Source organism: Lytechinus variegatus, chromosome 2 (assembly GCF_018143015.1).
Source record: "Lytechinus variegatus isolate NC3 chromosome 2, Lvar_3.0, whole genome shotgun sequence".
In the NCBI taxonomy this organism is placed as follows: Eukaryota; Metazoa; Echinodermata; class Echinoidea; order Temnopleuroida; family Toxopneustidae; genus Lytechinus; species Lytechinus variegatus.
In genome coordinates this window covers 4,684,063-4,756,151 of record NC_054741.1, presented here as the reverse complement: position 1 = coordinate 4,756,151, position 72,089 = coordinate 4,684,063, and the positions used below count along the sequence as shown (strand labels likewise).

Here is a 72,089-nt window from a genome sequence, read left to right as displayed (position 1 = left end):
TCTCAGGTAAAGTAGAGAAAAATGTATTCACAGTCCTATACTATTAGTAGGGATAGAGGAAGTCTTATCCTCATCAGTAACACTGGACTGTCTTTTACCTGGTTTACTGTTTAATGTAGTTTTGCAAAAGTGGGCTAGATCTATCCACTGCTGGGAGGGCTCTCAGAAATGGATATATATGTAGTTCAGAGCAAACATGTTTGACTGAAAGATAGCATGAAGATATTAGTGAACTGAAAATTAGCAAATGCAATTACCTTAGTAGATAGATAGCCCAAGGTTAAGAATGATTCGTGTTAAAGGATAGTCTGGTGCGTAGAGCGTAAAAATGTGTTTTACCTTTTGATATTGTTCTTTGTGTTATGGAAGAATGCTGTTCACACACTATTGCACAATTAGTGAATTATTTTATTCTTTTTATCTGTAGAGTAAAAGTTAATCTATTTGTTGAGCAATATACATATACTTTTTCTTTCATTCCCTAATGCACTATTGGACGATTTATAAATTATCATAAGCACAGTGGAATTCTTGTAAATTCATCACTTCACCCATCCCCCCCCCATATTGTGTCACATGTGCACTTGTGTTCTAGAACTTGCAGTTTAATACCTGATAAGAATTTAAGTAGTCCCATAACAACAAATTGTATTTTCAGGTGCATACCGGTAATTCATTCTGGCCATTAGAATGTATGGCAGGGGGGTGTGAGAAGTTTGTAGTTGGACATTTTGCTTTGAAGCTGATGTGGTTTGAAGTAGTGCATGCTTGTCTTTTGGCCGTCCAGATTAGCAGAATGTGGTATACTGTAAATTCTGTATACCTGTATTTCTTAAGGGTCCATTTTTTCTACAATCATAAGTTGAAAAATATAAACATTTTGCAGTACAAAGTTAGTGAAAATAAAATTATTTTCTGCCTTGTGACATTGTAGATAATATTTATGTTAGTTATGCAAGCATGGTATTAGAATTGAAATTTTGAGGCAAGGGTGAAAGCTCTCTTTTTTCTTTTTCTGTTGAACAGTTTACGAGTAAACCTTGACATGGCGAAGATCGTCTACTCCTTTGTCATCATGAGGGATTCTGACATTCCTGGTACCGTAGTTAGATCAACGACCATTCCTGAAGAGCTGGGGCGGATCACATACCTTCTGTCTGATAAGACTGGAACACTCACACAGAATGAGATGGTGAGATTGCCGGAATCCTTCCTGACAAAGTGCAATGATTGAGATTATATTTTCTTTGCAGCATTGGACAATACTTGCTCTTTTGAATTAATATATTAGTTTAAAAGATGACAATGGGCCACCCATGAAGTCGATTAACGGTTGCTTCAATATCACAAATATCACCTTTTAGTGAGAGAGAAGTCACCTTTTAGTGAGGGAGAAGAGATTTTGGCAATTCCATAAAATAATCCACATTTTTGTCTGCCGACTGCATTTTTTTTTCCTTTTGAATTCCTTCCATGAACTGCTAAAGCCATGATAATTTGATAGCATAATCACTCTAGAGGATTCCTACAAATAGGACGTTGGATGTACAAACTTTCATCTCACCTTGTAACAAGTTACACTGAGATGAATCTAGTAATGTTTTTTTTCCTTCGTACAGGTCTTCAAGAAATTGCATCTAGGTACAGTATCCTTTGGCAATGACAGTCTGGATGATATCAAGACACACCTACTCTCTGCGTACTCTCAGAGTAACCATGCAGGATCGTCAAAGACCACACCCGCACGCAAATCAACGGTCAGGCGGACCGTCGTCACCAGGGTGTTTGAGTCGGTTAGGGCGCTGGCGTTGTGTCATAATGTGACACCGGTTGAGGAAGAGGATGCTGAAAGGTTGGTGATCAATGATGGAGATCAGGAGGCTCGAATCGTCTATCAAGCATCAAGTCCAGATGAGGTACATCTTGATGATTGCTGTTTATTGTTGTACAATGCATACTTAGCTTCTACGCGATCAAATAGGAGGCTGAATGTTACACATTAGTACCGTTGCACACAAGACGTACCATCCAAAATGTACCATTGCACGGCTTTATAAGGTGACGTCACAATATGATTTCATTGAAGAAGGTGACAATGCGTGTACAGCCCGCTGGCTAAATGCGCAATGCTGTCCAAAACCATTATGTGCGCTTGTGGGCCCGGCTTGTGGGATTTTGCTTTTCGCTTTCAATATTTTTACTCCCTTTTCATAGATTACTGGAGGGAAATATAACTCTTGTTTTTTCATATTTTCGCTAGATTCGGAGCCGTTGTACAACACAAATAGCGAATATTCTTATTCTTGCAATGGTGCGAGATTTTGCATTCGGTGAAAGAAAGAAACGCTCTATTCAACTCGGCTAACGTCTTGTTGAATAGAGCATCTTTCATTCACCTCATGCGAAATCTCGCACCATTGCTATTTGTATACTGTTAGGTTATCTGAAGTAGATAAATGAATAAATAGAACAGACTGTGAGAAAATATGTGTGAACTATTTATCAGAGGATAGACAGGAAATCAAGAGTAGTTTTAGTTTGCCCCAACAAAAATAATTATTAACTGTCAGTCAGTTTTAAGATAGGTATTTGACAATGATGATGGCAATGATGGCGTTGATGATGATATCGATGATGGCGATGATGATGGCATGATGATGATAATGCTATGATCATGTGACTAATGATGGTACTACTGATGATGATGGTGATGATGCTGATTGTAATGATGGTGCTACTGATGATGATGATGTTGATGTTACCAATGATGATCGTACTACTGATGATGATGATAATGATGTCATTGATGATGATAATTATAATGATGGCGCTACTATGATGATGATGATGATGGTGATGTTGTCATTAATGATGATAATGGTGGTGGTGTTGTCATTGATGATGATGGTGCTACTGATGATGATGGTGAGGATGATGAAAACCCAAGAAAATACTAATTAGGATAATTTGTTTGATTATCAATAGGTTGCTTTGGTAACCTGGACAGAAACTGTGAACCTAACCCTTGTGAGACGAGACCTCAACTCCATGCTCCTTCGGAACCCTACAGGAGATTTGGATGAGTATACCATCCTTCAGATCTTTCCTTTCACCTCAGAGACCAAGAGAATGGGGATCATCGTCAAGGTAAGTTAGGAATCATTTTTCCAGATATTGAAGGTTAATATCTCATGGTTACTTCTTATACTTGCAATATTTTTTTCCTTTTTTCCCTGGTCTAATTTCATAAATAATTGTTACAAGTTGACTTTTGGCCAATCAAATCAGATCATTTGAGTAGCTTTAAACTGTTATTGCAAATTTGTTATTATAAAGTTTTATGAAACAGGCCCCTTTTCTAGTTTTATTTTTCTCTTCCTCCAGTAATCCCACGCACTCCCTCACCCAGTTTATCTTTGCCTTTCTCTCTCTCTCTCTCTTTCTGTGTCTCTGTCTCTCAGTTTCCCTTCACATTGACTTTACCTCACCTGCTTGTGCACTTTATTTTTTTATCACTTCCATTTACTATTTAAGTAATCTCAAAACATCTTTCCCTATTCATTTCTTCATCCTCACATCCAGTACAATTTCAAATTATACTTACCGGTATCTTATTATATTTCCAATGTAGGAGGAGAAATCCGGTCACATTTTCTTTACCTCACCTGCTTGTGCACTTTATTTTTTTTATCACTTCCTTTTACTATCTAAATAATCTCAAAACATCAAATTTTCTATTGAAGATTGCCCTGTATTTTTCCCTATTCATTTCTTCATCCTCACATCCAGTACAATTTCAAATTATACTTACCGGTATCTTCTTATTATATTTCCAATGTAGGAGGAGAAATCTGGTCAGATCATATTCTTCATGAAAGGAGCTGACACGGTGATGAGCTCCATAGTGCAATACAATGACTGGCTGGAAGAAGAGGTGAGTGAATCTCTTTTCCACTTACTTTCTCAATATTTGTTATATACATGATTGCAACTGCCTCTATTTTGTATTCTCTTTTTTTTGTCTTAGCTCTTTCTACCTTTCAATTCATAGAGATAATATATATATGATACCATATTTTATACGCCAGGGCGATAGGTATCACTCTCGGTGTCTGTACATCCATTAACTTTTCCTTGTAAACACAAAAACTTCAGGCTTAACCTAGGCTCATATGATTTGGTGTGTATGGTACTAGCATGGATCCCAGGAAGCCTTTCGATTTTGAGGTCTAAAGGTCAAGGTTTAAGGTCACAGGGGCATGCTTTCATCTTACCCTTCTGAAGTCCTTGTAAACGTGATAAATTTAGTTTAATTTAACCTAGGTTAATGTATGGTGATTTTTGTCTCACCTGCGAAGCAAAGTGAGACTATAGGTGCCGCTTTTCCGACGGCGGCGTCAACATCAAATCTTAACCTGAGGTTAAGTTTTTGAAATGTCATCATAACTTAGAAAATATATGGACCTAGTTCATGAAACTTGGATATAAGGTAAATCAAGTATCACTGAACATCCTGCATGAGTTTCACGTCACATGACCAAGGTCAAAGGTCATTTAGGGTCAATGAACTTTGGCCGAATTGGGGATATCTGTTGAATTCCCATCTTAACTTTGAAAGTTTATGGATCTGATTCATGAAACTTGGACATAATAGTAATCAAGCATCACTGAAAATTTTGTGCAAGTTTCAGGTCTCATGATTAAGGTCAAAGGTCATTTAGGGTCAATGAACTTTGGTCGAATCGGGGGTATCTGTTGAATTACCATCATAACTTTGAAAGTTTATTGGTCTAGTTCATTAAACTTGGACATTAGAGTAATCAAGTATCACTGAACATCCTGTGCGCGTTTCAGGTCACATGACCAAGGTCAAAGGTCAATGAACTTTGGCCGAATTGGGTATATCTGTTGAATTGCCATCATAACTTTAAAAGTTTATGGATCTGATTCATGAAACTTGTACATAAGAGTAATCAAGTATCACTGAACATCCTGTTCGAGTTTCAGGTCACATGATCAAAGTCAAAGGTCATGTAAGGTCAATGAACTTTGGCCATGTTGGGGTTTTTTGTTGAATAACCATCATATCTCTGTAATTTTATTGGTCTAGTTCATAAAAAGTGGACATAAGAGTAACCATGTATCACTGAACATCTTGTGCGAGTTAGAGTAGTATTCAAATTCAGCACTGCTGCTATATTGAACCGCATGATGCAGGTGAGACGGCCAGAGGCATTCCACTTGTTGTTATTTATGTTTGTAGTATTGTTGTAAATATTGATTTTGCTGATTATTTTACAGAGTGGTAACATGGCAAGAGAAGGATTGAGAACTCTTGTGGTAGGAAAGAGGGTCCTTACAGAAGAACAGTATGCAGATTTTGAGGTAAAACCCTGCATTCACTATACTTACAACTTATCTTATTGAAAGTGTTCTATGATGTATATATAACGTCAAATTAACCTGTAATATGTATTTGTCATGAATCATGATATCCCTAATTATAAAACGTGAAGTTTTCAGACGTGTTCTGATTAAAGCTACATGAAAGATAATAGCCTCTTGCAGCTGTGCTCTTGTATACAAACATTTTTAACCTGATTAGAGTAGGGTCAGATGTTTGATGAATGTGAGATGCAGATGGAGATGTATCAAGTTCTGTTTTTTTTATTTGATATTTGGGGGCTAGGTGCTATTTTGCCCTCAAAATGCTCAAAATAACCCTAGAAATTTGAATAAGGAGCCCTGAAAAATCCCAGTTCATTGCAATATATAGCGTATCCAATGATGCAGATTTATGCTCTGGTTTGCAAAAAGTAGCCCCCCTAAAATGAAAAACTATTTTTTTTTTAACAATCGAGTCATGAAAATCTTGTTGGAATGCTCCCCAGGGAGGAAAGTGCATACATTGTGTGCAGGCATGCAAGGATCTATTGACTGGGGTAATAAGAATTACCATGTAAAGCGCTTTATTGAAACACAAAGTATTAAGCGCTATATAAATGCAACTATTACTATTAATACTCAATAAACAGATCATGTACTTTAATGGGTTGGAGACAAAATCTAACATCTCTCAAATCTGCGCCTAAACATCTTACAAAATCATTTTTCTCTCTTGTTCAGAATCGATACACCCAGGCCAAGCTGAGTGTAACGGAGAGAGCATCGAAGGTAGCGGCAGTAGTGGAGAGTATAGAGAGAGACCTTGAGCTCCTGTGTCTTACAGGTGTGGAAGATAAATTACAACAAGATGTTCGCCCAACGCTAGAGATGCTTAGGAATGCTGGTATTAAGGTAAGATATGATATGACTATCACCTATTGAACCTGTCTATTAAAACCACCCAGGAGAGACAGAATTTGTATAGAGAAAATGAGCTCCTCCGTGTGTGTTCTGTTGGTAGAGCGTCCATCTCATAACCGGTAGGTCAGGAGTTCAAACCCTGGACGCATCAGACCAAAAAGATGTTCAAAGTTGTGAGTTGCTGCTACCCTGTTTGGCATTCAACAATTTAAGGGATAAACATACACCGATTTGGCGCTGCACAGTGGCCGTCAGGCCCCACGATCATTTGGGCGAAAAGAATTTTTGGAGTATCTCCATTTCAGATTTCATTTTTAACAATAAAATATGGACTTTCATGTAGGGGTTATGGATGAAATACAGCAAGGTGTTAGCCAACGCTAAAGATCCTGAGGAATACTGATGTCTGGGTCCCATCTTACAAAGATTTTATATTGAATAAAATCAAACTCAACTTGCAGTCAATTGAAGTTTGTGAATTTAAAAGAAAGGAATTTTAGATCTATGTCAATTTTGTTGAATTAAAAATCTCAAATTATGCTTGATTTAAATCTGTGTAGATAAGAGATAGGAATTTGAGATATGTTAAAATTTGATTTGATTTTAATCTGTTATTATTGTTTGTAAGAACAGGCCCAGGTGAGATTTGACTTTGGCAAATAAAACGTGTTCAGTCAGTCGGCAAGCCCTGAAAAAGTAGCTTCTTTTATCCAAGTGATATTCATCACTATAGGGTTTTTGCATTATTAATGAGCTTGGTGCGAACCAAAACACCTCTTTTTATTCTGCCATTGCTGCTCTAAATATTAACCAAATTTCATGTTTTTGGTATCTTTGTAAAGAAGAAGAATCATTCTTTCAGGTCATGTGTTTGGAATTTTTAAAAAATGTTGTAATATAGGGAAAACTTTTGATATAAAACATGAAACAAAATGATTTTTTTCATGCAACAAATGTTGTTGTTTTCACACTTGATTTCTGTTTGAGCACAAATGATTTTTAGATCATAATAAAGCTGAAGATCTACGCTTTAATATGATATAATTTGTATAAGAAGATGTATCTTAGATGGGTCAGCAGCCAGCTTTTCATAGGCCAAGTACATTTAGCAGCTCAAAAACAAGAATACTGCACTCTGATTGGTCACAGAGACCACACACCCACGCAAATTCCAATGTTCCCCACACTGGGCCTCTGCAAGGTCACACTCACCATGTGGTAATCTCTTCAAATAACCCGCGCCTGTTGTTGTGAACACATTCAGCCAATCAGAACTCTGGATTTTATGTTACTCAGAAATTTTAGAAATCTCGTCTTGCATCTTGATGGAAAAAGCTGGCTGCTGACCCATCTAAAAGATGCCACATATCAAGAGTGACATTGTAAGAAAGTATAGAGTTTGAGCTTTCTGATGATATAAATAATGTTGGTACCTAAAACACAAAATGTTGCACAATTTGCAAGTGAAAACAGAGGAAGAAAATTCTGTTTGATGCATCTTTTCTGGTAAAAAATTCACTTATTTATCAAAATATTTTATTCAAAAGAAATAACCAATATGAAAGAGTAACATTTACTCTTCCCAATGGTACAAAAATAATCAATTTTACTCCAGGAGAAAGTGGTTAAATTCTTTGAGAAAGAAAGTCTCACAATTCACGAGATTTTGCAGGGACATGAATTCAGCCACGAGAGGACTTGGATAAATCTTGCCCATTTGCTCATTAACACAGGGGCTTGCCGACTGACTGTGTTCATCAAGGCCACTCAAATGAAACAGAGAATATAGAGACCTTTAGTTTTTGTGTTGCACAGGATAAACTACAATAATGCATTTGATATAATAATGATAATTTTTCCATGTTTTTCACCAGATTTGGATGTTAACGGGAGACAAGCTAGAGACGGCCTGCTGTATAGCCAAGAGTGCTAAGCTGGTGTCAACAAGACAAGCTCTGTTTGTCTTCAAGAAAGTCAGCAACCGTTCAGAAGCCCATTCAGAGCTAAACTCCTTCAGAAGAAAGAGTGATTGTGCCCTTGTTATCATGGGGGAGTCATTAGATGTAAGTCAGAGCTAGATTTATGGTGATATATCAGGAGTGTCATATTCGATTCATGTAGTAGTAGTAGGCTCCTTTCTTTACATCAGATCTAAAATTTTCCCTGAAAGAATGTTACATGCATCTTTTCATTTTTAATCCCAAAGTCATGAGCAAACTACTTGATCTCTTGCAAATCAATTTAAAACAAAAATAGTTGTAAATAGCATATGAACATTCCAACCTATAAAATCTCAGAAATTATTAGAGTGGTGTGAAATTCAAGTCTGTTTCAATCCTCTAGAAATTAAAGCAGATTCAATACCAAATCGTAATGGCATCATCATCTGCTGTGACTTGAAGAAGCTGATTTGGACTTTACTCTGACTGCAAGGCTTGAAGCAAAGCAGATTTATGATTTTACTATTCCTCGCATTATGCCAAACTTAGAAAGTAAGAATAATTTTGATTTTTTTAACTTTAATTTTTGTCATTTATATTTCTTTTATTGACATAGGTTTGCCTCAAGTTCTATGAACATGAATTCATTGAGCTTGCTTGCCAGTGCCCTGCAGTTGTAGTGTGTAGATGCTCACCAACCCAGAAAGCTGACATAGTCAACCTTCTCAAAACACATACAGGGAAGAGAACATGTGCAATAGGTAAGATGAATGGGGATGAATGGATGGAAACAAAGAATTTGGTGATGATGATGATGATATGATGATGATGATGAGGAGGAGGATGATAAGGATGATGATGATGATGATGCCGATGATGACGATGATGATGGTGATGATGATGATGACGATGATGATGACTGATGATGATGATGACGATGATGACGATGATGACGATGATGATGATGATGATAATGATAATGATGATGATGGTGATGGTGGTGATGATCATGGAAGTAGTTGAAATGGTGATAAGGATGTTGATGGTGGTGATGATGATATTGATGATGATGATGATGAAGAAGAAGAACTTGGTTATTTTGAATAAGGAGGTGTAATCATTGAATATGTATTCTTTACATAAATGTAAGGAAACAATTACTTTTCATAAGTTTTTTCTTCTTTTTTTCTTAGGTGATGGAGGAAATGATGTCAGCATGATTCAAGCAGCCAATGCTGGGGTTGGTCTAATTGGAAAGGTAAGTAATTCCACATTGTTTGATACCAGGGTCCATTTCATAAACAGATACAACTGTGTTACCCTTTGCCCGGTAAAATGCCAACTAGGATGATAACAAGGCTCAGCAGCCAAGAGCTATAAAGGATATCTTGGTATTTACAGATACAATCATCATCTAGTTTTGTCACTTTGAAAGGGGTTAGTGGGTATGCATCTCCATCGCCTTCATCTTCTAACTTCTTTAAATGGCAAAGATACCGTAAATGTGAATCTTTTTAAATGGGCCCCATAACATTCACAGACCAGCGTATCACTTACAAACAGTGTGTTCCAACTCTTAAATTAATGTATTATCACAATCAGTAACAAAAACAAAATATGATAACTGCCAGCCTTTGTACAAGAGATAATGTTTCCTTCTTGGTTTTCTTGCAGTCTGTTAACTCAGGAAATAGAAGGACCCTTTTCATAAAGCTTGTTATAATAAAAGAGGGAATTCTACCCTATAGAAAGGTTCACTTCTAAAATAATGCATCACACTGAATGTTTACGAGTTAATGCACGAAGAGTTAAGCAAATTACTACACATCTGCTGAAATAAATGAGTTTTGAGAGACGATTTGAAGATATGCTGTCAATTTCACAGAGTGTAAAAAGGAAGGAGTTTTTATGGATAGATTAAAACTCGTCATTTTTTTTTTCTTATTTGTTATTCTCTTATACTCTTCCTCTTACCAAGAGAGTTTTTTAATGTGATAATTTTCCCCTGACTCTATCTCATACTAGGAGGGAAAGCAAGCCTCCCTGGCCGCTGACTTCTCTCTGACTCAGTTCCGTTACCTAGGACGACTCCTCATGGTCCATGGTCGTAACAACTATAAGAGCTCCGCCTCTTTGAGTCACTTTGTGATGCATCGTGGGTTGATCATCTCTACCATGCAGGTCGTCTTCTCATCGCTCTTCTACTTCTCCTCTGTAGCTCTCTACCAGGGCGTGCTTTCTGTAGGGTAAGACATGGCCTCCAGAATTGCTTTAATCATATACCCAGTACTTAATTGAGTCATTCATTCACACTTGTTGCAGAAAATTTCAATCAGTTATATGTGCTTAAGCATTCATTGATTATAAACTATGAGCTCTTGGTTGACCATTGCCTATTGTTCTGAGAGTTGTTCATATTGCTCATATTGTTCGTTTTGCCAATGTTATTGCCAATATTGGCAATTAAAACTATTAAGTTTAGTATAGTGGTTCTGACTCCCACTGCTCCCTACACAGTGAGTGACTGGAATACTGCAAGTGTATAGAACCAAGGGTGTGAGAGTTCAGATTTTTATCTGATTTCAGATAATTTTTTTTTTATTTTCAGCTGAATTTCAGCTTATATTTGGCTTTCCTCTGTACAAAGAAGTATGGGAGCTCTTTCTATTTCAGACTTTTTCAATACTCTTCAGCTTTTTTCAGATCTTTTTATTTGTGACCACTCACACCCTGTATAGAACATACAATGTTAGTACCCTACTCATCAGCTGGGGAGAACTCTCCCGAGGAGTGGAGAAAGTGCAGCGTGAGTGTCTTGCACAACAACTGGCTAGAATACTCCCAAGGAGTGGAGAATGGGTATTCATTCAAAGCGGGCAAGGTTATTGGTATCTAATGACTGGTTAATGATGTTCTGTAAGTGTCTTATTCAATTGGATTATTATTATTTGTTTGTTTTCACCCTCAGGTATGTAACAGCATACACAATGTTCCCTGTTTTCCTGTTAGTAATAGACAAAGATGTAACACCAGAAACAGCCATCAAATACCCAGAGCTTTATAAAGACTTGCAGAAGGTAGGAACAACTTCAAAGGAACAAAATAGTTATGAATACTGAATTCTTTTATTCCTAAAGGCTTTACGTATGACTCCACCTTATTAAAGTAGACCTGGGTCCTGTTTTATAAAGAGTTACAACTGTTGTAACTTTGCCATTATGGCAACTACCATGGCAGCAGCCAATCAAAATAAAGAATACCATGGTAATTGCAGGTTGCAAGTCCTTTATGAAATGGGCCCCTGATGTAAGGGTTCCATGACAATTGCTCTGATGGAAAATCTGCAGGTTAAGTAAAACATAAAACCTCACCTCCAAAACTAAATAAACCCTTAATCTTATACATTACTCTGAGCCAAAAACTCTTTTACAGTTATACCTCTAATCCTATGCCCTCTGATATATAAAGACCAGAGCAAATGTCGTAGGAGCATGTGTTGTGTCACTGATAAAAGACCTGATTAAAAGCAGACTGGATTCAGTGATTGGGTATTAATACCAAAAAACAAAAACAAACGTAAATATGAGTGAGGCTTACTGAAAGCTCAGTGAGAACTTGTTCTGATTAATTTTGAGTGACCTTACACCAAACATGGGGGAGTTACATGCATGTAATATATAATATTCCTTGAATGCACCAAGCACTGAAAAAAAAGAGTCAAACTGAATCCGGGTATTATCATCACAATTATCTTGTAATCACTCTCCCTGTAGGGTCGGATGTTGTCCTGGAAGATGTTCTTTGTTTGGATCCTAATCAGCGTTTACCAGGGTGGTATCATCATGTACGGCGCCCTCTGGTTGTTCGAAGGAGAGTTCCTTCATATCATCTCCATCACGTTCACCGCCCTCATCATCACCGAGCTCCTCATGGTTGCGTTGACCATCAGGACGTGGCACTGGACGATGGTCATCGCAGAGATCCTCAGTATCGTCATCTACATCGCTTCCATGTTCATCTTCACAGGATACTTTGGTAAGTCTATTTGGTTTATACTCATGTAGTCTATAAGGAGTAATAATATTAATGTCTGATAAACTCTAATTCTCATTTAGTCTGTAGTCTAGATGGTCTAATTTTTTGTTGTCTTCTGATTATTTAACACGTTGTTAAATGATAATTTGATTTTTCAACGGTACAGCTAAACATTTGAACAAAAGGGTGTAGAGCTATTACAAGACCAAGTATACTCACTCAGTCACTGTAAGCATAGCCCCAACTTGTGGCAAAGATCTTACTCAGGAAACCCTTCTTTTCTTGTCTGTTTTTAATTCTCTCTCTATCTCTCTTTCTACAGATCGGGATTTCATTACCACCTTCACATTTTGGTGGAAAGTTGTGGTCATCACGCTTGTCAGCAATGTGCCTCTCTATATCCTCAAGTTCCTACGAAGACGCTTCAGCCCTCCCAGCTATTCCAAGCTATCAGAATAGGTACTTATCTCCTCACACCAAATACATGTATATAGTGCTATTTTTTATCCTCAACTTCGTACCGACGACTCGGCCTTCCCAGTCACTCCAAACCTGGAAAGCAGAGAATTTACAAACACCTTACCTAAGGAGTGGACTACATTCTCATTTTTGTCAAGTATCCTGTAGTCTGGACCTTGCTCCATCCCGACTGGTTACTGACACCAAATTCCATGGATGGGACTGCAATGTTGGATCACAGAAATATTCACCCCAATGAAAGCTTGCCTGTCCTTAAATCACATTGAGTTGAAAATCAAAGCATTTATGCATGTCAATGCTCCTGTAGTTATATTATATTTATGTTTGTACATTTTAAGTGAACTCCCAAACTTATTTCATCTGCAAGGTGCAATTTAGTTTGCTATTCAAGTGATTCATATGTTGTATGTGCATATAATGCTGTTAAAATGTCTCCCTTTGTCCTATTAAATAGAAAGCAAAAAAAGACTGTCTTTCAATTTATTTCAGTGTCCTTGAGTTTGGTAACCTATATAGATTTTCCTCCCAACCGTTCCCTTTCCAGCTATTCTGACTTTCTTTATCTTAATTCATAATTATATTGGTATTCAAAACAGTGCAATCTTCTCATAATATTCATTGGATACAAATATACAAGTTCATACACTTTGTGGATTGAAATTTTGCTTATCTGATATAGTAATATACAAACAGATTTATATATATTTTGACTAATGATGATATGCATGGTACATGTATATTCAAGGAAATTTGAATTAATGGTTGATTTCTATGAATTGGATGCCTCTAATATACCAAAGCTTGTTAAATAGTAATTGTCTTTTCTAAATTTAACGAATAGTTTTGAACCTAATTTGGACTCCAATATCAATTAACAGTGATCGACATGCTATTTCAAAGCAGATGTGTACATTTACTTGTGGACCAAAATGAATTGAAACCTTTGTGTGGAATAATGCTGAAGAAAGTGAATTTTTGTTTGTACTGTCATACACCAGTTTTTATACAACAATGATTTGTTTGGGTTTTTTTTTCTTAGGCTACAGGGTTCTTGATTATAAAAAGCATATTTTCTTCCAAGTTACTAGTTATAATTACACAAAATCTGTGAATCCTGCAGGAAAGGTCACAATGCCCAAAACAAAGCAGTTTTACCATTGGGACATTGGGTCTTCATGATTTTTGTTTGTTTCATTAAAAAGACATTATTCCTCTATAAAATTTAACAGTTAGTATGCAAAATATTATATGTAATTTAGGAATGTCATATGTGTCCTTGAGAATTTATTTTTTACTGGCTTAACTTGTGTTGACATCAATTTGTAAATACCAGGCGGATTGACATACTTAATTATACATCTCCATAAGGATGCATCACAAAGAGTTTAGTCTGATTGAAAGTCATGTGTATTAAAGTAAGAACAGATAATGTTATTTATTGCGCGATCGGATTGGAGATTAAGCGTTAGCGTACATCTCATTAGCATGACCTGACTAATGAGGTGATGTGTTATCTACTACATGCAACCGGCACATTAAGTTGATTTTGATTTTTTTTGGGGGGAGGATTTTTAGTCAGACATAAAGCTTTATGAAACATCCTCTTGATAAGGAGGTGTTTTGGTGAAGGGTTCATTGACCTTGACACTCTAACCAGAAGGCTAGGGTTCTAATCCTTGCTAGGCTTTGATGTCCATTTGCCTCACCCCACCTTGGAGTAGATGGTTTTTTGGTGAAGGGTTCATTGACCTTGGCACTCCAGCCAGAAGGCAAGGGTTCTAATCCTAGCTGGGCTTTGATGTCCATTTGCCTCGCCCCACCCGAGAGTAGATGGGTGGCTGGCTGGTCATTTGATGGGTTAGAGATATTAACAAAGTTTTTTGGATGAAAAGTACCTTTACTTGTGAGGATACTGTAGTTAAAGCTCGTCTTTAGCTTGACTAGCAGAATGAGTTGAAACTAATTAGATATAGACTAGTGTCAGCTTGTTCTTGAATATGAAGATAGGTATGCAAGACTATTCGTATGGTGTTCCATTAAGTTGTTTCTAAGTTGCACGCAACTTTACGCACAACTTTATGAACAACTGCTGACCCTGTCATGAGTGTTGGATTGGATTCCCAATCATTTTTATTCCAATAAACACAAGTTGAAATCTGGGGAGCGTTTCATGAAAGGACTTGTCGGACGTTTTATCCGACAAGCCCCATTTTATCCAACAGTTACTATAGTAACAGTGCCTCTCAGCCAATCAGAATCAAGGAAAGATGTCAGATCTGACATCTTGTCAGACAAAAATGTCAGATCCTACCTCAAACCCTATGCCCTCTGAGATATAAAGACCAGAGCAAATGTCAGACAAAAATGAAACGGTCCCCAGTTCTTTGGAGATTGAAATTCTCATTATTAACAAATATCTGTTGAAAATTCCATGTTTTCTTCATTTGATTTGGATTAAACAGGAAATGCAATCCCATTATGGTACAATGGAGAAAAATGGAGGTTTCCCATTTGTCACAAGCTAGGGTCACCAGTCATGTGTAGTAAAGTTTGGTGTTACTTATGAACTGCCTTTTGAAAATGCATCCAGATATTCCTCTTATGACTTCCAGAGAAATATCAGTAGATTCCTGGAATGAGCGCAAGTAATTGAATGGTGACCTTTGACCCAAGGGTTTGCTGCATGTGATCTCATTGTGAATCCAGGGCCTTGCTTCACAAAGACTTGTTATAATAACAAATTGCATGATTTCTATAACAAGTTTACTATAAGCCAATCAGATTGAATGATTTCAGTAGCTTTAAACGGTTATTGCATATTTGTTATTATAACATGTTTTATGAAACGGGCCCCTAAAGTGCACATCCAAAGGGAATTGTCATTGGTTTTACTTATACAGCAACTCCCTTGAACTCATTAAAGGTAATGGTTACAGGGTTGGTATCATACTACATAATAGACCCTATAAACTAGTTTGCCTCTTTGTTTTAAATTATTATTCATCTCCTTGAGGAAAAGACTTCACATCACTTAGTTGTATTTTTTCCTTGCAATCTTTATTGATTAGCTTAAACCAGAACTATTCAGATCAATACTTCAACTTGAATATATTTACGGTGGGCTGTTAAACTTTGTATCTAAAGAACTTACAATTTTGAGGACAGTTCAGAAAATGCTTTTTTGATATCATTGGGCTTTTTTCTCATCCTTTTATATATTTTTTTTCTGCATAGTTCATGTTTATTCATTTGTCTAGAAACGGTTCCCGACACGAATAGGGACACTATGTTCAGACAAAGTGAGGTTGCCTCCATCGCCACAATCCTCTAATATCACCTTTTTTTTTTGTTATCCTTCACAATTTATTTAAGTTTGAGATGCAAGATTTAAAAGCCTATGATATGTAGTATTTGTTGTATGACTGCAATTGGAATTGAGATAATGATATTGGGATGTCCTGCAAGAAGGTTCTAAGTGATGATGAATTTATGACAATTATATGGCACTGGCAAATAGGGACCTTTTTGTAGAAGCAGGTCATGTGATGTAGTTAGTATTTTTTAAGAAAAGAGTGGAGAAAGCAGCTAAAATTTATTTGTAAATGGTTTGAGTTACATTAAGCAGAATACTGGAGTGTAATAGATATTAATCTGACATACATTTTTTATTGTTCACGGACCTTTTTTCACCGATTTTTATTCAATATTTGAAATGCTCTACTTATAGATAAAATATGTTCAGTACAAGCATAAGGATTGCTCTCTGGTACTTCATATTTCACTTGTTTGCGAAATCATGCTTAGCTTAATGATACACCAAGGATCTGTCTTATAAAGAGTTGCAATTGATCCAATCAGTCAAATCTATGGAAAGCCAACATCTAGGATGCGTACATCTGTTGCAAAGTATTTCCGAAGTATGATGTCAACCTGGGCATGCATCAATATATTGGTAATATGGTATGCTCTTCTTTGTATACCAAGGAGGCATTGTGTACAGTTGCTGTATGAAGAATTATGACATTGCGCACTTTCCATAGTTGAGATTTCATAGGAACTTGTTATGATAACAAATGCAAAATTTCTGTAGCAAATGTACGATTAGCCAACCAGATTGAAGGATTTCAGTAGCTTTTAACTGTTAATGCAAAATTGTTATTATAACACGTTTCATGAAACGGGGTCCCTGAACTGTCATAATGCTTTGTCATATGGGGCTCCATATCACAAAGCTTGGTAATCAATTGTAGATTTGATTTGTGTGATTGATTGCACTCACGATCAATGCAATCAATCACTGAATTCAGCCTTTTGTCAATTATTATGCTTTTGGTTACAAGGCACAGGAATGAGATGCACCTCTTCTCTTATACGATACCTAACACAAAATGTAGAACTCCTCTATGTATTAAATGCTCATTGATTTTGTAACAATACCTTGACATTCCTACTGTGCAGAACACAACTTGTCATGTGCAGACCAAGGGTGATTGCAAGCGAATGCATGAAAAGGAGCAAAGATTCCTTTTATTGAAAGATAATGGCGATGTATGTGTCAATTCGATCAAATGAATTTTAGATAGGATTTGTAATGTATCATATTTTTATAGTAAAATATTTAAGCATCTCATTGTCATAAGGATTTGTAAGCAGCGTATTAAGGTCACAACTTAAATGTAAGATAGCTTTGTAGGGCCATCGACTTGTTCAGATGGCAAGATAGCAAGATACATCATTTCACCAAGTCTACTTATGAATGTATGTCAACATGGCGAGACAATGTTTGAAAAGTTGTATGGCAATATCACCTTTATCTCTCTAAGACGACTTTTGATGCACCTCGCCATGTTGACACACAGCATTTTAAATGTAGACTTGACGAGATAATGCCATTTTGCCATCTCTACAAATCTTTGGCACTTTAGAACTTCTGTATGATTATGATTCCTGAATGATGATTGGGCAATATGAAATTATGTTAGTAGCGGATCCAGCCAGGGTGAACACAATATCATTTCAGGGGCCATATTGTTTTTGCAAAATATTGGGCCTCTGAACACTACCTTGTCTAGTCCGGCCGGATCCGCGCCTGGATTATGTAATCAAGAGTTGCAAATATTGAAATATGAAATTTGAATATAAAAGAGAAGGAGAAACTATGTGATTATATACGCCCACATACATTCTCTTTACTCTTATTTCTATGATTTGTATGTGGGATGTTGATGTTTTGTGTCTATTTATTGATTGTCCAACATGCTTTTATGTGTTTCCTGGTATGTAAAAAATTATTTGTAGTTCTTATTGTTAGCCAGATTGAATCTGATGATTGGGGGTATCTATGGAGCACTAAAGCACTGTTATGAAATAAATATATATAAATATATCAATACTTTAATTTTCGGTATTATTACTTTCGTTATTCAGAGTAGAAATCTTGTCATTGAAGACACTTCTGTATTTCTAGAGATTCTGCAGTTGAAGCATATGTAAGATATCAAAAGTCTAGGTGCTTTGTGGGTAGTTCAAGTGAAAAAAGATAAAGGGAGAGGACCAAGAATTTAACACAGGAAGAAGAAAGAAGGAATAGAGAATTGTGACATGGTTGAGTGGTGTGTACTCTAATTGCTCATAAACCCCAATTTTTTCGAGTTCAAGTGAAACTTGAAATTCACATTTGGATCCTTGTACCCCCCCCCCCTTCACTTAATGCTTGTGTTTTTAGGAGCTATTGTCATACCAGATTGTCGTTATTTTAATTAATAGCATATCAAAACCTGTCGGTTTCTCTGGGTAGATTTTGCACTCTGTGTTAATGTATCCTTGACTTGATTACACAGCTAGTCAAGATAGATAGTTCAAATGGCCTTTTTGTTTCATGGTATGCTCAGTAACTCTGAATTAGAGCATCACCCCCCCCCCCCCTAAAAAAAAGAAAATATATAAATCAGAGAAAAGACAAAAAAAAGGAATTAAATGAAACAAAATAAAACAAATTTGGATGAAGTAAAGTAAGATATAAGTAAAATAGAATAGAATGAAATAAAAAAAAATAAAGGCATTGTCACATCGTTCCGTGTAAGCCTCGAGTTGCGTGAGTTGCGGGTGATTGCCTGCAACTCTCCCGCAAAATGTTTTGAGCATGTTCAAAACTTTTCTGCATGTACATGTAAATCAGACTTGCGTGCGCTTCTGTGGACAACTGCGTGTGGGATGCGTGCGAGATACTGTCAATGCGGACGACCTGCAGGTAGCAAAAATAGCAACCCGTAAGTCGCACGCAAGGTTTGCACGGAACGATGTGACGAGAGGGCCTTAAAAATAGTAGCATTAAGTAACTGAATAGGTAGATAGAAAAAATGATATATTTAAGATAAATGAAAAGAAACAAAATCTGAAGCACTTTTATCAACTTGATATTAAAAATAAAACTAAATTTACATGAAAACAAAAACAAAATAAAATATATTTCACCTGATGATAGCACTAGGATATTGTATAATCAGTGATATGAAAGAAGGTTAATGTAAAGTATTCAAAGTGGATACTAACAACTAAATTTATTTGGATAGGAAATTCATCTCTGTATAGCAGAAACATATTATTTTTAGCAAACAAAAGTGCAGTTGCTGATTTAAAAACCATTAATGTGATATATCTTCATAACCCAGCCGTGCATGGGCACATTTAAGATAAAGTCAATATTAATTATTCATTTTTAAATAGATATTTGTCTGCCTATACCTTTTCTCACAATATCAAGACAAAACCATGTTTCATTTTAGTCTCGCCTGCTAGCAGAAAGGGAGAGAGAGACTATAGGCGCCGGTTTTCCGACGGCTGCGGCGTCACATCAAATCTAAACCTAAGGTTAAGTTTTTGAAATGTCATAACTTCGAAAGTACTATTATATGGACCTTGTTCATTAAACTTGGACATAAGAGTAATAGTCTTACTAGACATCCTGCCTTGGTTTTAGGTCAAAGGTCATTTAAGGTCAATGAACTTATACCATGTTGGGGGAATCAATATCAAAATCTTAAACTAACGTTAAATTTTTGAAATGTCATAACTTAAAAGTATATTGACCTAGTTCATGAAATTTACACATAAGGGTAATGAAGTACTGCTGAGCATCCTGCCCGAGTTTTAGGTCACATGACCAAGGTCAAAGGTCACTTGTCAATAAACTTGTTGAGTTTCCAATGTAACTTTAATTTTATTATGGAGTTAGTTCATAATACTTGGACATAAGAGTAATCAAGTATCACTGAACATCCTGTGCGAGTTTCAGGTCACATGACCAAGGTCAAAGGTCATTTAGGGTCAATGAACTTTGGTCATGTTGGGGGTATTTGTTGAATTGGCATCATAACTTAGAAAGTTTATGGATCTAGTTCATGAAACATAAGACATAAGGGTAATCAAATATAAATTATTGCTTTTCTCACATCATAGATCACATGATCATGGTTAAAGATCATTTTGGGTCAATTAAAATAGTATTTTATTATCACATGAATTTTTTATATTGTGAATAATTATAAAATAGCTGTTTTCAAAGTCAACACTGCTGCTATATCGAATCGCGTAATCCAGGCGAGACTACCAGAGGCGCTCCACTTGTTTTAAAAGACAGTACAAAGTTCCATTTTGACCATGATCAGAAGAAGGCTATTTGAAAGTCAAATGGCACAGCGGTTTAATATTCCAAGAGATAAGCACCAAATTTGATGTATTGACTATTCATATATTCTTTTTATTTTGTTTTTATTAGATCTACTGGAAAACAACAATGCGTCCATTAATATTTTGCCTGGTACATCGTAAGAGTAGCATGCTATGCATTCGAAGTGGAAATGGAACATTTGGGTGATATTCTTAGTAATTTCTGCATCCTGTTATATCAGAAATGCTTACATAAAACATTGCTTTTAAATTTGCCTAACCTACTGAAAGAAAAGGAACGGTCAATTTTGTACAGTCTTGCCATGAGGTAACTATGAACTGGTTTATCAATTTGGTCCTTTTGAATAATAGATATAATTATCATAATTCTGCTTAAAAAACTTAGCCCACTCTGTAGAGTACTTAGGCCTTTGACATCTTCTGCTATAATGCATGTCCTACGTTGTGATGACCTGTGTGAGAACAGGATCTTCGATCCTAAGGGTTTGGCATTTGAAACTTCGGAACAAAACTGGATAATGAGAAAAGATGTAACGTTGTCTGTTATAAACATCGATAAATAAAGGTTTTAGGGACCTCTTCATAATAAATTGAATTCTGATAAAATCCAATGCCATGTGTCAACATGATACAGCAGGTGGTAAATAATGAATCAATTCATGTTTGAACAGCAAAATCTTCATCCTAGGAACAAACATGTCGGATCTGAGCCATATCCCAAGCCTAACAGCTTACTTGCCTCAATTTGATTACTCAGTTTTTGTGACACTCACACACGCAGCGAATATTAGATTAGCACCTACAAAAAATTCACAGAGATTGTGGTTGGAACCCAAAACAACTGTTTTTATCGTTCATTAAAATGTGATTTGTTATTTTGGCATACGAAACATATTTCCATTTATTAAACCGCGATAATGATTCTCCAAGAGCCGCCATGTTGAATAGCGAAGCATGCATTGGGAGAGGAAGCGCTCGTTCTACAGCTTCCTAAATTATCTGTATGGATAGCTACAAGTATTCAAAACTGTTGTTTTTGTGTGTCTCATACTTGCAAATGAAGTTAGATCAGAGTTTATGATCAGGAAGTTATTTTATTATCGTTCCCAGACTGTTTTTATTAATTTGAATAACCAAAATTTGAATGAATATTAAATTTAATACCTTTAAGATTTGGCACCACATATAATTTGATGTAAAGCAAATTTTACTCTTGGATCGTTTTCTACAATGCTGCAGTGCCTTGTTTGGAAATTCAATCAAACAGCCTTTCTGATGGAAAGATTAGCAATGTTGTTTTTGAGCTCTTTAAAAGTTATTAGCAAGCATACTTTTGCAAATATATTGGGACATTTTATATGGGGCTGTTGAGAAGTAAGATTATCAACAATAGCCATTATCAATTATTGTTAAGCTTAACAGAGATGTTGTTAACATTCAATGTTTAGCAGCTTGTGAGCTAAAGGGGTTTGGATTTGATTCTGGCCTATAGCTTATCTGGTGAGAAACAAGCTGTCTGGCATAATGACGCTTAGAATTAGGACATGAAGTACATTAATGTTAATAGTGAAGGCTGTAAACAGGAAATCATTTGAGAGGAATAGGACTGATAAAAAGTATGCATGAATAACATGGATAATATACAAATGATTATGATATACAAACCATGAGCGAGGTGCAAGGGGGAGCTGAGGAAAGAAGATGAGGACTCGGAGAAGGTAAAGAAAGAGGAGGAGGAGAAAGAGGAGGAGGTGGTAGATAAGAAGAAGAGCAGGATGGGAGAAAGAGAAAGAGAAGAGAAGAAGAAGAAGGAGGAGGAGGAGGAGGAGGGTAAATAAAAGAAGAAGGAGGAGATAAATGAATAGAAGATAGAATTGAGGGCACATGAAAGGAAAAAAAGGGAAGAGGGGTCGAAAAGGGATACTTATAACAAAAAAAATCTGTTGTGGGGCGCTTTCACCCGGGGGGGCACTTCCATCGACGAGTGGATACCATGCGCGACCATGGGGTCTCGAAAACTGAAGCACCCTAAACACGTATTTTCCATATTCTGAAAATGCACCTTTAACAGGCGTGTGAATCCCTACACTTAAAACAATATTATACTTTTTGAAGTATTCCCTGAAATGAACCTCTAAACAAGTACAACGTTATTTTATTGTTATGTCACGGGTCTGTCGGTCGTCAGTTTTACCTTTACACATTAATTTTTATTTTGTATACGGCACACCTTCCACACCTCGCGAAAATCGGACTCTAAACACGTAGTGTTGGGGCAAAAAGGACATCCTTTCTAAAACATTTTAATTTTGTTTTATCATCCCCGCAAATTTGACCCTAAACACGTAGCTTTCCTAGCGAAATAGATACCCTTTTTTCATTATTTTTGTGTTTTTGACACCCTTATCACGTTACGTACCTAACGTGCCCTTTCTGGAAAAGACATCCTTTTTACTTGTTTTTTGGTGGCACATGGTATCCACAATAAGTGCTCCCCCCCCCCTCCGGGCGCTTTCAGTCTGGAGTATTCATGGTATAGATGATTCACTTACATTTCAACCAATGGTTAGTGACAAATAAATCCAGGCAACAAATGTTTCTGATAATTTCATTTGTTTTGATGACCAGGTACTGCACGAAACATGATTATCATGATTATGCCAAAGGAAATTGGAAGTTTGAGTCAAGCCCTAAAGATCGTCCTGGTGTAGTGTACGTAGCAAACCACAGCCTGTTTTAAAGTATAATTTAATTTGTATTGTGTTTTTTAAGGAATGTAGATAGTGGGGGCATTGATGGACATAAATTGTCTACATTACCCAAGTAGACTGCCCGGGAGGGGGGGGGGGTACTCGAATTATAACATGATACCTATGTGTCATATCAAAGTAAAAATAGGGGGCTCTGGAACTTCAAAAAATGGACGTCTCCGGAACGGCCCTTCAATCAATGAATATTAAGTATGCATTGCTCTGGAACTGACCACTAAAAAAATAAGGGGGTAGTCTCTGGAACTCCTATGACTCCGCGTCGATCGAGCTCGTCGCCTCGACCGGCTGAGTAGCTCATGATGGGCGCTGGTACGAGAAACCACAAATTTGAGGGTATCTGCAACGGGGATAATAGTAATTTTTATCGCTTTCTAAATTGGTAATGGTCTGGAATATGAAATTTAGGCTAAAAACTGGAGTCTCGACCGCGGCACATATACGAATCATACATTTATGCTAAGTAGTCCCCAACCCCTCACCGGGGTAGATTGTGTATACATATAAAAGCTTACTAAAAACAAACATGATTTTAACATGTCAACTATGGACTCAGAGTCGCAGCATAACACTCAATCTCCATTCAGTTGCTCTCTACATTCAAAGAAAATGCTCTTTACCCTCTGCCCTCATGTAATAATATATTTTTGTCGCACCCCGACCCAGATCAATTGACGCAAATATTCAATGACGAACTAAAAAATGTTTCTAATTGGATAACAGCTAACAAACTTTCTCTTAACCTAGCCAAAACTAGCTACATGCTCTTTAGCAACAAGATTACGACTGTACCAAAAGATGTAATTTTAAATGATACTGTTATTCAAAGAGTGCGATCAACTAAATTTTTGGGACTGATCATTGACGATAAACTTTCTTGGAAAACACATATTGATAATATTTGTAAAATCACTGCTCGCAATATTGGTGTCATTAGAAAATTAAGTCACTTCTTACCCCATTATATTTTGTTATCATTATATTCAACGTTAATTTTACCTTATCTGAATTACGGAGTTGTTGCATGGGGTAACGCAGCGAATCAAATTAATAGACTTTTTATATTACAAAAAAGAGCGATTCGTATTATTAAACATGCAGATTTCAGGGCACATACAAATATTCTGTTTTTGAAAAATAAAGTCTTGAAGGTTAAAGATTTATATTATTTTCAACTCGGACAGTTAATGTACAAGTTTATTAATAAACAATTACCGTTACCGTTTGATAATATGTTTGTAAAAAATGATACAATTCATAAGCACTTCACTCGCCAGGCGAGTTCCTTTCATTTACCACTGAATAGAACATCATTTGCACAGAAGACATTTGTTTTTACTGGTCCAAAATTATGGAATTCTTTTTCAAAGGAAATTATACAATGTAATTCAATACAAAATTTCAAAGGAAAACTTAAAAAATATCTACTGGATTCATATTAAATTATGTTTTTTGTCACAAAGTTATGTAACTCAGAACTTAATATGTAAATGTTTTTGTTAATTTCTCTTTGTATATATGTTTAATCGTTTTATGATTTCTGTATACAGTGTATACTGATTCATTAATTTTTATTTTTATTTATTTTTATTCTTGTTTATTTTTTTATTCATTGTAAATATTATTGATTATTTCTTTATTTTATCTTATTTTTATTCATAAAATATATTTATGAAAGGGGGCCTTCACCCTACAAGCTCTGCTTTTTAGTTGGTCTCCTTCTCTTTCGATTTCATAGTATTATTGTATTATAGAAATGATTTATATATTATATTTTGTAAATATGTATATTGAACTAACATTGTAAATGTAAAAAGATTGAAAGAGAAAAAATAAATGAATTGAATTGAATTGAATAGGGGCAGAGGCCGCCATCAATTCAAGCCTAACCGCTCACGATGGCGGTCTCCTGCGTTCACTTATTACATTTTATATATATGTTTACATTTATCAAAGATTAATTTATACTTACATCCTTATTTGCATTTATTATGTAATATGACCACATTGTTTATATTGTGAATTATTCTGTATATCGTAATTGTAGATATTTTTGTATTGTGTTTTTGAACACAGAAATAAATGCAAACAAACAATAGAGTAAGGAAAATATAGAAATTTGCAAGTAATACCAACGCAGGTTTTAAGTAAAGAAAAAATAAATTTATTTAGATGAGGGTGGGGGGGGCTATTGAATTAGAAGCAACTGTGAAGTTCACCTGAGCTGCCGGAAATAGAATTTTTTTTCATTAGTTTGACTATTTCATATTAAAGGCATGTCTATCACTAATGCTCTTTTTTTCTTTAAAAAAATTAATAAGAGTGACGTCAATGCTCTCACCCCCAATATATATATATATATATTTATCACTCGAATAAAAAGTTACAATTAATCACGTATTGCTAACACTTACTACTCCCATTTGCTATGTTGTATCTATAAATCGCTCTTTCATCACAAAAAATGTTACGGGATGTACATTATCTGACATCGTTAATAAAAAATGGAGATATAGTAAATGCGATTTTATTTACATGGCACACAAGAAGCACTTTAGTAAGCAGAGTGTGACAAAAGATATATGATCAATGACATTAACTGGTTTTGTTGTTGAAAATCTGGAATTTAAGTTAAAGTTTGCTAACCCTTTTTTTATTTTATTGTTTTTCTTTAAAGAAGTTAGTAAGGTGAAGGTCCCCTTAAATTCATGTGTTAATGTTCATGGTTGCCTCATGTGTCACCATACAGCAACAATGTCAAGGAAATGTCATATTCCCAGACAATGGTTATCCAGAAATAAAGATAATGACTGTCACCACAAAACCCAAAATAGACCAACCATTCATTAAAATAGCGGGATGCCATGTCATGATGTTTCTGTGGTGGTGTTGTTGTGGCAGATTGCGATTCGTCTGGAAAATCAGGGGTGTTTTTATTGTTATTTTTTCATCAAAGTTTGGCACAAAAAGGTTAAATTCTGTTTAAAAATGATGTAAACGACAGTGCAGTTTTCATCGCGATTAAATTTTGTGAGAACCCTGATCCTAGTGAACACATCTATAGATAATTTCATTTCAACAAGAATACAAGTCACTTATTAGTTCTTGTTTTTTTTCATGTCTACCTTAATAACGAAGGGTAATGAGTGACAGACCGAGAGTAGATGAAATGTTTTGTCGTATATGAACAGCAATAATAATTACTACTATTATTTGTCGTGATCGATAGCACTAATGAAAAAAAATGATAATAAAAATGATTAGTAGTGATAGAAGAAGCAGTAATATGTGAATGATAATGAAAATAACAATGATGATGATGATGATTATAGTAATATCAATAGTATTAGTAGTATTAATTTATTTGTATTATAAGTATTGATAATAATAATAATAAATCAATACTGATACTACTCTACTACTGCTACGACAACTACTACTAATGATGATGATGATAATAATAATAATAACAAATCAATACTAATACTACTCTACTACTACAACTGCTACTAATGATAATAATACTAATCACGATGATTATAATACAGAAAAAATAGTAGTAATGTTATTGTCTTATGCTTTTGATACAGAATAGGAGAAAGAGGATGCGACTTGCATTAGTAACAATGATAATTATGACGTCATAATGATGGTAATAACATCAAGACCATCAGTCAATATCTCCAATTACTCTTCACGTCTTCACGTCGTTCGCACTTCGTGTTGAAGGTCAGTGTCATAGAAAATTGCGAAAATTAGGCTACATAATATATATAGTTCGCCTATTGTTCATTTAAATGCATCTTCTGCGCTATGTGCTTGTTGCCTAGATGCATTTGTCCGGTCAATTGTTTCAAACGAGAATCGACTAATTTCTCCATCCATTTATTCCCTTCTTTAACCTATTCACTATTTTTAAAATCATTTTATGCATCCACAATGATTTGTCTGCATGTCATGTTGCGTGAATATATGACCTTGCAATAATTATGTCAACTTAATTATAAACAAGGCTGTGGACAATAAGAGTGGTGAAAATTGTAAAACGACTCTATTTGAAACTACAGAATGTAATTGAAAATGAAAAGCAATTTCTTTCATCTTTCAGGGTTTTTTGTTGTTGTTGTGGTTTGGTGTTTTTGTGTGTTAATATATAAAATAATTTTTTGTTTGTTTTTTGTATATAATTTTTAGGAGTCGAAGGAGTGGCGAGGGGGGGGGGTACAGGTTCTCATGTCTTTAACCCCTCTGTTTCACCTTCTTTTTAATGCATATTGTTAAATTTATGTGAGTTTGGATTTAATTCTGTATATCTCGAAAGATTTAATTACCTTGTTACCATTTTGTTTTAAGTTCTCATTTTCATCTCCTTTCTTTCCATATCAACTATGATGATGCATGTAAGGTGGCGATGAGTGTTGAATGATGGTGATAGTAGGACATCATCGTGGTTTTGATGATCATGATTTCGACGACAGCGACGGAGATGGTGATGAAGATGATGAGGATGATGATGGTGATGATGATGACGAAGATGATGATGAAGAAGATGATGATGACGATGATGATGATGATGATGATGATGATAATGATGATGAGGATGATGATGATGATGACGATAGTAATTAAGTCAGCAATGATGGCAATTGTATGCCTCTGATAGTCATGATAGCATTGACGGTTCATTGTTGAACACAGCAATGTTGACGGTGGTCGTGGACTGGTGGTCATGTTATAGGGACGATGAGGATGACGGTTGTGATGATAGCAGCCATCATGGATCTTGCCAACAACCATCTCTGGCGAAGATATACGAGCTCATGACGTCATCTTTCACAACCATCCCATTTCGAAATAGGGAAGTGGGTCATCCGCCTTTTTGTGTCAGTTGGGTGGCATGCATGATAAGGTGCTAATCTTGATGGGTCGATGTGTGGTGCTTTATCAACAAACTTGCAAACCTGCAGCGGCTCCCCCATTCATTCATTGGCGACGGAACATCACAAGCAAGAGGAGGTGGAGGGGGGGGGGTCATCTTACATCCAGTTTTAAGTACTGATTCATCACTTCTATTCTATGATTTTGATATAAATTTTAAGTTGGTCATCCTTGATAGTTTTGTCTAATTCAAGATTCGAGATCGAAGACCTTTACTCCATCTCCAATATGTCAACGAAATTCAACATATAAAAAACAATTTAATATATAGCTTCCACATAGGCCCTATACAGTAACATACTAAATTATATTCACCTTTGTAAACTCGTGTAGAATAAATAAAGCTTGCATAATTTGCTCGCAAATATGAAGGGGACACAGATTCTACAAGCCTTGCTTTTATTAGTTGACCCCTTCATTTCCATATGGAAATGAAGGAGTCAACTAATAAAAGCAAGGCTTGTAGAATCTGGGTCCCCTTCATATTTGCGAGCAAATTAATAAATACTATTTTGGCTTAAATGGGCAATTTTGTTAACATATTCAAACGGAAATACGTAACAAGTGCATCTTTTCCAAAATTAAATTTCATTTACTTTTTCAAACTCAACCCTTTTCCAAATGCATCCCTTTTGCATCCCTATTCCCTATCATACTCCCATGGACTCCCTCGTACGAGGATGATAAAACAGATAATGCTGATGAAGATGACCGACCCATTACAATTATCAGACAAGATAAATAAGCAATAATGCTCGTTACCCATAAGCACCCTCCGTTTGAACCATGTAAAATAACACCTTGTCTAATCTTAACCAAAATTTGGAATGTTGGTTCGATGTCTGTGCATGTAATTGATTGCAGAGAGTAGCGATGTCAAAGGGGCGGGCGGGGGGGGGGAGGGGGCAACTACCCCCTATACATTTTCAAGCAGAGGGGGGGGGGGGGCGTGAAGAGAAGAAATATGGGAAAGAAAATGGAGGCGAGAGCATAACAAAAGAAGGGTGTATTTGTCATGTATACTCTTCATCACGTCTAAAATTGTATTTATGTCTTATTGCCCCCCCCCGTAACATTTAAGCGCCAGAGTGGAAAGGCGTGTAGATAACCCTATTTTAACTGGGCTATTTATGACAAACCATGGACCTACTAGAAGGTCCATGGACAAACATAATTATACTGGGGGTCAATTTGACCCCATCCTCCCCCTCAGATCTCGGCCGTTTATTGTGCGAGAAGCGCGACAATTTGCACGCGCGTAGAGCCAGATGTAAACTACAAGACTGTATTTTGAAATTTTCAAAAAAATATTGAAATTTGCCCTAAATCTGTTTTTTGTGGTGTGTTTTTGCCTTTAACTCACTTAACATAGCTAGTAGAATGCTATTTTTGGCGAACATATCAATTTCTACATTTTTAACAAAACTCAACAATGTACTTTATTGTTTTAGACCAAAAAAATAAAAATAATCATACATTTATGATTTTTGGTTGAAAAACACAATTTGCATTGACTTTGTACACGGAATCACGTTTTGAGCAATTTTGGGACTGACATGCGCTGACTAAACTTTGCGTAATTTCGGAACTGCATATACTCAGGCGTCGCAAATTCGATCTCAAAAAATATGCAAGACTCGACAGTAAAAAGTCAGCAAGCGGCGCGGTCAAAAAAAAATAGCGCTGCGGTGAAGCGACGACAGTTGTCGAGGGGGGGGGGTTAAATTGACTTCCTCCCCAGTTTAATAAGTGTTAAGGTGATAAATAGGATTTAAAACAATAAACGTAACACAAGCAAATCAGCAACAATGAACTGTAATCTCGATTATGCCAGTATGAATTAAAAGAAAATAATTAAGAACACGTTGACGATTTTTATCACTAGTAAATGATGATAATAATGCTGATTATCATTATTACAATGATGATAATAAAATAATATCGTTAGTAACGATGATGATGATGTTGTTAGTGTTCTTTGTTGTTATATTATCCTCCAAACCTACTTGGTTATGACGATGAGAGGGATATAGAGAACGAGGGTGAGTGAAGGTGAGATACATTCTTGCAAAAAATAATAATATTCGAAATTTAATATACTCAACTTAATTGGCTTGTATGGTTCTATGACGAATATGAATTTAAATAAAGAGGAGAAAAAAGAAATAAAAAAAGCCGGCAGGTAAAAAATAATGGTTCATCCGCAGGATCACCTGACTCACGTGACTTGAGTCCAACATGACAAGAAGACGGATCCTACATCTAAAATTTAAGCCAGTAAATTACTCCCGCCTAATCCACAAATATGAGCAAATCCAACCACACCCGTTCATAACATTATTCATGTTCAAAGGTGTACCAACATTAATAGCGCATCCGGAAATGGCGGGAAAATATACCAGAGATCCAGCGATCCAGGGAAAGAGACAATAATTTTTTGTAGTTATGCATGTTTGTTTCGTCACTCTTCATTGCTATTGATGATTCAAATTAACATTTGTTTTTTTTTTGCTCGGTCGTTTGCTGAAATTATTTATCCTGAAGGGGTACTACGGGCTGAAAATATTCATATTTAAATAAATAAAGTAAACTTCACAAAGCATAATGCTCGAAATTTCATCAAAATCGAATAATAATAACAAAGTTATTGAATTTAAAGTTTATGTGAAAATAGTAATATGCACGTCATCATAAATGTATACATCAGGTAGACTGATGATGTCAAATACAAACTTCCTTTCTCTTGTGTTATTATATATGAAATCATAATTGTTTCATTTTTTCATAAATGTGTGAACAATGTATCTCCTTTATTATCAAATAAGTTGCAGCAATGAATATCTAATGCATAAAATCAGTTGTCAATCCATTTTTTTTAGTTCTTGGTAGAAAAAAATGAATAAACGTAATTTCATATAATAAAATACGAAAGAGCAAGTGGGGATATGACATCATCAATTTGCTCATTGAATATTCATGAAAACACGCCTTGAACTGTTTCATAAAGTAATGCAAATTTTAAAATGTCATAATTTTGTTATTCCTTGTCCGGTATTCATCAAATTTTCAGTGAATTATTGGTCTGATTTTTCTTTATCTCTTTAAATCATATATATTTTCACCCCGGAGCATCCCTTTAAGTTCAAACAATACCGACAACCTGAGTTTTATGTTCATAACATTTGCTTATATGATTTATAGTGATTTATCAATAAAGAGGTGATTTATACATTTTTTATATGACGTAATATATCATCACACTTCATTTAGCATGTTTAGACTTTATTCCCTTTCGAGACCTCCAACAATTTTCCAAGTGTTTAAGATGGTGATCTCTCGCATCTCGCATTTCTCTTTCGTAATTTTGTATGAGGAATGCCAAATATCAGCCATCATAATTGTGAAGTTTTTTCTGATAATCGGTATCTGTGCCTATTAACATCTATTAAAATAAAAATCAATAAAAAGAAAAATCCGCTGATGCTCATCAATGTGGGGGGGGGGGATAGGAAAAGGTTAGTGAAATTTCATATCCCCACACCATTCGCATGCATCATAACTTGTTGCGCCGAATCTTGGAATATTGGAAAGCGGTATGATTTGATAACCGAAGTCATCTGTTTTGTCGATCAGCATCACTTATCTTTGTCCCAGCATTCCTGAAATACGACACGAGATGGAGAATGAATGAAAGGGCAGACTGATTGCGGTCATGCATGGGACGGTGTCGGGGAATGGATAGAGAGGGGAGGGGAGGAAGGGAGGGAGGGTAGGGGAGGTAGGGACGAAGGAGGGGAAAGTGGGGGGGGGGGGGCCATAGGGAGTGAGGGAAGGGAGAGAAGGAGGGGGTATCGTGGGATGGGGTAGAAGAGATGTGCAGAAAAAGACAATGAGTGACTATTCTGTGACTGTCCATCCGTGGACCCTACTACACGTTTGCTTTGTTTGGGGAACATAAGACCCGTTAACAAAATTTCATACTCATATTACTTAGATTTATACTTTAATTTCATTAACAACAGAAATCAATAAACAGGTAAACAAACAGTAAAGTAAACGAACATAAGTACACAGAAAAAAATCAGGCGAACAAACACTACAGAGACGTTTTCTTTGATTTCATATCAGCCTCCGTCTGCATTATATAGGCTAATATTTTTATATGAATGGAAAATTGGAATATTGGAAAATCTTATAATAAATGATTTGATTTGTACATTTCTACACTGTTTTATTTTTGTATTTTATATAAACAACCCGTGGGAGCATAAAGTTTACTTCCCGTTTGTGTACTTCCACAACGAGGTCAAGGTCAGGCAGAAGGTCAACCCATCCAGACGAATACTACCGATATCGTTTATGATCGGTTGTGAAAGGTGCAGTCTGTCTGTTTATGGAAATCTAAACCACCAACATGACCAATGGACATGATAGGCAACTGATATCTGGGGATGATATTTTTGTCACATTAAAACATTTCCACAGGCAACAGCACACCATCATTCATATGACATGATAATAACGCAATTAAAAATAATAATAATTTATAATGATCATCATCATCATCATTTTTATCACCACTACCATCATCATTGCCATCGTCATCATCATCATCACCATCATCATCATTATCACCACTACCATCATCGTCATCATCATCTTTCTATCATCATCGTCGTCGTCGTCGTCGTTGTGTCGTTTATTCATTAAAACTTGTTTGCTCGGGGCTTGTATTTTTTTTTTGCTTTAACTTGCTTTAGCTGTACCCCTCATCACGAATCAAGACATGAACATGGTAAACGGGTGTTGCGAGGAAGCTCGAGTTGCAACTGAACACAAATCAATCACAAATTAAAGTTTAATAAAATGGATTCGGTAGCTATAATGTTGACTGTCATTACAATGATCATTATCCGACCGTGTACTCCGAGGTGAAAGATTATATAATATGATCAATTTTTCTCCCTGATATGCCTGTACATCAACGATGGCCCCCGACGAGTAGCCAGTGTGTACACGGTATTCCAGGACTGTTGACCCCGGATTGACTAGGAATTGAACGTTTGAAAGTTTCTTGCAACAGTTATAAGAGTCGATTGGAACAAAGGTTTTTTTATACCAATCCACCAAATTGAAAATAACCAAAAATCATAATTAATACAGTAAATTAAAAAAAAATATATGTCACCGATTGTACACATCACATTGAAAGCCCTATAACCACCCTGGTAGCATAGCTCTCGATGTCTTCCTTTAACATCTGAAAATGAGTCTATTTTCAGACAAAGTTCAAGATCATCCGAAGGTCAAGGTCATTGCGTGTGCCAGACATCGGTATCCCGTTAGATACGCAGAAGAATTTTACATCAACCTTTCTTTATTTCCGTGTGTATTTGATGGGAAAGACCTGGGAGTGTTCAAGGGCAATCCAAACCCAAACACGAATAGTTTTAGGGATTTTTAAAGGGATGGTCCGGGCTGAAAGTATTTATGGCTGAATAAATAGAGTATAATTCACTGAGCAAAATTTCATCAAAATCGGATAACAAATAACAAAGTTATTGAATTTTAAAGTTTAGCAATATTTTGTGAAAACAGTCGTCATGAATATTCATTAGGTGGGCTGATGATGTCACATCTCCACTTGTTCTTTTGTATTTTTTTACATGAAATTAGGTTTATTCAAATTTTTTCCTCCAAGAACTAGAAAAATTGTATTGACAACTGATTTAATGCATTAGATATTTATTGCTGCAACTTATTTCATTATAAGGGAGACATATTATTCACACAAGTATGAAATAATGAAAAAAAAAATGATTTTGTGTAATAACATAGAAAACGGAAAGTGGAGATGTGACTTCATCAGCCCACCTAATGAATATTCATGACAACTGTTTTCACAAAATATTGCTAAACATTAAACTTCAATAACTTTATTATTTTGTATCCGATTTTGATGAAATTTTCGGCATTTTGCTCAGTGAATTTTACTCTATTAAGATATAAATATTTTCAGCCCGGACCACCCCTTTAAGACCGACTGTGCGACATCGTGTGTGTAGTCTTATTTTAGACATATTAATATATGGGACATCAGATGCGGCCGAAACGGGGGAAGGGGGTCTAGGATGTATTTAGACCCCAACCCTTTTATTTTCTTTCAATTAAAAAAGACTTGTATATCTCATTGTAATTTTTGGCTTGTCAGCCTCCCCAACACGCACTTTCAAAACCTCTCCGCCGCCCTGATAGGCCCACTGCAGGCGTGGAAGCTAAATGCGAATCATCACATATCAGTTTACTTCCGGTATGACTTTCATTTTTTTTTCTTTCGGAGGACCATTATTTAATATTTCAAATCATATTTACTATCTCAAATGGACAAAAATATTAAGCTGTTGCTCAGCAAACCAAGGCTTTCAGATTGTTGAAAAAAAATCGTTGGAAATGATGTATTTTGTGATTAGTAAAGTATTAGACGTCTCTGGTATTTTGGGGGTTAAAGGTGCTTTTCTATTTTGCTCGTTATACATGGAACGCTATTAACGGACTTTGAAAATATTATCATTTATTGCAAACAAGCCCAAGCAATTCCCATCATCATTTTAGATTTATTAATGGACCCACGAATCGTCAGAAGTACGTCTCTAATCGCTTTACAGATATTACCCCGGTTATTGCGTCGACTTTTCTTCTCTAGCCAAATCTAGGATTCGAAGTCAGTGACATATGTTTGACCCTCTGGTGCCATTAAAGTGTGATAGAATTAGAATTCGATTACAGTAAATTTTCACACCCATTGGGTTAGGCAGCAACCAAAAGGTGAATGTTATTTTGGGGGTAGACATGGTGTGTCGCCGGCAATCATCATCCGTAATGATTCGGGACTGGTATACTTGGCTCCAAAACCTGAGAAAGAAAGTCTTTGTCTGTGCATGCGCCAACCCCCCCCCCCCCCCCTCCTCATTTTTATCCCAGGACCCACATGTGGACACGATATCATTTGATAAAATTAAAGACCGTGTAAAAATGTTTAGAATAAAATGTAGACAATTGTTGTAATATGAGTGCATTAGTGATTTCATCTCTTGCTTTTCTACATCATGGTCTCGTTGAAAAACGAAGAATCTGAGCAGAGTTTCTATCGATAGTCATCTACTCTCCTTCTCGTAGTCTTTCCTGACAGTTTCTGGCCATATTAATGCTGGGCATAACAATTTCGTCTACTTTCCAAGTACTCCATATTGAAATAGTATCATATATGACAGTATCACAGATCAGCATTGTTTATACCATTGACCAACTACAACGGTTCCTGTTTATTCCGATTCATCCCAATACCTGTCTCATCCCAAATCCTCCTGTCCCCACTTTCTCTTTTCTCTTTTTTTATAATTTTTTTTTAATTGTACACACACACCCTCACACACGCACATATCGCCAAATGTGTAGTGTAATGGTAAATCAAACTATATAAAACCGGTTTACATTATACTATTTAGCGCATCTATATACTTCCAATGAGAAATGACTCTATTTAAGTTCTGTAGTTCATTACGTTCAGAGATAAAAATTAAGAGAAAGAGTAAACCATTACCCATCTTTTCATTCCTAACCAAAGTAACCCATTTGATTTCTGGTAAACCAATTAGTAGACGAGGGTATCAAACTACGAGCAAATTGTAATTTCTGTTTATTGGAATCTTTGTGTATCATTCTCATCCATCTGCCAATTAACATTTGATTCATTTAGAAGGTGATGTAATGCACGAGGTCCTAGTTCAGACAAAACAATTTTCATTGCTAACCTTTTCTGAAGTATACCGAAGCGACCGAGTATATGTGCGTGACCCTTCCAAGGCAGTAGTCACATTATATTTACAGCGGGGGGGGGGGAGGGGGGGGGGGTAATACTGGGAGAGCGTGGCTAAAATTTCAAGACTCTTGCCCGTTTTACACGTCAAAAAAGATATACCCACGCTGATAGGTGGACTTTGTTTTGTTTGAACCTTAAAGGGGAAGTTCACCCTGACAAAAAGTTTATTGTAAAAATAGCAGAAAAAATAATAAAAAATATTGCCGAAGGTTTGAGAAAAATTCATCAAATAATTAAAAAGTTATTAGAATTTCAATTATTTGATTTGTGACGTCATATGCGAGCAGCATTCCTACATAGCGAATGGTAAAAAATCAATGAAATTTCATTTTCTCAGAAAATTGAAAATGGTTTTTTACTGTACCTTATGTGTATCAATAGACACATCATTTCACACCCGATCATGAATAGAAAACAAAATTAAGTCATCAGGAACCATACAAAATTTCAAATTCATGCATTTTATATTACATAACACATGGGGCAGCTGCTCGTTTATGACGTCACAAATCCAAAATTTTGAACTCTAATAACTTTTTTACTCTTTAACGGATTTCCCTCAAACCTTCACCAATATTTTTTACTATTTTTTCTGCTATTTTTACAACAAAGTTTTCTTCAGGGTGAACTTCCCCTTTAACCTCGTGCTTTCTTAAAACTGCAGTACCAATATAATGAATAATGATAAGGAAAGTGTTTTTTTTATGTTGACATTTTATTATAAATTATGATAGAAGATTATTCTATCTGAAAAACCGAACCACTCACAAATACATTTTTACAGAATTTAAGTACAACACCATATTGAAAGAGCAAAGATGAAGCATTATTCCATCATATCAAACATGTTAAAATCACAATGAAAGTGTACTGTTTTGAAATCATGCATGCACAAAAATAATCATTTTTAAAAAGGCACAAATACCGATATGACAATTCACATTAAAAAGACACGATGAAGAAAAACTGAAAGGAATAGAATTTGAATCGTTTAAAATTAACCTTAATTTCATTTCTTTTCCTTTGCATCAAATTCCTCAGTTACCTTTCGGAGAAATTTAATTTTAGTAGGGCCTATCAACGACATTTTCTGACTCATATCGACAAAGATTCTTTAATCAAGTCATGATATTGGAAGGGAATAAAAAGATATTTCAAGTTTTTATTTCATTTTCTTTAAATTAATGAACAGTTCTGTCGTTTTCTGTTATGGTAACTCCCGTATGAACTCGGCAGGGCAGCTTTTGCTGATGGCTGATCTTGTAATCAACATAAATTACTCTCGGGCTCTTTTTATCAAGAGGAGACAATGGCAGAATGGGGATTCGAACTCACAACCTGACGATCATAAGTCCATGGTCTAACCACTAGACCTAAGAACCCATTACACTGGTGACAAAGAGAGAAAGAAGGATAGGGATATAACTCAAGTCAAAACACATATAATCACATCCATTTATCACAATGCATAATTATTATAACAAAATTCTTTATCCAAAAAGAGCAAATAAATACAATAACAAATATCATTAACGTAAAATCGTTTACAAAAATACTTATGTATCATAACTAGCACCGAGACATTTGGTCAATGAAAGCTTATTTAAAAGATCGAAGGCAAACACAATATGAAATAAATATATCATAAGTAAAAGTATCACTTTCCCACTTTAATACATGGCGTTTCATATACGATGACGTCATCAAATACACCGACCCAAGGGAATTGTATACATGGCGTTCTTGGGTCTTTTGCATAATACCACATTCTTAAAATAAATAAGTAAATTAAATTACACACACAATCACAGAGACACGAAAATACTTTTTTTTTATAAATCGATAAAACTTATTTTGTTTTGAAAACGGAGAGTAAAATTGGTCACAAGATAATAACACGCACTCCATATTTGCATATAAAGAATAAACCTACCCCATAAAATGAAATAAATGACTAGGGGGTGGCTTTGAGACTGTACTAAGAAAATCTCAAAGGTTTTTATTCATCCCCGACAACGACGCAACCCACGCAAAAGCTGTTTGACAATTCAAATAAATTGTAAAAAAAATGTCTGGTTAATCAACTAGCATGCCAATGGCATTATTCACAACGTGTGCCCCGTTCCTTGCCCCTCCCTTGCAAAACGAACAATGAGTGAAACGAAATAACTATAATGAATAAATACATACAACACATAGGGAGATGTGAAAAAAAAAATGATGACCCCACCCCCCAAAAAAAAACCCCGAAACAAAACATTTTCACTAATATTAAAACATGTACCCACCCCGCACAACCGGAAGCCCTACAACGAGCCCGCCATAATTTTAAAAAATCATTAAAAAAATGTCATGATCATCACATACTATTATTGCATCGTACATACAAGATGTCACAGATTCGTGACGAGTTATTCGTGAATAAACATCACGTAATTGGGGAAACAAAACTTAAATTAGTCCTTTGCAGGTCAGAAGCTTCTTTGACTAGCCTGTAACCCGCCTCCTCCATCACGCCACCACAATGGTTTTGAATCTCACTGACCACTGGGAACGTCACGTGATGGCGCCACGCCTGCGCATTGGCCGAAGAGTTCCTGTGCGTAGAATAAATGTCACGCGCATCCTCCGAAGTGCTTTCGTGTGTATTTTGCTGGATCCAATCATACACATTTCCCGGGACATCCCCTATTCCTGCGAATTTGTAAAGATCCCTGGTCCAACCCTCAGGATCGGTAGCTATGTCCTCGTACCTGATCCTGAGGTATCGATCCCGAAGAAGTTCCGGGTTCTTTTGGACAAAGTTAAAGTTGCGTTTCATCCTACGGCAGATATATGTAGCATCATGAGTGAGAGTATTGCCCAAGGAAAGTTCTTTGGTGCTCGTGTGATTCTCCTTCGATCTCGAAGACAGCGTCCCTCTTGGATCGCGCAAGAGGTGGATGATTTTAAGGTTTATACTTTTGTCTTTTAGCAAAGGCGTTAGAGATTCGACGCTATATAGACGAATGAGTTTCACAACTTTGTGTGGGTGTAGGTTGCATAGGCTGGCCATTGCCTTGGGATCAAGAGGATTGCATTTCTTGACGGTGCTAGACCTCATACTATTGTAATCCACATTTGTCATACATAGGGGAGGTGAACATAGCACTTTACTCGACATTCTATGCAGCGTTTCATTGTTATAGAAATCGGTTAGGTAAGGAGTCTTGTCAAAACGACACTTTAGTAAATGCTGGAGAAGATATGAAGCATTAGGATAAATACGTTTCTTGATCTCAAGAAGTTTCAGGGGCTCAAAGTGGAAAAAGACCCAGGGATTCTGGTTGAAGATCTGTCCCAAGAAGCTCGAGCCTGATCTTCTTTGGGTTACGATCAGGAGGTGAACGGGAAGGACCCTGTTAGTAGTCTCATTTGTTTCACCTGTTTCTTCACTCTGAGATTTAACCGCTGACTTAACTGTCTGGAACTGAGACATTTTGTAATCAAGGACCGCCATCGTCCCGTCATTCATTGAAACATTTATTTTTTGTGTCTTACCAGGTATATTTTTACTTTGGTTCGACTTAACCGAGTCTTTGGCACCACTGCCGACGTTGGTACTTTTGTTCCTTTCTACGTGAGGTTCAGTTAGCGCACTCTTTGCTTCGACCACGTGCCCTTTCTCTTCATCTCTACGATCATCATCTTTCTCGAGCTCGTCATCATTCATGAACTCGCCGTCGTCCCAAAAGATCGGCACTCGGTACTTCTCCTTCTCGTTCTTACTCGCTTCCTTCTTTGGTACTTCCCGAATTTCCGCAGTGGAAGCCGATTTCACGACATTGTTCTGCAGAAGCCTCCGCGTCTCCCCATGGGTGCGCGTCAAGTAGTCGGTGAACACCGATCGCATGTCACGCGGTGGAAATACCACTGAGCATGCACAGGTGAACGCGAGAGCCGTGAAGACATAGCAGCATCTCCTTTTCCGTGACATCATCGTGGTAAGTCGTAGAATACCTATAAATCAAGGAAGGATAGAAAATAATGGTCAAAGTCGGTCTGTTGATAAGAATTCGATTTGTGCTCTAAGAGGCAATATTTATGAAGCTTATTGGAAAACGCGAAGAGCGTGAATAATTAAAGTAAAACAATTCTCCGAATAAATAGTTAAAACAGAAAACAAGCACTTACCACGATTATATGGATGATGGTCTAACGAGTAGCAGTTTTTCTGAAATCTGGGCACAGACTGGAACCTCAAAAAACGAAAAGTTCTCTTCTTCTACCCCCGTCTCGATCGGCCATTTTTGTTATGAATTGTAACAAAATGGCCGATCGAGACGGGGGTAGGAGAGAACTTTTCGTTTTTTGAGGTTCCAGTCTGTGCCCAGATGTCAGAAAAACTGCCACTCGTTAGACCATCAACCATATAATCGTGGTAAGTGCTTGATTTCTGTTTTAACTATTTAACGCTTGTCAGGTGAGTATGCCAAATTGCACGTACGATCATGGTGGGTGTTTCATAAAGCTGTTCGTAAGATAAGAACGACTTTAAGAACGACTGGTGATCCTTTCTTTTGGTAAATGGTACACACCATAGGCGATGGTTTAGCGCGTAAGAGAGGATCACCAGTCGTTCTTAATGTCGCTCTTAACTTACGAACAGCTTTATGAAACACCCACCTGGGCTCCCGACCGCTACGCGGCCGGGAGCCCCCTGGCTTACTATATACCCAGAGTAGTAGGTTCATGAGTATACCAACAACTGCTCATATCTAACACCTTTGCTGGTCAACACTGGTCAGCATTTGGAAGCTAACAGGGTAGAGGATCGCAGACCAAATGGTACACTCCCTAGGTACGAGGGGATCTAGGATTTTATTGATTTCATTCACCTGGAGAATGTGGCTGTGTTTGTCTTGTCTACAACGACTCCCGAGACTAATGGCTTGTTGTCTCCCACAAGGAACGCCTAGTTTTCCTCACCAAACAAATGAAAGTTCCAAAGTTTCTTGCTTTTGTCCGTTTAAGGTCAATATTTATGCTCTCGGTTTCTCAGATTTCTCAGATTTATCTTAACCCCAATTCTTAAAAAGAAATTCTCTGGATTCTCTTTATACAAAATAATTTGATTAGACCAAGGGTGCGTTTATTCGACACTTTTTTACCCTAGAATCATGATTAGAATCATGATTCAAATCACGATTCTGCAGAATCACGATTGCGTTTAGTCGAAATTGAATATAATCATGATTAGAATCACAAACATGAAACACGAAAAAAAGGGCGTTTGGAAAGACGTTTCTGTAGAATCACGAACGAAAAAGGTCGTATAAACGATATCGTGATTTGAATCATGATTCTATGACGTCATTGTGTCGTGCTTCTTCCGGGTTCGACTCAAAGGCGCGCGCTGTGTTTCGTGCAGGTTAATTTTCGTGAAGCAGTATTGCCAGCATTTAGGAATTATCATTCTGTGTATTGTACCCCCGGGGTTTACTGTAGCGTCATTTGTATATTTCATTGTTTTCATCAATCATTTCTTCAAGTTCCAAAGGCACAAATTGGACTGATCGACGATGAATTAACTCAGGGCTCTGCTTGTGCTTTGGGCTCAGCCTGAAGCACAAGCATCCCTTACCGGGATTCACAGAAATAAGACGATCCCTTTCAGCGGCGCTTGCGAGGGAGGGATTTCAACGGAGATGTGGCACCGCCTGTCGAGACAAAATTAACAGAATTCATGCCCAGTACAGGACCATCATAGACAAGAAAAATCGATAGGGAGGTGGGAGGGAGGATAATGACCCCTTCTGGTTCCCGATCAAAAACAATATGAGGTACAATACACGGAATTCTGGAAGTAAAAGATTTATTTTTCAGAAGCCGAGTAAGCGTTGCACTTGCACAAACGTTTGCTCGTTAGCTCCGGCGGCAGCAAAAATCTAGCAGCCGACGTGAAGTTAGAAACACGTGCGAAAATGTTGACCTATACTTCCTGGGTCAAACTGCGCACTGTGATGGGCACTGGATCGGCCCGAATCAAGGGAGAAACAGCGTTAGAAAGATGGTCGTATAAACGCTGATTCTGTCGGATCGTGATTCATGCTGCTGTTTTGAATCATGATTCAAATTGTGATTCAAATCATGATTCTGGGTCGAGGTCGCATAAACGCAGCCCAAAGCTCCAAGGTTGATTGGGGATTCGACCTACGATATCTGACGTGGCTAGTGATGGGGCTACAAACATGGCATGCTCGTTTATTCCAGGGAAGTGAGAGTTGGTAATTACTTTCAGTAAATGATACATCACTAAAAAGCCTAGATATTTGCTTTAAATATCCTGCCTCGCTGAATATTCCACGTGATATGAGCCATCTTCAGAAACCTTGGATAGAGAGGGTCCATATGACCATTTTTCTCACAGCTTGTGTTCACAATTCGAAGCCCCAAATTCCTCTTTTCTCAAATTTGCCCCCTCTGAGCGCACGCACGACACACAGTAGGTCTTTCCATTCATAATACAGAAATGAGTCTGACTTAGCATCTTTATATTGTTGATAATTTATGTTTGTTTGATTGATAATTGTCTCACTGTTCCACACCAGGTTCCACAGCTGGTTGGTAAGTGAAGGAAAATGAGAGGTCGTGCACTCGACATGCTCGAGAGTGGTACGTGATTGGATCATGACAAAGGTCCAAAATATATAGGCCTACAGATTTTGATGAAACAAATATCCTAAAGCCAGGCTGACACTTGCACTACTTTTGGCCACGATTTTGTCGTGGCAAGTCGTGCCATTTTGGGGCACGAACTGGGAGGCTCCCGCACTGTTTTACGACTTGTTCACGCATAGTTCACGACAAGTTTACGACGAGTTCACGAATAGTTCACGAATGCGTGCACGTCAGTGTCCACATTGACACGAACTGGCACGACGAGTTCACGCATAGTTTGCGCACATAGGCGGCGGAGCAGAGGATTATCTTTTGTGTTTGGGGGGGACGCAACAATAGCCGTCCCCCCAAACACAAAAGATAATCTTCTGCTCCGCCGCCAATGTTTGCGCATAGTTTACGCACTTCCCGCATTGGCACGACGAGTTTGCGCAATTCGGACGGTGTCGTGCTGAACTATTCGTGAACACGACGTGAGCTGTTCGTGAACCATTCGTGACAGTCGTGGCATGGCGCGCACTGCCACGCAATGGCACGCATCCTCCTGCATCGTCCCGACGAGTTCACGAACAGTTTGCGCATAGTTCACGACCCGGTGGCTAAATTTTGTCGTGACCAAAACTTTGAACATTTCAAAATTCTCGTCCCGACATGGCACGCAGTCACGACATGTCACGACGTGTTTACGCACACTTCACGCCAGTTCACGACTAGTTTGCGCACTGGCACGACTTGAGTCGTGCCAATGCGTGACACAAAATTGTGCAAGTGTCAGGCTGGCATGACCACCTTCGTTGCTGTTGTGGGCATTCATGGTCACTATAATGATTTTAATATTCATTATCATCATCATCATCATCATCATCATCATCATCACCATCATCATCATCACATCACCACCATCATCATCACCATCGTCATCATCTTCATTCTCAGTTTTATATAGCGAGAATGACGTTCATAAAAATGGCGAGGGCAATGAATTGGTGACAACGGTGATGTCGGTAATATCGTGATATTGGTAAGGAAAGTCACGAGGTACATGATAAAATAACGATTATAACGGCGACTGCGATGACGCTTCGAAATTGGTTGATATCGGTGGTAGTGATGGTGGCGTTGGTGGTGGTGATGATGATGACGACGATGGTGGTGGTGAAGGTGGTGGTAATGATGATGATAATGATTATGAGAAAAACAAAAATAGAGAGCATTCTCAATGAGTTAACAAATCCGACTCAAATTTAAAATCCAAATAAGAAGCTCTGGATAAACCAAATCTATTAGAGAAAAATATAGATGAATATTTCACATCATCAGCAGATAATCAGAAATATATGCAAAAGAGACCGAGTCTTGTGCGTATGAAGATTATGAGGGTGAATTTCTTCTTGGAGACTTAGTCATAAAACTACCTTATCCTCGATATTTTTCTCATATCGTAACAAGATAATAAACAGACCCTTTTTTCTTTAAAAACATCACATTGATGCTTGTTTTCATATTTTTACTTCATGATATGCTCGTAATAACGTCATGATCCTAAATAATGTCGACTTTAAAAGAATCAATGTCGATTTGATATTCACACAAACGTTACTGGGCATCACTATACCGCCCACTGAAAATACATCACTCTTTACTTTGGAACAAGGCGATGCAGAAAAAAAGATTACAATCATTTTGAAAGATTATAGATAATATGGAGGAGTAACCATGGTAACGGGTGGTGAAACTCGGGATTAAAGGAGGACATCAACAATCGAAAAGAGGGTTTTGTATACAAAATAAAAAAAAACATACAATGACAGAAACTACACATTTGAAGGCTTCGAGCAATTCTGATCAAAATGAATTTGAAATAGTGGTATTTTGGGTCAAATTGCTCGTTTTCATCATCATAATTTCCACCGAATTTCATTTACAGTGCGTATCAAAAAAAGTTTACACTTTGAAAAAACCCTGGGAATTAAAAAATATACAACATGTGGGTAAACTTTTCACATATAATCTTGGGTTTGAGTCTCATCTATCCAATGGAGGTAAAAGTTTTGTCAGAATGTTACACTTGAGTGAGCACTGTCCATTTCTGTAAAGCTCGCAGAAATCTGTTTGCGCAGAAATGCTTGTTTTCATTCTGTACAAAGGGGAAAGGGCGAAATCAAACTTACCCTACGAAAGATTTATCATACTTTTCCCTTGCACTTTTAGCCAATTGAAATAAAACGGATACATTCAAGCATTTTGTAACAATTTTGCCACCAAAATTGAAATTTCAACACATAGTTAGCACCCGAGTTAGCACAACCTTTAACCCTATTTTTGCCAGCTGGATCTGAGGACATCACTGACTCTGAAGAAAAGTTTATATCAGACATCTCCAGAATTTTTTCACTAACTTTTTATCATTGAAAGTGGGTTTACATTTCACTTTTCATTTATTACTTGTTTCTCGACACTTTTCCCAAGCTTAGCACTGATTAACAAACTGAAAATCAAGCTTAAGCCATTCCATGTAAATCACAGCTCAGTGAAAAGCAAATATCGTCACCATGGCCCCAGTGTGTGGGGGAGTGGGTTGGGCGAAATGCACTCTCCGAAGTGTTTTGGGTAAGGAAACAAGTCAAAGAAGGTAGAAGGTATCTTCAAATCAGTTTTACTTGCTAAATTCCATGTGCTCTTCATGATTAAGGTCTACTTTTATTCGCACAACTATTTCAAAGTTCTGCGCAAATCATTTTTCACTAACTTTTCAAAAGTAAGTGGTGCTCACTCAAGCGGAAATATTTTTCGACAGTTATATCGTCATTTGCATTAATGGATCTGTACCGATGTTAAAATGTGGAAAAATCTTCAGGATATTACATATGTATAATTTCACAGGATTTTTTCAAAGTGTAAACTTTTTTTGATACGCACTGACTAACTGCATGGTAGATTAGAATTTTCACTTGTCAACTTAATATTGCTAACTCGCTTTGCTTGTTTATTTTTGAATGTCAAACTCATGCACCCTATCAAAGCTTAAATATGACCACTGGGCGCACGTCTTTTACATTCTTGGAGCAGGCACATTTCGAATAGGTTTTATTGTGATTTGATAACATTAACCCCCCCAAAAAAAAAAAAAAGAGATGACAGCGATCCTCTCATTACATAATATTGCATAAAACTGCATGTTCAGCGAATTAATGGACAATTTTAAAGTTCACATTTTTATCATTTTACTTGCTTCATCATACTAGATCATTACATTCATCACTGTCCATTCAAATATACATAATAATAATATTGGTTATTTCAGCCGGGTGTACCCCTTTAAAAGTCGGGCGAAAACACGAGTTCAAGCTTGCCTGTCATATCAACCCATCAAACTGCTGAGAGAATTCCTGGACAACCCGTTGCCCTGTTGCATGCTATGCTGCGGGGGTCCATTCAACATGTAGAGATGAATGGCAGTTCGTCTGGTGTAGTATGTTCGCAAAATGTACCAAAAATGAATGATTAAAGGAGCCATGACAGTTGAAATTTAAAGACAGACGCGCAATTAGAGGGGGTGACTTGTTCAAGTTAGTTGTCGAAATGTACAATTTACAACTATCTGTCATGTAACTTTATTTTGCTCACACTTTTACTCAGCTTAATTATTATTTTTTTGTCTTACAAGAATCCATTATGCTTCGATTCAAACCTTCTCAAAATAATTTTCCTTATTCTGCAAGTCGACAGTTCTGCCCTTTTCAAATGAGGTCACAAAATAAAAGTAAGAATTATAAAAGTATAAAATTTTATCTTTGCACAAGTATTGTAGGGCGCTCTTTGCTCTATAAACAGTAGTGATACCACGACCATACATCTTACGTTCCATTCAAAACTGTCGAACATTATTTTTTTAATTATTTTTCTTTACTTGAAACTGCGTGCAAAATAATATCAATGATATTACTTGAATGTTTCGTGACGTGTCAAAATATTCACTGATGTGTTTTGAATGAAATAAAATCATCCTCTACGGAAACGAAATGTCGGAAACTGTAATTAGACCCCCTAATTTAAATTCTGAGAGGGTCGATAAAACAAGGACGGAAATACACGTCTGACCTATTAAATACGGGAAGGGGGAACATTTAAACGACTCAAATGCTAAAGCAATCATAATTGGCGTAGATGGCAAATCTCGTTAGCAGGGGCTCAAATTTTCTTACCCCTCCCACAAAAAGAGGTCAAAGTCACCGAGTTCAAAGTTCATCACCACTTTAAAAGTACATTCCCGGCCAAATTCTTTTCACAAGAAAAGAAATCGTCAAAAATATTGAGGACGAGGTAGGGGTACTCTGCCCCCTGTCTCCAAAAAGTACGGTAGTGGTTATCACATTCAGGAGGTTCCAATTTTCAAGGATCTTGATCAAACTTGATGAAAGAGTATTTGTGAAGAGTAAGAGCTTTTATTCTAACTATTAGACAGAGTAAATTCAAACGGATAAGAGTGTCTCAGGATAATGAATCTTTGATGACCAATACTATATCAATAATAATAATAATAATAATATAGATATATCCACCCAGGGTAGCCACTTCAGTTTCGAAAACTGTTCTGCCAGCGGGCCCTGCTATCATTATCAGCCCAGCTTTAGCTGAGCTGCCTGGGAGCTCAAGCATTCAAGGAATTTCTTCCTGCCGGGTACCCATTCACCTCACCTGGGTTGAGTGCAGCACAATGTGGATGAGTTTCTTGCTGAAGGAAATTACGCCATGGCTGGGATTCGAACCCACGACCCTCTGTTTCAAAGTCAGAAGACTAATCCCCTGGGAGACAACGCTCCACACATCCCTGGTATCCCTGGTAATATCAATGTATTCATCCACCAAATGAGAAGTAACAAGAACTATCGCTAACAGACTGTGTTGCTGATTTGATATTCGCTTAAATAGATTTAGTGATCTCAACTTAATAATCCTTCTCATTTCCTATTTTTTATTAATTTATTGATTCGTATTTTATTTTATTTTATTCATATTTTTTCCACAGACACTTATAAACCTATTATTGTTTTTTTTTTTAATTTTTGTTGACAAATCAAATTATGTTTTGATCATTTAGTTCATTTTAGCTATGCTATTGTAATAATATGTGATATGTATATACCTAGTTGTTTTGTAATATTCTGTAAATATGAATCTGAAGGCCCATTTATTGCTTCACTTTGTTTGACCTTTGTTTTACTATATAGGTAAGTGTTTATTCAAATGAAAATTTATACATGCCGATGAGAGCTTTCAGAAGTTTGATGTAGTCGCACAGAAGTAAAGGCATGTTTAGATGCTGTTCTTTAAGGAACCTAGTCAGCAACACAGGAGTAATACTATGAAATCGTTATTCTGGCGGAAGAAAGGGTTACCAGTCGTTCATAGAGTCGTTCATAACTTGCGAACGGCTTTAAAAAACAATCCCCATGCAGGCGTTATCTGGTCGCGCGCCTTGTATTGTTGTGTCTGATTGTGTTTTGTAGTCTGCCCATTCAAGACATGAGGCATTATCAAAAGGTGTGAAAATAAGGCATCTCGCAATAGACGAGAACGGATGCTCTTTATTCCTACCAGACCACTGGGTAATGATGCCTTCTACAAGATCGGAAAACCCCAAGAAGGTGAGAAATCAAACAAACAAAACAAGACACCAATTATCATTTCAGACAGGAAACAATGTTTCCGTTTCATATTAAAGGCGTAAATACAAACAAATAACAATGGATGTAGCATAGACCTGTGGTTATCCTGTATATTACTACGAAGTGCAGGAGTACCCGAGTCCCCCCCCCCCCTCCCTTCACTCTGTTGCTGGGGTAGGATTTCAAGTGACGGAGAATAAAGCAATACAAACTAAAATAACGAAACTGAATACCCTATATCTTCATCATTACATGAAGATGATTTACAAAGAAAGATCAGCAAATCGATTTTCCCAACAAGTTTGTTAGGTCGTTTTCGGAGGGGGGGGGGCGACTTTTACCACAACACATTCTATTTTATCTCAGTCTTCTTCTTTCTCCACTTCGCCGGCAGAAGACCATTACCTGCATGTGAACATATGAGTAGGTCTGATGCATTGATCGCATAAATAAATTTTTCTATCAATCACAAGGGTTTGAGTTGCGAGTCTCTCAGCTTGGTCAAATAACATGGTCAGTCTTTTCGCTAGTTATTTGCCAGCCCCTTCTCAAACTCCTCCCCCTCCCTGCACTTTCTCCCCACCCCTTTCCATAAAAATTAAATCGAAATGAGACTTGTTAGTCCCTCAACTTTCAAGGTGTGAAAGGGGGTGTCTTCAAATCGAAAGATTTTTTATTGGGGGGGGGGCGAGTCAACCAGATTTGACTATGCATGTCTGCCCATATACATGTATAATTAATCTTCTGGAGGAAAGGGGTCAGAATGAGCAGGTGGAAGGAGACAGTCTTCCCCTCCCTTATAAACTTGAAGCATAGCTCCATGCTCATGATGCTTGAAGCAATATGTGTTTTTATCCATTGTCTTTGACTCACCAAACTGTCTGCGTATCCGGAAGTTCTTACAAAAAATGATTTTCTTGTTACTCATGGTCTGGTGTCCAAGAATCGGAGTTGAAAAACGAAAAAGATAATTGAATTGATTACATAAATGGAGTTTTACCACAAGCTTTGGCATAGTACCCTCTGTGCTTCAGGCTTTGTTCTTGCAATTGGGGATGGCTGTGCTTAATTCTGGTCGTCGAAAATGAACCTTCTTTCACCAGTGATATGTTCAAGGTTTTTTTTTTTTTTTTTTTTGGGGGGGGGGTTCTCTCCTCGTCGCTTGCTCCATTTGGGATATTGAAGGGATGATGTTAAGTATGAAAAAAATATTTAAGTCTGCAATATGGACAAACTGTCAAAATCACGGTACACCAACAAAAAAAACCCCAAATAAATTGTGTATTGACAAATGTTGGATCGTACCGGCTATCATGCGACGCCACAAAAATATCTAATATTATTTGTTCATACATTCGTTAATCCTTCACATTCTTCTTCAATATTTGTATGCCTATATTAAAACAAGACGTCGAGGAAATACAATTCCAAAAGAAATTCAACAGCAGAGAATAACAGACAAACAACGCGAAAAATGGGATTTTAGTAGATGCACGCTATCATTTTATATCAATTTTGCCTGAAACCAGACTAATTTTAGTTTCATTGGAATATGTACGTGATTAAGGCATTCTAAACATGGTAGATCAAACTGAACTTTAAGCTGTCAGGGGTGGCAGGGGTGGTCGCCCTATATTTTTTAAGTGCATGGTGAAGCAAAATAGGAGAAATAGATGAAAGAGGAATAGGAAAGGAAGCCAAAAGATGAAAAGAAGCAAGAAGCTGGGTTATAAACCTCAATAGTTCTATTACTTAATTGAAAAAAGGTGCAATTTTGCCCCGATAAAATACACAGGCACCCGCCCCACGCCTACCTGCCCCCCCCCCCCTTCACCGTGCAAGCTTCATCCAAACTTGATGCAATTTTAGACATCTGCGTCATACTTTAAATCTCTCGTCAACCGCGGGTGTTATACAGTAGTTTGACCTCCTGGTGTAAACGCACCCCATTTCAAGCGACCCCAAACGTCATCACCCCCATATCCAGAATCTACTTTTCATTCGTCATACAAGTAAAGTACAATAATTGATACGACGCCCCTATGGATAAAGAAATAGCTGGACTCTATACGATGTGGGACTGTTTACACAGTTGGGATTAATTTTAAAGCGACATCTGGCAGCGGGGCTTTCCCCAATAGGCCTAGGTTTCATGTTTATCAGGTCAGAGAAGTTCAATGGTCAAGTGCCCATATCCAGATAAAGAAAGTGGATTTTCACGGGGAAATTCAACACCAATAGATGCCTAACCAATGATAACACGCGCTTTCATAATTCAGGTTAAGGTGGACTTCCAGGCCTGCATCAAAAGACGCGCCGAGTCCGGTGACGAGATTGTGGACGGTGACATCGGCGAAACCGTCCAAGACCTACCAAATCATTTTACGATAGTTCCATCGATCGATTTAAAGTGGGTTTCGCAGGTGTCGCTGCGTGTAGCTTTAAGACTATACAGTGAAGTATACCAAGACAAATAATTTTCATTGCGATTCCTTCCTTACCCCATCCATACTCCTCCTTTTTTTATCTCTTCATATTAAGATATTGCGACATTCTACTTGTTTTTACAAAACTGGTATTGACCCCGTGTATAATATTCATTCGTATTAAAAAAAAGTTTGAAAGAAAATCGTATAAGTGACCCGAACAATTTAAACCAGGGCGGTCATTTCTCAAGTAATAGGACTCCCTCACGAAAACCGATGCAAAACGTAATTCTAGAACAATTAATACCCGTGTTTGCAATGACAGGAATTCAAAGTACATTTTTATTATCAATACGTTTCAACTTACTTGCCCTCAATCTTGATATTTCACTCATAAAACAGATGTCGGGAGGGTCGCCAGGGCATGTTAGAAATGACCTCAAACTTACTCGTTCGTTGATGTGTGGACGGAAAGTAGGGTGACTTTGTACTTTGGAAGTTTGTATCGCACCCCACCTCCGAATATTTAGCTTGGTTCCTAATTAAAAGAGAAGTGCTTCCACTCCTTATAATTTTAATGAGTTTCCGGGAATTTCTTTTTTAAGGTTGATTTTCAAGCTTTATTCCGCAGAAAGAGACAAATATTTGACGGACATTTGGAAATTCTATGAATAGAGCCTATCTATAGACGGACAAACCATATTTATATACAAAAAACAACAACAATCATCTTAATTAAAGGACAAGTCCACCCCAACAAAAAATTGATTTGAATAAAAAGAGAAAAATCAGACAAGCATAACACTGAAAATTTCATCAAAATCGGATGTAAAATAAGAAAGTTATGACATTTCAAAATTTCACTTCATTTCACAAAAACAGTTATATGAACAGCCAGCTACATCCAAATGAGAGAGTCGATGATGTCATTCACTCACTACTAGTATTTCTTTTGCTTTCTATTGTTTGAAATATGAAATATTTTGATTTTCTCGTCATTGTCATGTGAGATGAAGTTTCATTCCTCCCTGAACACGTGGAATTCCATTATTTTAACATTTTGTATTTCAGGCAAGGAGGTCCTAATCGTCAAATTCGTAAAAAGTGATATATTGTATAATTCAAACAATAAAAAACAAAAGAAATAGTGAGTGAGTGACATCATCAACTCTCTCATTTGGATGTAACTGGCTCGTTCATATAACTATTTTGTTGAAAATAAGCGAAACTTTGAAATGTCATAACTTTCTTATTTTACATCCGATCTTGATGAAATCTTCAGCATTGTGCTTGTCTGATTTTTCTCTATTGATTCAAATCAACATTGTGGACAGGTGGACTTGACCTTTAAGTACATAGATGCATGGATGTAATTCTATGCTCGCTCACTTCGTTTTCTCGAATTACTGTAGGTGTAAAGTATTTACGGTTTGGCATAATCGATGACACTAAATTCTATACATGAAATCGTGTGTATATTTTAACTTTCCTTTTGAAAAAATAAAATGCTTTCTGTTTTCCCAACCTGTAAACAAAGCTTGTTGTTGTCATCCATTCGATGTAATTTGCAAGTTCTGCACTACGTTTTTCTTCAATTGTCATATGATTTCTATTTGAATATAGCAAGACACTATCGTCAACATAAAAAATCAATTTAGATTCGTTAACACAAGTACACATATCATTAATATAACACATAAAAGAATGGGGCCTAAAATGCTTCCTTGTGGAACTCCGCATTTAGCAGCGAGTGAATCAGATAGTACCGTCTGCATTTTAACTGATTGATGACGATTAGACGAATAAGAACTAAACCATGTCACACATGCAAAAAATAAACCCATCACTTCTAATTTCTTGAAAAGTATGCTATTATTTACAGTAGCAAAGGCTTTTTGTCAGTCTATAAGAACCATTCCAACCATGCGCCCATGTGAAATTTCATCCCTGATAAAGTATGTTAAATGTATTAAACAATTTTCAGTCGAATATCCGTTACGAAAGCCGGATTGAAATGAGTATATCAACGTACTTTCAGGCTAACGCAGATCGAAAAGTAAAAACACCAAGGCCTACACCTCATAATAACAAAACCCTCCGAACACGACGATGACTTAGCCTATCATTATGTAGGCCTATATCATACAGATATCATACAGAGCCTATATACCCTGCATGGCCAAAGCAGTGAATGCATTCAGTAGCAGACAAAAGTGGATTTACTAATGAAAGCACTTATCAAAATATATACTGAATAATTTGAAAATTAATTTTGGTTTTCAGTGATTGATCATGTCATTTCCATGTTTTTTTTTATATATCTGTCATCTAAATGTTAATAGATAACTCCGTTTATTGTTTGATTTTCTTCATTTGTTTTAAATTGATAATTTATTTCTCTGCTAGTTAGATTCAGAGATACAAGGGATTAAGTTAACTGTCTACCAGTGCCAAGTTTGTTCTCACTAGTAACCAACCAAAGGACCGACGGTTTTTAGGTCATCTATACTTCCCAGACAATATTTGTACATTGGCCTTTTCTTTTGAAAAGGGCGCCCACAGTGGAGGTCCAATAGCATCTGTCGTATCGTTCAAAATTGGACTACCCATCATCTCCCTGAGAACTATTTGACCCCCATTTTTAACATCTAACAAGAAAACAAAACAAGTTTCCATTTCACTACATCTTTAAGAAGGACACAATTTGCTAATATTAAACGGTTTTGCAGAACAAAAAACCGATACCTTTCCTATTCCTTTACAAACATACTAGAATGAAAACAAAATTTGGCAGTATTTTCCAAAGGCTCTCTCTCCATACTCTACCCCAATGAAAATTATTCAAGCATTCAACTATCCGTAAATAAGATACGCTCCTCGTTAATATTTGTAATGATCTTTTATAAGTTCAGATAAATATTTTTCAACTTCTAAATAGACATAATATGAAATACGCGTGTATGCCCATGTTAACTCACCTGAAACTTTATAAACTATTTAATGACATGCATTCACTCCCCGAGTCATCATTCTTCTCTAAGTTCTCTATAATTATGTCTCGGAAGTCTGCTGTTAAGGTGCTTTGTATTGCTAGTATTAATCTTGAATTATTAGTCTACTTAAACCGCGGACAGAACCTGTCACGCACTTGATTGACCCCTCTTCCATTTTGTTGTAGAAATCCGAATCTCAACATAGCCCAGTCACTTCCGAGGGCTTTATTCACCCTTCCTGAAATAAGTAAGCAATACTAGGCTCCCTTAATTTTCACCAAGATACGCAGTCACAAGGACGTGTCAAAAGCATTTATAGGATCGAATATGGTATTAAATCACTGCACTTGGTATATCAGTATTTAAAGGTCAAGTCGACCTCAGAAAAATGTTGATTTGAATCAATAGAGAAAAATCAGACAAGCAAAATGCTGAAAATTTCATCAAAATCGGATGTAAAATAAGAAAGTTATGACATTTCAAAGTTTCGCTCATTTTTAACAAAATAGTTACATGAACGAGCCAGTTACATCCAAATGAGAGAGTCGATGATGTCACTCACTCACTATTTCTTTTGTTTTTTATTGTTTGAATTATATAATATTTCAATTTTTACGAATTTGACAGTTAGGACCTCCTTGCCTGACCATGACGAGAAAATTAGAATATTTCATATAATCAAATACATAAGAAATAGTGAGTGAGTGATGTCATCAGTTCACTCATTTGCATACCGACCGAGATGTGCATATAACTGTTTTGTGAAATGAAGCGAAACATTGAAATGTCATAACTTTCTTATTTTACATCCGATTTTGATGAAATTTTCAGTGTTATGCTTGTTGAATTTTTCTCTTTTTATTCAAATAAAGTTTTTGTTGGGGTGGACTTGTCCTTTAAGTCAACCTGAAATTGGTATAGGCATGGAACTTTGTATAGGAAACAGTTTTTGTGAAACCGTGAAACGGTCTCCAAATAATATATTGCATTCCTAATCCCTAGCCTGACTTCTCCTTGCCCTGTGCAATACAACCCTGAAATGACTTTAAAAAAAGAGCACGCCCATGATGAGCCCCTCCCAAACAATCTTATATACAAAATTTCAGTCATGCATGGAAAGTGCATAGTTAAAAAACAAGAAATCATAACTCAGGACAGGTATAGAGTCAGCATGGTCAGAGAAATAGATATGAAAAATAATTATAGTAAATGAAATGGCGGACCAGGTTGTAGGTGTGTGTGCGTGTGTGTGAGGGGTGGGGGTCATGTTTGCTCATCGACAACTTTTGTAGGTGAAAATGCTCCCTGTAACTGGTAACTAGGTAACGTCCCTTTTTTGGCTTGTCTATTAGAAAAAAATATGATGAAGGTGACCCCGGTAAAACCTGGAAACGCGATTGTGGAATACCCCCCCCCCCCGATACGCAATTGTGGATTAACCCCCCCCCCCCCGAACACCTCTTTTTCTGTGCCTCATCTTTCATCAAGACAAGTGTCGGGGATGAGGTTTTAGAGAAGATGACAGGGAAATGTTTCATTTCCCGAGATTAAAGGGCTGAAGAAGACAGAGCGCTACTGTTTCGTAATCAATTAATTATCTTACAGGTCAAAAGGCCACTACGTTGCAACGTTTTGCTCAATTTGATGGAGAATTGGAGCAAGGCCTATATGCTGTTAGAAAACTTCTACTAAAGTGTTGGGTTTGTAACTTAACAATTCGAGAAATACGGGCAAAAATAACACCGAATCATCACTTTACGTAACAAAATACATATAATTTGTCAGAACATAATAGCAAGGAGCTTCCTTTTTTCCGTTTTTACCAAAGTACTCAAAACGTATCTAGCGCGCTGTGACGTGTTACATGAGTAAACGTTGCAGACGAAGTGCGCAGTATTATGATAAGTTACTGAATTCTGATTTTAAAAAATATGAATGTGCATTATAAATCATTCATTTATTAATTTTATCGTCATGAACGACATGTCTATTTGAGCGCTATGTGACATAAAAGCCACAGTTGAGAGGGAAATTTTGTCACAACTCACTAATTAACCGACATTTTAATTCTAACGAGGTCATTAAATTTGGTAACACGCAGAGTCATTACGAGTAAAGGTGAGTATCAATTAACCTAACTACCAGATTATATCCATACCGTATACAGAAGTACCCCTTTCCATTATTCTAGGCACTGGTTCCAACATTTTCGAACATTGGGGCGAGAGGGAGTTGCGGTTCGTACTATTGAACCCTGTATTAGGCCGATAGGCTCTCTGCGTCATTTTGTCCCCCCCGGCCTCCCCCCCCCCAAATGCCCATTGTGAAATTTGTCAATACTGGAGAATACATTTAAATCTTTATGTGTGTGCGTGTGAGTTTAAAGCAAGAGCCAATCTTATTACGAAAGTCAATTTAGATTATGGGACAAGTCCACCCCAACAAAAGTTTATTTGAATCAAAAGAGAAAAATCCAACAAGCGCAACACTAACAATTTCACCAAAATTCAATTTCATATTCAAAGTAGGGATTAAAGAATGTAAGCTTTTTATCTCGTAAGATTTGTCAAACTTCAAACAAACTTTTGACCTTTATCATGTTTATTAGGCAAGTCTTCGTTTATTAGCATCCTTTTTAATGACTATTTACTCAAGCGTTTTAAATTGTTTGTAATTGCGATTTACGATGGATTTGTTTTGAATGATTAACCGATAATCAGTCGTGTGAATGAATAGATTCTCTTTGTTTCGACAAAATAAACTCAACCTTTAATTCCAGACGAGAATATACGTGCACATTGTTCTTTGTGTATAAATCTACTGAAGACCAGTAGATGTAAGTTTATTTTCATTAACAATTCGGCAGCCACCCCCTCCCTCTCTCCCCAGGGCCCGTCCTGAACACGGTTATCATTCATTTACGAAGTGTTAAACAGTTAAAGGGGAAGTTCACTCTGGCGAAAAGTTTGTTGTAATAGCAGAAAAATAATAAGAAAAATATTGGTAAACATTTGAGGAATTTACAGTTTTATACAAGCAGCTAGCAGCTTTAATTTTAATTTGTAAGTTTGTATCGCACCCCGCCTCCGAATGGTTCGTGGTGCCTCTTTTAAAATTTATTTCGGCTAAATAACATCGTTGGAGTAAACTAAACTAACTCAACTAAACCAGAATTCGATAAAATTTTCAGTGTTATGCTTGTTGGATTTTTTTCTCCTTTTATTCGAATAAACTTTTTGTTGGGGTTAATTGGAGTAGAACTCACATCAGACCTACTGGTAATTTTCAAAAACTTCAGTGTGTGACATCATCACCGAAACACATGTATTTTTGTCACAGAATAGAATATTAATGTAATGCGAATTTCAATATGTTTCAAGTGTGCTAATTTTAAGGCACTATATAAATGTAACTATTATTTATTATTATCGAACTTCGGTGTCATTGTAATATTTCATTATTGGCATAGCAATTATGAAGTGTGACTTTATACTTCTCAATCCGTTCTTCATCTTCGTGAATTCTCAGAGTTAGAAAGATGCAGTATAGATGTGCGTGCAGAAAGAATGTATGTATGGACAAAAAATATGACTGTCACCGCATACCATGGCCATAATCATCACCCACACTACTAAACTCAGGTCTCAGGGATGCTCATCACAGTGTAGTAACGATCTACCCAATTCGACTAGACAAAAACTGGACGATACCATTCATGACTTGATTAAAAAAATTCATGAAACAAAATACATATACATGTACTGCAGGAAAAGTATGAAATGTGGAACATGACATCATCGGCTCCGACATCCCAGTGGCGCAATGAGCCAACAATTTTGAGGGGGCAAGAGGTGGCGTGTCGCTTGCAAAATATATATCGAAAGGTTGCGAGCGAGCGAAGCGAGTGAGCAAAAATTTCGACATTTTCATTACAAATATCCAATAGATTTTAACATAATATTTAAAAAAATACAATATTTCACACTTCGCTCCTTCCTTTTTTTTCCTCTTCTTTTTTTCTTCTTGATCAGTTTAAGCGCCCCCATGCAGACTCCACTGCAACATCCTGAATAAAACAGTAACATAGCTTTCTTATTGGTTTGCCTTATTGGTTACTTTTTTATTCAAACTTAATTTCGGGGTGAACTTTACTTTTGTATCAATCTTTTGAAATAAATATCATTCTGATGTAGCAGCTGCCTATCTGGCATATAACTATTTCGAAATTACCCAGCTTCTACTGTAATCAGTACAGCCGCCAGTTTGCGTTTAATCTCTTATTAATCAGATTGTCCCAAACTATACAAGAACGCAATCTTCTTTCTCAATCAAAAAGCCTGATAAAGCATTAAAGGTACATTATTAATCTGTTTGCTTGTTTGTTAGGCGACAGGTATAGAACATGTAGGCATAAAGAACCTCGACTTCTTGGTGTACTTGACTCGAACAGCCTATGAGATGGGGTTGTGTGTATCGCTCTACAAAACCACTACCTCAGAATAAAGGAGCAAATATAGAAGTATGACTCATGCAGATTACATGCGTGGGCATATATATTCCAATTTGGTTATATTTTTTTTGAATTGTCAAGAGAATATACGTCGGCATCGAGTCGTGCGTGGTGGTTTGATAGTTTCAAATTTCGATTCACTTCATATCCTCACCCCCGCGACATAAGAATGCATTATTTGGAAGGGAGGAGCTAGGGTAGGGTCAGGTGAAAATAGTGGCCGTTCGTGTAAATAATTAGGCAAACGAATCATGGCAAGAAAAAACTATACACGAATCTATAAAAAAAAAAGAAAAAAAAAGTGCAGGGGTTCACTCCGGAATCCCATTAAAAATGTATAGAATTCAAATAAGGACTAATCAACATGTAGGCTATAATTGTATAAATGAACTATACGACGGTCTTTTAAATTGTTCATATTAGGAAAATATGTATATTTACTTAGTGGATATAATTATGACCTGATTTTTAATATCACAAAAATGTATGGTGGTTGCCCGTGATAACAGGATGGTGGGCGGAAATTGGCACGACAAACCTTAGCGAGGTCTCCCCGAGTCAAAATAGGGCAAATCGGATATGACTGGATATTAATGTTGCTTTTAAAGCCTGAATAAAAAAAAGTGTCAGCTAAACCATGGACCTACTACAAAGATTCTTCATTTAGTAAATCCTAATCCTTAATGCATCCTTGATATCAAATTCGATTCTGTTTCATAATTTATTTTTGTCCAGTTTAAAGTCGAACTTGCATAGGCCTATAGGGAAAGTCAAGGGAAACAAACCAGTGTAATAGCCTTCACCAGCTGCTGCTGCTGCGTATAGCATAATAGTCGAATTTTATTGTAAATATATATTTATCCATTTTTCTTTGATATTTCACTGACACAATGGAATGAAACTAACATGATTCAGAAATGCCATATAAGTATGCCGATTGTCAACCACCTGGCTCTGACTGTCATCATAATGCATGTAAGTTTTGTTTACACCATTATTGAATTGAAGTGAATACCAGCAGGCAAAGCAAAACAAAATACCAATCAAAAATTAAGAAAAGAGAATCGACTGTCTAAAAAGCGACTTGCTCACTGCCTCATGAAATCTGAATATACATTATCGACATTATTATGAAATTTATATATCTTTTTATTTTTAAAATACTCTTTGTGTTGAAGGACAAGACAGTAAAAACACAGTCATGTATACATGTAGAATTTGAACTCATTCAGACAAGTTACTCAGCTTCATGAATGCTCCAGTAACAGAGCTTCTTCAATTAAATAAGCCACTATGACCAATGCACATTATTTTGAAAGTAGTCTTTTACGAGGATATATATATACTCCTTTAGCAACGTAGTAATTTCTTCCCCCTCGACAGTTTCAAGTGTCTTGTTGTTTGAATGGACAGTTGTTCCCATTCTTCAAGAGTTTGGTAAAACAACAATCCTCGTTTAGGTTTTAAACATCTAAACACAATCAATTGGTGTCTGGGTGCATGTCATTGAAAGGTTTCTTGAGAATGAGGTGTCGGGAGAGAATAATGCAGAAAAAAACAAGAGATCGGTGGTTGAAGAGTTGAAGTCGGAGAGTAGACTCACATTAAAAAAGCACGAAAGTTTTTGCTTTGTTTTGTTTTTCTAAGTCGCAGGTGACCAATCCAAACATCTGCTTTCAGTGGCGATTAATGACGATTGGTGCAACCGAATTACCATTTACATGGTCTAGCCCTGCAAATTACAATCATCTTAACGGTATATAAATTCATCATGGCTTCTAAAGACATCCCCACATTTTAAATAAACACAAAATACAAGAGATGGGGGTCAATAGGTGAATACGTCTAATTGGTGATCGCAGTACCAATAAGAAGAAATGACGTTGTTGTTATTTACAAAAGTCGCATGTTACACCTCGGATCTACCAGGTCCATCGTTGGGTACATGCAGTGACGTATATGAGCAAAAAATTTGGTGGGGGCTAGATATGGCGTATCGGGCAAAATGTTCTTTCCTTTTCTCTTTTTTTTTCATGGTCGTAAAAAAATTGCGGGTCCATGGCCCCAGCCCCCCCCCCCCCATATACGACATTGTTTGGGTACAATAAAATCGTTCTTCTATTGCCAGACCACCATCAGAGGAATCTCATTCTCACTTAACTCATAATTTCCCTTGGACCAGGGGAACGTTTCATAAAAGGACTTGTCGGACATTTTTCCGAAAAGTCCTGTTTTATCCGACAGTTACCATAGTAACAGTGGTTCTCAGCCAATCAAAACCAAATAAAGTTATCAGATCTGACAACTTGTTAGACCAAAATATTGATGAAATGCTCCCCAGGTATATCTTCTTAGTTCTCCAGGTATATTATAATCATGTGATTATGTTGACCAGGAATACTGCTCCTTGTGCTCTAAAGAGAACACAATATTTTAGCCAACTTAAAGTTAAACCACATATTGAAAACATCATAATTTCACATTTTCACTAATAATATAGTCTGTATGTTTACTTTTCACTGTCCTTTATGAGCAGGTGACCTCCAAACATCTTGGACCTGTCCATATGGGTTTATGTACAAGACGTGCTTCGAAGGAAGCCGCAGTTTATTCAGACTTCCTTCCCGGCTTGATGATGGCAAGATGTCAAGTTTATTTTTACAGCTCGTACAGCAGGGTATATACAGCTTCGTATATAAGCGTCAGATAGCGTTATAATAGTATAGTACATACATGTATATTATCATTAAGGCTTGAGGTTTATTGTTTGAAAGAGGAATAAGAGAGGGGAGTTCCTTTGTTTGGTGCCCGTATCGGATTGTTACACCATTGCTACTTCATTTTTTTTTCAGAATAGAATGACGAATGACAAGGGGAAATATCTCTTCATTCAGATTTAAATACTTCTTGATCCCCCCCTTTTTTTTGGGGGGGGGGGGGTCAGTGGGGGTCGTGAGACCAAGGAGAGAATAAAGAGAGAATGATTATGACAAAGAGTGAGAGAGAAAGAGAAAAAGGAGGTAGAGAAATGGCGGGGTACAAACATGACAAAGGGATGAAGGACTATTTGGGTTATAAAAAAGGGAAAACGGATGAAGGGGTGGAGAGTTGACCCTATAAAGGTGCAGAAACACAAGGCCTTCAAAATTATTGTCTTGAATTAAGTATGCTGTATGAACCATATGTTTCATGATTATTTATTTGGTGACCATGGCCCTGCACCTTTCTTACAGGATGCAATAAAGTAAAGGTTAATGAAACCATAGGGCATATAGGCCAATGACAAATCAAAATTGGAATTGGAGGAATATTGTGGTGCATACTTTCGGCGGTGGAGCTTTTAATAGTAATAAAAGGGGGTTTTCAAAATAGGGGCGGGGCGACGTTTACGACCATGGCCACCCCGTTATGTTTCCCTGCCCGAGACATATTGGTTAGAAAGAAACAGTTTCATACTACACCTCCATTCATACCAAGTTCAGTGGGACAAAAAAGGAACTCCGCTCTGCGCTCAGAATGGAAACATGAAAGCCAGGCATGAAAGCTAACACCTCGTTGTATTTCTATTTTCTTTACGGGTGTCATTGCCAAGTAAAAACCGTCCATTCTCAACGAACATATTTATCATAAAAGAAACACAATGGAGAAAGGTCGGATACAATTTACACACATAAATCCATCTAGTTTGAGTTGCAGAGTTTGTAAGCCTTGGGCTTATGCTATCGGTTAAGTCTACTTAACAATACTACCACTACATAATATATTAAAACAACTCCCTGCCTAAAAAATAAGACAATCTTAATTTGAGTGTTTAATTTTACATGATTTTTAGGTTTTTTTTTATTTCGTTAGTAATTAGGATAATATAAATTGAGATTTCGTTTTGTGTTGTATTAATTTCGAAATTACCGGAGCCGGAAAGATGCCCATGCACCAAGCCCCCCCCCCCCCTGCACAGGTATGTTGTTGGCGAAGCCATAAAGACGCCCATCCTCCTCCCCACACACACATACACACGTATCTTGATGCTACATGAGATGTATATTACTCAGTGCTTGTTTTGTGTTTTTAGTTTTTTCCTTAGGACTGGTACAACTAGAGAAAAATAAGGATTAATGAGTTGACTTTAGAGTAGGCAAAAACCTCGGGTTTCGCCTTGAAAATGAGGAGAGTGATGGCACTTTTTAATGTAGACTACTTCAATCAAATCAACTGACTTTATTGACAACTGCAACTTGACATAGACAATGTGCATGACCCGTCAATTTAATGTTCTAGTCAATCTCTAGTCATTTTCTAATAGCAATACCGCCTCAACTTTTACCAAAAAGCATTCAGTAGATTCATGGACCTACGTAGTAAAATATGAATATATCTCTTGTTATCTGTAAATATAGTTTATACGCATGGAATTGTACTTTGTGGGTTGGTGGCATATGAAACAAAGTAACAAACACGAGGAAACTTGAATTACAATCGATATAAATTTCATGAAAGTACAGAACAGGGCAGGAAATAGCTGATTGACAACTCACGGGCACACATACAGACCATGAATAACACAGTTTGAGGACCAAGACTGGGTGGAGGGTGAGCGTTATGATAATGAAACAAAAGACATGCCAATACGAACATGTTTCTGTCACCTACTAACATGATCAATGAAGTGATGAAATTGGGGTATGGGGGTTCTTCGCCATGGGTAACCGTAAAGCTCTCGAAATCACACCCTATATAAAAGTAGTAACTCTACCATGTTAAATATGGTATTTTAATTACCAAAGAATCCCCTCCTGTTGTTTTACTGTTGTTCTTTTAAGATCACGTCGGAGAAAACTTTTTTTTGAAACTTCGATTGACTATTATTTTGGGCGTCAACCAGGGATATATTTTCAGATCATCATGGATAATAATTACGATATGATTTAAAATGGTCATTTAATTGTACAATGCTAAATAATGAGGGCTCATGCGGCACTCATAATGAAAATATGGCAATAGTATGCAACAAGGCTCTTGTTTTGTTTATGTTCTCTTTGTTGTTGTTGTTGTGGACTATGATTAACGAAAGACGGCTTCCTCATTCATCCGTATCCATTCTCCGAACTTTATAGTCTTCACGACAAATCGCGTAGACGTGACGGTAGACATGATGGATGGCCTTCCATAAACTTTTCTCGTTACATCCCAAACAGTAAATCACATCAACAAGAAGAAACACAAGATGGAAGAAAGTCGACTTACCATTCATCGAAACTTGATGAAAGTTTCTCCACAGCTTGTGCTCTAAGAAATGTAAACGAGAAGATATATCTCAAAATTGTCTCTCGCTCTTCTTCTTCACCATGTTCACCGTGCTATCCGTTTTGACAGAACTAGAGGTGGAATGTTACCATGCTATATATCGCATGAGCTACAGCATCATATCTATACACTGTATTTGAGGAGCGAGCACGAGAAACATTTAGGCCCCCGCTGCTGATGACCTCTCCCTGAGCTGAGTCGGGAACGGAGTGATTAGCCTTCGTCTCTGGGAACGTGCTTGTGGTCGGATGACCTGTGCTTTTGAACGAACGGACCACACGACTAAAAATGTGTGCGTGCAGCAGGGAGACCATGGGATGGAAATGACCCCTCCCCCCTTTTACCCCATTTGTCTGTGTCGTCTGGAGTCCCATCCAATAGCCTACCGGGATTGCCAGCAGTTTCTTTTTTTTTGCGAGTGGCAAACTCAAGTTCATTTTGGTGTTGATGATGTGAATACTAATCGGGTGCTGATGTTTCGTTGCTTGTTTGGTGATTATATCCTTCTCCCAAATATTTAGGGGTAACATAATTTATGCCATATCTTGTTAAATGAAGAGTCTTCTCTTTTTTTGGTATATATATATACATATCACGACATGTATTCGTTCTAGACCAGTATAGGCTATATTGATCGATCTTTGTATACTTCTATCGATCACACAGGTTTAAATCCGGCTTTATGTTCAGTTTACTATCATACTATTCAGCTATCTTCATTTGATATGACCTTATTAAAAGTATATACATATAATAACGTTTTAGGAGAGAAGGATACAAAATTGATTTTAATTGTCATTTTACTTTCCTTATTTTGCTTACGTACGATCTGTTTGTATTTTTGTTTGTTTACCTTTATATTATATATATATATATATATATATATATATATATATATATGTGTATGTATGTATATGATATATATATATTCAATTACTTTAATTACTTTCAGCACTAAGGAAGTTTATTTTGTTTTTTATTTGCTTGATATTTTCTCTAGTTTCAAGACCAACCCTTTTTACTTTTGCACTGCACAAGGTAATTACTTTTTATATTAGTTTTCATTTCACTGTTTTTTCCCTTATATTTCTTCCTCTATTTTACTTTTTTTCTCTTTTTATTGCCATTTCACTATCACACACTTGTTTTCCCCCTTTTTTCATACACAGGTATACAGCATAGTGTAGCACCGTTTCCCCTGCTAATGACTGATTTTTCTAGGTTTCCATGTAGAATTATTTTAATATCGTCGATCCTTTGGTGCACAAAGTTAATATTTCTATAAACACAAAGAAAGTACCCAATCTCATGAAAATAGCCAAAGTCATTCCACTTTACAAAAAAACGATAACCAACTTGTTTCTAACTACTGTCCTATTTCATTACTTTTTGAACTCACTGATTGGGTTTCGCGAAAATCATATAGCACCTCACATGCAATTCTGTCTTTTCAAATAAAATCACTACTTCCATAGATAAAGATATTTTCCAGGAATTCTCCAAGGCCTAAATTCGATTCATTAACCACGAAATACTTCTTCACGAACTTTGGTATTGGGGGGAGACCTTGGAATGGTTTAGGAGCTGCCTAACTGATTTGTATCGGTTAACAACGTTATTTCTTCTACTCTAAGTCCTATCACATGCGGATTTCCTCAGGGTATCTTACTTGGCCCTCTTCTTTTGATTACTAGTATCAATGACATTAAACAAGTTCAAATTTAGTAACATTCATACTGTTTGCTGACGACTCGAATATTTTCTTTTCTCATGATAACACAAATCAATTTGTAAGAATAGTAAACTCTGAACTCACTGATACATGTAACTGACTGGACTAAGGCGAATAAACTATCACTTAACCTGCAAAAAGCGAATTATATTCTTTTTAGTAATAAAACACATACATTACCTGACAATCTCACTTTTGATAACACCGTTCTTAAAGTATATCAGAGCTGTTATTGATAATAAACTTTCATGGAAACCACACATTGATAATATATGCAAAACGATTTCAAGAAACATCGGAATTATTAACAAACTAAAATATTTTCTTCCATCTCACACTTTACTTACATTATCATACATTAATCACTTAATATCACCATACATCAGTTATGGCATTTTGGCATGAGGTTGTACAATCCAAACACAATTTTAATACAAAGGATACTGTTGTTGCAGAAGATGGCCCTTAGAATAATTTTCAAGCTCATTTCAGATCACACACAGTGTCCTTTTCCAAAATAATATTCTTAAAGTGAATGATTTATATCTTTTCCAACTCGCCCAATTTATGTGTAAACTACGTTATGATCTCCCCACAATTTTTTCAAATAATAAATAATAAATTTGTCATATATTATCTATTCTAAATAATGTCACTATGTACAGTGCCTAATGACCTGTGTACCTGCCATGTTCCTCCTTTTATTTTCAGTTTTATTTGCACTCTTATAATTTTTCACTCTTATAATTTCTACTAAAAATTTATCATTATTATCTTGATCATTATAATTATCTAATTTACTTTCCTTTTTTTGTCGCTTATTTGCTTTATTTTGGTATTTTGTAGATTACTTATATTAAGATCGTTCTCTGTCCGTCTCTTGTATATAGGTTATATTAATTAGTATTGAAACAAAGTTTAGGGACTTGCCTTTTTTTACAAGCTCTGCTTTTCTTGGTAAGCCAGTTTAGTTAATTTAACTTCAATATTTGTTATGAAATGTGTTTGAACTTGTATTATTTTGAACATAAAAATATACTTATACTGTTACTCCGATTTTGTTGAACGGAAATCAATCAATCAAGATATTGATTACAAAGATCCCCAACAATCTGAATGTCCTTGGAATTCAAATCGAACTTGCAAGTGTATTAGAATACCTTATGCATGTTTTTTTGTTGTTGAAATCTTACTAATCTATATTGTGTTTAAAAAAAACAGGGATTGAGGAGTTTCATGTTCAGTGCTGCAGATGTGAATCTTATGTATCCGTTGACAGTGGCAATGGATGGCATTATCCCTAGTTGTACATGTAACTATGGGCTCCAACTTAAAACAAAAATTAGTGATGGCATGGTGATTATAGCGATGTCTTTTTCTTTAGTCGGCGCCCATCTCCACTCGACAAATGTTCTCAAGGCGCCAAGTGTAATTTGTTTTCATCACAATTAACGCACATTTATTTCTAAAAGGTCTTACCTATGGCTACAGTTGTAGCGTGATGCCGAGGAATATCATGCAGATAGAAATCAACTTTTGGCTGGGATTCGAACCCCTCAACCTTGAAAACAGAAGGCGAAAATCAGAACCGTCATATACTCTGCATAATCTCTAAAGGATTGTTGATGGCGTTGATCGAAATGGCGCAGGCGGTAGCGGGTGGCGGCGGTGACGAAAAAAAATATTCCCTTTGATTTATGAATATGCAGGCATAGTAAATAAGCATAGTTGTAGTGGTGATGATTGTACACTGACTATGGTGACTGATAAGTGGGGTAGTAAAAGATAAGGCTGACGATGGTATGATCATGGACCTTCTACCATGGTATGATGGTGATGACAATTATGATGGAGGTGATGCTCCCCGACCCCCGCCAAAAAACAGTTTTCCTTGCTAAAATGATTTACTTCATCCCTCTGCAGGTTAACGAAAGGCTCTCACTCCTATATACAGTTACAGTTATCCAGAATTTGTATTTGTCGCTTATAAAATGTTATACATTTTTGTTCAAGGGAATTGCTTTCCATGAGGTTCCCACAATGTTGTATCATATTTCGCCTTTAGTTTTTAAAATTTAAATTGTTCAACTTGAGATGAAATTAATCCTTTATCAAATAAAATATTTTAAAAAAAATCGGAGAAATACGAAAAGCGTTACCACACATGAAGCATTTATATTTTCATAATCTCCATCCAAAAAATATTGAGAAAAATCATTATATGGAGGGGATCGAGGGATGGGCAGTTCTGCGCCTATATAGTTTCGTAAAGAACAACCGTGGTATCAAGGCTCAACAGCAATTCAAATCAAGGTTTCCATGGTAATGGTAACATGACAAAGCCATATTTTTACTGTAGGTTTCAATAGCTGACAGGTGGCTAAAGCAGTTTCCGTCTTATGAATTTTCCTGTTTCCTGTTTCACTATATCTTTACGGTTATTTTGGCAATGGAACAGCTCCATGACCTGGGTTAATGTTTTTTTTTAATCTATTATCATCAACACATACTCAATTAAGGTTCATTACATTAAAATTTAACATTTTGCTTCAAACAGTCGATCAACACACTGATGCAAACATATGAGAACAGAACACAATAGTCAAATAGCCCCCCCCCCTCTCTCTCTCTCTTGTTTTATTACATCATCATACTCCTAGCGCTCAATCGACATGAATCCAAAGTCTCTCTTCGACCTTCTTTATTTTCATAGAAACCTTGATTACACTTTCCCTTTCCTTCCGTTCTCTTCATCGCAATTCTCCCTTTCTCGTATTGTGTATTTTTGTTGTGTTTCTGTGACAGGCCTATCCCGTCACAAGCTTTTGCTTTCAAGCAACCACGCCTTCTTCTTTCAACAAATATTTTGTATTCTTTTATGACAAACGATTTTGTATGATTCATTCTAAAAAAAATCTAATTTTGTGAAAATGGACGAAAATAAATGATTTTATTTGAATTGAAAATCGAATTGAATTGCATATTACCCTTTGAAAGATTCTAGTCATTTATTTTCCACTTTTCGTTTGTGAAAATATGTAATTTCCGATTGACTCCTTCCACAGTTTTCCCTTTTGGTGTTTTGATTTGTATCAACAAAAAGAAGGCATAAAGCAAATACGCTGCATGTAATGCTAAACGTATTTTTGTATATCATATTACGGCGAAATTATTTCGAATTCATTCAGCTTGAAAACATACTTTAACTTCTTGTAAGGTAAGATTATGTTGTTGTTTTTTTAGTCGTGGAAGGGATTTTAATGCTTGCGATAACCCCCAACACGTGAGGGCGACAAAGAAGAAAAGCGAAAACAAAATGGCTTTTAACAATACATTTATTACAGGTACGACATTAACATTAAATAAAAAAATAATAATTCTGACATTTTTCAAGTTGATCACATTGCTAACACAGGAGGCAAAATAAGAAGAGGGGATTTTCTCGTTAGAAAAGGTCTAAATGTAAACGTCTCATTTTCAATTTCTAACGAGAACAACAAGATGTCAATTGCATGAAAGAACAAGAAATCTTGCTCAGGGAGCTGTGACACATGGCATGATAACATTGATTTTTCCAACATCTTGATATTATTATATATAATATATTTATTGATAAAGATTCATTCGCTCAAACATCAAGAGGTGTATCAGCTTTAACTTGAATAAGTCGGCAGTTGCAACATGTTTTTCTATCCCTCGAGTCTCCACATTAGACTGGGAGTTAAAAGAATTTCAATACAATTTTTTTTATAGTATCATATTTTCTAATGACAAACTGAGCCAGTTTGGTATGATACATTCCAATACATGTTCTTTCAGTAGAAAAGAGATAGAAACACATCATGTATTTCATAATGTGCTGCTTAAGTTTCTAATATTTGGATTTAAGTATGTAGGGCACTGGGAACAATATAATTTTTTTGGGGGGGAGGGATGCTGATGTAAATTTGAAAAGCAAAAAAAAAGAAGAAAAGAGGGGGTCTTCACTTAAAAATCGAAGTAATTTTAATCAAAATAAATTTGAAAAGCACAAGAAAAAAAAACAGATTTCACTACAAAATTAAAGTCATTTTCATTACATTGTTCAAAATTTTCTCATCTTCCAGAATACACGGGGATGCAGCATACAAAGGAATAATACACGGATCATCACCAGGAAAAATCTTGGGGGCTCTTTGAGCACACACAGCGTAGGAAACAAATTACATTTTATTCGATTTCTTAATATACAATGGCTTGAAGTATTACTTGGTGAATGCTCTATCAAAATTAATAATGTGATAATTTTGATCAAATTATCTCCTTGGAACAATAATGTAATGTTATGGAATAGTTTTAAATTCGAGTGAAAATAACTGCTTTCTATCTGTATTTATGCGTTATGTGTTTTGTTCGGAAAATGTATTTTAAGATGTATATTAGTTTTCTTTGTTATATTGCTGTATACTTCATTTTGTAGTTGTACTTTATATACTATGTATGAGAAAAAAAATGTTATCATCGGAGTAAAGGCTAAAAGGCTAGCCTTTTACTGCCACATTACGAATAGGCCTACAAAAAAAAGTTTACCAAATAAGATGACAAATAAAGACAACACTTCGTTACAAATAATAAACTAGATTTATATGCAAAACCCGCCGATTCCAAAATAGTCCCATCCCCTACTTCATACACTTACTAAATGAGAACTAGATGAATTTGTTAAACCCCTCCCCCTCCCCCGACGATATGATGAATGTAATGTTTTTATTTGCCTGGATTGTCTTCCTCCATAGAGATATACATCTCTATGTCCTCCTCATTCTATATCGCCCTCTACGCTCTATACTTTCTTTATCTTTCAGGTCCAATCCTCTCTCTTTACTTTCTATCAATATCTATTTTCAATTACCCTTTCCTTTTACTTACATTTTCTCTGTCTGTCTCCCTTTGCCTATCTCTATAATTCCACATCACCATTTTCTAGTAATTTTTATTCACATCTATACATGTATAATATACATGTAGTGGTTTTAAGGTTGTATAATGTTCAATACAATGTGCGTTTTTTCAACAATTTATTTCCTCGTATTTAAATAAGAAGTTATTGTATTCAATTTTTACCATTTCATGTTTGTACTTATATCTGATTCTGTTATTGTAAATTGTACACATGTTTTTATTCAGCCTTTGGTTGCGAGGCATGTTTTAATAAACCATTTTTTAATTGAATTTAATTTTTAATTTAAATACAGAGTTGGTATCTTGCAACAGTAAATTATTGGTATTAAATAAAGGAATTTTGGTATACATCCATTATGAAACCCAACATGTAAAATAAGCCTACTTGGTTTCTTGTGCTTTTGTGCAACTGATAGGTCTATTTTTTTTAATTTCATTTTGTTCCAACTATAGATAGAATCTGTCTGAGTCATGATCACACTGTCAATACCAATCCATTGTTAAATAATACCTAATAGGCGTCCTGAGGGCGTCAGATAAGGGGGTATAGCTCAGCGGTAGAGCGCTCGCTTTGCATGCGAGAGGCCTCGGGTTCGAACCCCGATACCTCCAGACATTATTTTTTTTTATTGTTTCTTACAAATTTGTTTGATAGATTATATCATTATAAAAATTAAAATTACTATGATATGTGAAAGATTTTTCCTGTTATATTGCCATATCATTTATCAAGTCTGCTCACTTATTTTCCTCAATCATTTTCTTTTCTCATTGTATTTCTTCTTTTAATTTGTTTCTCCAGTTTTCATTCTTCTCGATCTCTTGTTGTACAGGTATTATGTCTTGCTGTCCCCCCTTCTTCTTCTTATTCATGTATCGATTCCTTTTCTTTTATTTATCTATTCAAATAGATTTCGAAAGGATAAAAGATAAGAATTGGACACTGGTTTTACATCATGGTCCTGCAGACCAATATTTATACACATTAAATACATATTTTTTAAAAGTTCACATATCTGCTTAATCCTGTAAACCTGCATGGTAAAATAGGAAATTCTTTCAGGAAACATGATTGCGATAAATAATGAATAAATGAATAGTAACTGATATATATGTTTCCGTTTTTATGTACTTGTCGTTTCTAGCCTCGGCAACTAGGAATAAATTGATATATATATTTGTCATGATAATCTTTATTTGTTTCAGCATAGCTATTTCAAATATTAATCATTAACTTATCCAACATGCATATCATTATCGTCGGCCGGCGTCGCTATACCATGTGAGTAAAAAAAGGCTTGACACCTCAAAATTCCCCAATTTAAGGGGGTAAATATGTAATAAACGCATAATCGTTACATATGCCTGGAAAGAGTATTTTATCCCAAATAATTAAATACCATATTTATGTCGTATGCCTTCACGCTCTGATAATCAGTCATGAGCGGATATCCCAAGGGGACAAGGGGACGTGTCCCCCCTACTCAAAATAGTAGGGGGGGGGGGACACAATATCAAATGCCCCCTACTATTTCTGGTCTTTCGTGATGGTAACGAAATAAAACATGTATTTTAGGACGAGATGACCTGGGGATGATAATTTTTTTTTTTTTGCTTGTCAATTTTATTTTCGTTGAAATTAACCTGAAATTTGGGGTGATTACCTTTGTTTTCGCTTGTCAAAATTTCCAGCCCCTTTTGCCCCCCCCCCTACATTTTGGGAGATATTTCCGCCCCTGTAATCAGTAGGTATTTGTTGCATTGATGTACATTTTGATTTGCGCCAAAGCATGGCATGACTGCAAGAATGAATCCAGAT

The 72,089-nt window shown here is 36.4% G+C and overlaps 2 protein-coding genes and 1 non-coding gene across 3 annotated transcripts in view; 2 read left to right on the top strand and 1 right to left on the bottom strand.

Moving 5' to 3' along the window:
* The window catches only part of LOC121407121 (probable phospholipid-transporting ATPase IIB), a 40,209-nt gene extending 26,312 nt beyond the window's left edge, over nt 1-13,897 (top strand). Inside the window, exons 10-23 of the mRNA XM_041598050.1 lie at nt 1-6; nt 1,027-1,192; nt 1,620-1,916; nt 2,986-3,147; nt 3,842-3,934; nt 5,302-5,385; nt 6,127-6,297; nt 8,181-8,369; nt 8,863-9,007; nt 9,440-9,504; nt 10,272-10,492; nt 11,215-11,323; nt 12,020-12,281; nt 12,604-13,897. The exon at nt 1-6 is cut by the window's left edge and continues 65 nt beyond it. Of these exons, the coding sequence (XP_041453984.1) occupies nt 1-6; nt 1,027-1,192; nt 1,620-1,916; nt 2,986-3,147; nt 3,842-3,934; nt 5,302-5,385; nt 6,127-6,297; nt 8,181-8,369; nt 8,863-9,007; nt 9,440-9,504; nt 10,272-10,492; nt 11,215-11,323; nt 12,020-12,281; nt 12,604-12,740 (2,107 nt within the window). The 3' untranslated portion in view covers nt 12,741-13,897. The remainder of the gene's footprint in view (nt 7-1,026; nt 1,193-1,619; nt 1,917-2,985; nt 3,148-3,841; nt 3,935-5,301; nt 5,386-6,126; nt 6,298-8,180; nt 8,370-8,862; nt 9,008-9,439; nt 9,505-10,271; nt 10,493-11,214; nt 11,324-12,019; nt 12,282-12,603) is intronic.
* Nucleotides 13,898-36,680: 22,783 nt separating this feature from the next.
* LOC121407119 (carbohydrate sulfotransferase 1-like) lies at nt 36,681-63,916 on the bottom strand. The gene is made up of 2 exons (XM_041598049.1): nt 63,538-63,916; nt 36,681-40,034 (listed from the first exon to the last, which is right to left on the bottom strand). The coding sequence occupies exons 1-2, from the start codon at nt 63,542-63,544 to the stop codon at nt 38,464-38,466; spliced, it is 1,578 nt and encodes a 525-aa protein (XP_041453983.1). The 5' UTR covers nt 63,545-63,916; the 3' UTR covers nt 36,681-38,463.
* A 6,894-nt stretch (nt 63,917-70,810) lies between these two features.
* Nucleotides 70,811-70,882, top strand: TRNAA-UGC. Its single transcript has one exon. It is a non-coding gene; the product is annotated as a tRNA-Ala (tRNA).
* The last annotated feature ends 1,207 nt before the right edge of the window (nt 70,883-72,089 follow it).